The sequence below is a fragment of the Lactuca virosa genome, chromosome 5 (genome assembly GCF_052849685.1).
Source record: "Lactuca virosa cultivar CGN04683 chromosome 5, Lactuca_virosa_CGN04683_v6, whole genome shotgun sequence".
Taxonomy (NCBI): Eukaryota; Viridiplantae; Streptophyta; class Magnoliopsida; order Asterales; family Asteraceae; genus Lactuca; species Lactuca virosa.
This window is the reverse complement of record NC_136430.1, coordinates 459,302,044-459,374,132: the sequence shown is the minus strand read 5'-3', so window position 1 is coordinate 459,374,132 and position 72,089 is coordinate 459,302,044. Positions and strand designations below refer to the sequence as shown.

The window sequence follows — 72,089 nt, the reverse complement described above, 5'->3', positions numbered from 1 at the left end:
TGATACCTATCAGAAGATATCGTAAGAGAGGTATCTTGCCTTTAGAATGCGTCTAATAAATAATACGTCTAGTACGGGATAAGTACACTTTCGATTGGCAGAAAGAAAGAATTTTTGGTATAATCCATAAAGTTATCCCATGGTCTGGAATTTCCAATACCAACCGAGTTGAAGCAGAATTGATGATTGAAGATGTACATGGAAGAAGTCCTAGTAGAGTCTAGGGAAATTTTTTTTATGATTATTTGGACACACTCGTATGTGTTACATTGTTTTGTGATTTTAGGACTTAGGGACTGCGATACAATACTTGGGATGAGTATGAGTAGGTGTGAAAGGTAGTAGATGCATATACTACCAGAAGCACATGACTCGCACTTGGATCAGGGAAAGTCACAAGGTTACCAAGAAGCTAGTAATTGATTCCCTTTTATTCAAGTATGTCGTTACCATCGTTTCGGTAATGACTAAGAAGATAATTGTTATTCCGACCCTAGTGGTCATACCAAATTGAGTCCGACTACGATGAGTATGTTACATGGTTCCGAGAACCACGTTCGATGTAGCACCTGACTTAAGCCGGAAGAATTAATCAAAGCGATCAATAGAGGTATCGCGACGGTTACTTGTAGCAGAACATGAAGGAAAGTATAGTCTGTTTTGGAAGACTCTAAGAGACCTGGGTCTAAGCGTTGCCACATACGATGATAAGTCATTAGAATATGACATATCGTTCCATTGTAGTAATAAAAGAACTTATCTGAAGTTCGTATCCAGTGAGGATCGAGATTGTGACTTGAAGGTCATAATTTGGAGTCTAACGTGAGATAGGGAGCAAGTGCAAGATCGAGCACCGCCTGCAGTCAAGGAGTCCAAGAGTTAGATACTCATTCGAAGGAACAAAGAAGTTATGATTATTACCTAGGATGAAGAGATAACGTATCGATTCATTATATTGCCCTGTTTCGTTGATGATTCCGGGACGTAATCATCTTAAGGGGGAGATAATTGTAACACCCGCAGATCCGGGTTGGTCAATTTAGAGACAATAAGCATCAAAAATGAGTTTTTGATGGAAGATTATTTAGAAGGATTAATCTTTTCCAAGTGGTAGTATATGTTACAAGGGTTCCGTACATATAAAGAACGCCGAAATCCGAGTTATAACGAAGAAGTTATGGCCCGTCGAAGTTTTACGGCAAAACCGACACGGCACCGGGAGACGTAAATAGTGAATTTATGATATAGTACTTTTTAGTATTAGTTATCTAAAGAAAAGTTGTAGTATACATTAAACCGAGAACATACAAAAAAGAACGCCCAAATCTGACTTCGTATGAGGAAGTTATGAATTTTCTAAGATTTGGCTTAGCAGTGCACGACCCGAAACTCGAATTCTAGTTCGAGTAGTTTTTGGCCTACGCGACCTAAATAAGAGTTGAATATCTCATTAATAGGAACTCAACGGTAAAAAGACAGACGAAAACGGAGTCCGTATGAAGGAGTTACGAATTCTTCGCGGTCATTTAACAATCTAATATCCTCGTACTGTTAAATTTGAGATCGGTCAAGAATTAGCCGACGGAGTCTAAATGAAAGTTGTAGCTCTTGTTTTTACCTACGCGTGGAAAAAAAGAACGCCGAAAACGGATCTTGTATGCGAAAGTTATGAATTTTTGAAAATCGGCTGATTTCCACCCTGTGTGCGATGCCACGTGTCAGCACCAGGCTGTGGTTGGCTGTAGCCAGCCTGGCTCACGACGTGAATATCAAAAATTCACGACGTGAACCTTCTTCCAGCCTCCTATAAATAGAAACGCCCCTCTCCTTCATTCCTCACACCTTAACCCTTCATTCCTCTCTCTATACTCTCTCTCTAAGCCCTAAAACCCCCCGAAAAGCCTAGGGAACTCCCTAGCACGAGGAGGAACCCCCGGAGCGCCTGAAGGCTTCGAAAAGAAGAGCCTCCGGCTCAGAAACTCTGCTCCGGCGGAGCCCGGTTTCCAAGGAAACCCGCTGTTTTGTCAAGGGAAAATTGTTTTGAGATAACGAAGTGTTGTCCGAGTCACCACCTTACCAGGTGAGTGAATAGTTACTTTCATCTTACACATAGATATGAAGTAGTTTATATAAAATACGTGCTATGTGTGCATATTATCTGTATACTTGCTATCTATGCTGGATGAACGATTTTATACAAGTTTTATATGATTTAAACTGTATATGTATTTATATCTACATAATATGTTGGGTAAAACATGGGTAGATGAAATATGAGTTGGATGATGAGTTGAGAGGTGATATAGACCACGAGATAAGGGTGAGAGGTGAACCCTGAGAGAAGCCTTTTACCCAAGTGTTGGCCCCGTCATCTAGCAGAGTATGGATGACAACCACAGACTATTCTAGACAGTCCAGTGGAACACTAGCAGGCTCGCAACCTGTAGGTGTATTTGAACTGTGTATTCACCAGTTGTACTTATAAAACCTATTGACACGTATTGCGAGTGGATTCTCGGAAACGATACTGTCGATAAACGAGATAACTATGGCGACTATGAGACTTAGTGCCTAAACCCTGGCGACTATGAGACGTAGTGCCTGTTGTATAAACCCTGGCGACTATGCGACGTAGTGCCTGTTGTATAAACCCTGACGACTATGCGACGTAGTGCCTGTTGTATAAACCCTGGCGACTATGAGACTTAGTGCCTATATCCTGGCGACTATGCGACTTAGTGCCTGTAGAGTAAACCCTGACAACGATGGATTTCGTGCCCATTCCTTAGGATGATCCTTAGGAATGAATGAACGAGGAATAGCGAATTCTTAAGGTAGATCCTTAAGAGTAAAGAAGATAATGGGGATGGGTAATTGGATTGATTGTTCGATGTTTAAACTTAATAATTATATTATTGTGGGTTGAAAACCCTATGTACTCACCAGGTTTCCCAACCTGACCCACTCAGTTTATTTGTATCACAGGTGTCGATATGAAGTTACATTACACTGAGAGATTAAAGAGATATAAATCACTAGTGATAATGAATGTAAGTTCTGTTTATGCTTATGTTTATGTATTGACGATGACATCCCAAATGTTTTAAAATGGATAAAAATACATTTCTTTGGAAATGCTTTGATAACGTATTTATCATGTTTTCTGGGAACAAATTCCGCAACATTTTTATTAAAAGAGGTACTCTGATTTTTATAAAGCATAAACAAAATCGGTCTTTTCTGGCCGTGAAAATGGGGATGTCACAAAGACTATTTAATCCTTATTGGCATATAAACATCAAGATGAAAACCTTGTGTGTACGCATGTCATGAAAAAAAAATCTTACATTGACAAGTTGGATAGAATGAGTGTCGTTTTCCCAAGGAAGTGAGCCATTGATTTGATTCTTCTTTCTCTTCCAAAGTCATATGATCAGTTCATTGAGAACTTTTATATGAGAAATATCGACGTGACCCTAACTGATTTGATCCAAATGTTGATTGTTGCTGAAGCATAAATGATTAAGATCACATCTAAAGCATAAATGCTTATTGGTTCTATTTCCAAAATTTCCATGGACATTGACAATGGTGGTCCATAAAAGATTTCTCTTCCCAATGGAAAGGCTTCGGCCAAAGTCAAACAGTTTGATCGTACGGTAAAGAGAAATGATAGTTATGAGGTAATTCCATGTGTTAACCCCAAAGAGTCTATATGTTTCTATTTCTAATTGAAGGGACATTGGTTGCGAAGCTTCCCAAATTACCTGAAAGATCTCAGAGATAGTGAAGTCAAGTTGTATGACTCTACTTCAGGTACATCCATTATCTAACTCCATTGTTTTAATAAGTTCCTATTCATAGACTCTTAATACATGATGTGATGATCATATTTTGATGTTATTGCAGGATCTAAGAGAAAGAAGGAAGCTTAAGCAGAGTGAGCTAAATTTGATCGTGAGAGATGGACTTCGGTCACATAGTTCGATGATCAGAATTTTGAGCTACTACTTAGGAGTTAGGATAATTTAATAGATTGATATTACTCAGTAGGAGATGTATAGAAACATAGTTTTTCATTTTATGCGTTGTAAGGACAAGTTCTAATTTTTCGTTTATTTTTAATAAAAGTGAAATTTTGGTTTATCTGGTTACCTCATTTTATATATTTCATTGCAATGACATTTATTAAAGTGTTGGTTACATTTATAATATTATCAATATTAATTGTGGACTTGATTCTTATGATATCACTTGTGGTAGTGTCATAATTGACCAAGTGAAAAGAAATCACATCACCAACTGAACAGATACCTGGTGTTGTACAAGTTGTATTGTATAGTGTATGAGAATCTTGTTCATTGGAAAATTATGACTAATTCATTGATCACATGCTTATGTGAGTCAAGTGAATGACTAATGGATCTAGTACATGTTGATATGGACTATTCAGATCCAACACAAAGGATGATAACTCTATTCGTCATGATTTACTAATGTTTCAGTAAATATGGTTGTGTTTATGAGATTAAGCATGATTTTGATACCCTGAAAAGATTCAAAGAGTAGCAGAACAAATTAGAAAATTCTATTAGACAAAAAGATAAAAGTTTCTCCAATCTGAAAGGAAAGGAGATAAAAGTTTTACAATTTCCAGTTTAAATGTTTCAAGTACTTATTGTAGCAAGGGGAAGAGCCAGGTTTGATTGCATTGCATCCACCAAAGATTTTCGAACTATTTGTTTTATGTTTTTACTCTGATGTTTTGAGATTACATTTTATACTCTGATTATCTTTTGATGTACTGAAATGAATGGTTTTATCTTATTTAAATTGAAAAAATTTTACTCTAGAATTTGGGACGTTTCAATAATCAAATTAAATGACAACATTGAGAACTGGAACTATAACCGTTTAAACTAATTGTTTACAATCTATTTAATTTCCTGCATGCTTTTAATTTATATTGTTCATTATATTCTTAAACACCCCCCTTTATGACTAAAGTACCTTAAGCAAATAGCCAAAAAGGTATAGATCAATACCATGTGTTTTTGTGGTTTGACTATGCTTGTCCTGTACTTCGTTTTAGTGCAGCTGAGCAGTCGATTATATGATACTCTTGCACCCCTTTATTTGTTGGGGTTGACACCCTAACACTCCAAAGCACCCAAAAAAGTGGAAATGACAATCACATTAAAAATATTTTTTACCGTGTCCAAAGCCAACGAGTCTGTCCACTTGATAAAAATAGAAATAGATCTAACAACTGGGCACTCAAAATCCCACCATTTACTAATACGACTCCAAATAACAGTAGTAGAATGACAATCAACAAAAACATGCTCAATACTTTCCGACGATGAAAGACATAAATGACATTAAGGCTATGTTTGGCGTACTAGCTGAAAAGCTAGCTATTAGCTGAAAAGCTATCTGATAGCTGAAAAGCTAGCTGTTAAATCAAAAGCTAGCTGATAACTGAAAAGCTAGCTGATAAAAAATGACGTTTGGTAAAACTAGCTGAAAAGCTAGCTGAAAAATGTGAAATGACATAAAAGGACATTTAAATAATGTGTTTTTATAATAAATTAAGGGGTATATTTGAATTTTTTAAAAAAAGCTCCTAAAAAGCTAGTCTTAGGCTATGTTTGGTATACTAGCTGAAAAGCTAGCTGTTAGCTGAAAAGATAGCTGATAGCTGAAAAGCTAGTTGTTAAATAAAAAGCTAGCTGATAGCTGAAAAGCTAGCTGATAAAAAATAACGTTTGGTAAAACTAGCTGAAAAGCTAGCTGAAATATATAAAATTACATAAAAGGACATGTAGAAGTATGTGTTTCTATAATTAATTAAGGGTGTATTTGGAAAATTAAAAAAAAAACTCCTAAAAAGCTAGTCTAAGTAGCTTTTCAAAAAGCTAGCTTAAAAGCTACTTTTTGGCTTACCAAACACAACAACATAAAAAAAGCTTGAAAAATAAGCTAGCTTATCAGCTAGCTGTGGCGCGCCAAACACAACCTTAGTAGCTTTTTAAAAAGCTAGCTTATAAGCTAACTTTTAAGCTACTTTTTGGCTTGCCAAACACGACAACTTAAAAAAGCTCAAAAAATAAGCTAGCTTTTCAGCTAGTTGTGGCGCGTCAAACACAGCCTAAAAAGATTCCATGTCAATACATTTGTCATGCAGGTTCACCTAAGGTTGGCACAATTGTACCATGAAAAACCTACCAACATGTTACCAACCGAACCAAGAAAGTTGGTAGCCAACATGTTTGGTTGGTAGTACCGTACCAATTGAGCAATGTTGGTACGGTAATGGTACAAAAGTTTGAATACCATGGTAATACCGTACCAACCAATTAATATATATATATATATATATATATATATATATATATATATATATGTAAACAAAATCGTATATTTCAACTGCTAATTGTGTTTAGTGTTTGCAGTTTTAAGAACATTATATAATTCATTTGGTCGCATTAGTTAATAGTTATTACAACGTTAAAGCACAAAATTAAATCGTTACTTCAATAATTTTTTTTATAAACTAAAAGAACTACGTAACTAATTTATATACTAAACATCAAAATTACCCGATGTCTTTGTTTATTTTTAAATCTTACAATAGAAAATTAAAATAAATTGAAATATATCATTACCAATTTGTACCAACCAAACTTGTTGGTAGTCAAATATATTGGTACCAATTATCATTGGTACGGTGCCGATAGCAAACTTTTCATACTAATTATAGTTGGTACGGTATATGGTTTAGAAAAAAATGAATTGATACCGTACCAATTCCACCCCTAGGTTCACCGGTGTTGGAATCCATTTGAGAAGAATTCTCCAAAGGAGAATGTTCAATTTAATGTTCAAGGGATTTTCTAATATGCGTCATAAGGACACATATAAGAAGCATTAATTGAAGTGTTAATTCTAAAAAATATTATCATATGATAAACATTAATTATATATAATATTACCATATTTTATTTTATATATATATATATATATATATATATATATATATATATATATATATATATATATAAAGTAATTAAAAAAATAAACCAGTTTATTGGGTGATAAATCCTTCCATAAGAGCTTAACGGCCATAGTCTCGAGTCTTTTTCAAAATTACACCCTCCCTTTAAGCATGCATATACATATTATAGAAAACTTAAGTTATATGGTGTTGTGTGATCAATGATCACATTTACTTTCTCACACCTCTTATGATTTACATGTCATTATATCATCACATCACTCATCATCCTTTCCTTTCAATTTCTTTCCATCTAGGAAATAGCCACACATCATCTCTCATCATTAAATGTGTATTAGGCTGTTATTCAATACAAGCGAAAGGTAAAAAGAGAACAAAAGGAAGGGGAAGAAATGTGACGGGAACTAACCATAGGTTGGGGAAATAGGACGTGATGCGATATTCATGCAGGGAGGCCATAATGCCACATTGCTCATCGCATGGGTGCGGTGCACCCACATTGCCAAGCTTAATAGTAACATTATAAAAATAACTTGAGTTGGTTCAAAGTAAACAAGTACGACCTTTATGTAGGAGGTTGTCGGTTCACATCATTCATCCATTTTCTTGTCCTTTTTTTTCGAGATACTAACATAACACTCATAGCGATATGAGTTGTCCCAATCAGCACAAAGAAGCAACTTCATCTTTGATAACGGGAACTTTGGATGAAACCTATTAGTGGGCCTAGCTTGAAAGTTCACCCCTTTCTCAAGGGCAAAATTGCTATGAATGAATTTTTAGGGTCAAACCAAAATAACGTAAAAACTTGAGGGGGTTCCTATGGATAACTCTAGATATATATTGATAGGCCTGTCAAATCGGGCCGTCGTGTCGTGTTTTTGTCTGTCACGACACGACACGACAAAGTTTTTTGTAACATGAACACGACACGACACAGTGTCGTGTTTTTTTCACTAACACGAAAACGAACCAATTAAAAAACGACAACACGAAACAAAAATAATATTACATAACTATTATTTTATTTAATTTATATTTAATCATATATAACACGAAAAACACGACACACACATGCTCAATCGTGTCAATTTCGCGTGAATTTGTAAACACGAACACGACACGACATCGTGTTTTTTATACTTGACACGAACACGACACGAAAACGAATTCGAATTTTGATTTCGTCCCGATTTCGTTTCGTGTCGTGTATTTTTGTCGTGTCGTGTCATAAATTGACACCCCTATATATTGAGGATTAAATCTACAAATTAACACATAGTCGGAGGAAAAAATATGTAACTTACCCATGAGAAATACCGACTACCCATTTATAGTCGACAAACATCAACTTGCACTATTTCTGTCTTGATTCGGATTCACGGTTGGATCCTCCAAAGGCCACAAGAATTAAATTCAACAAATCTCCTCATTTCAATCTAAAATCAATTGGATCACAAAAACCACAATTTTAATTTTTCATCTTTTTTTCCCTGCCAATCAAAACCCATGATCCTTAGAGAAAATCTTCGAACGTCAGTGTTAGCAGTATAGTACAAAAATGTAGGGATTTCTGACCCTCACACACGAGAAACAGGATTTGGGTTAAATTCCATAACTGATAACTTTTCTCGTGCTGATGTTTAAGCTGTATCTAATGGCCTCTAATGGGTATCTTCCTACCCTCGTGTTTCGTCCAGAACAAGGATTGAATAGAGTACCCAAGGTGATTCTCGTACTTTTTCGGTTTATTGATTTTGTTGGTTTTTAGGAATTTCAATTGGGGTTATTCGGTCAACGTTTTGGTTATGTGCACTGGTTTGATTTGATTAATCTAGAACTGTGTGTGCGATTTTTTTAGCTGTTTGTAGTTATTGATGTTTATGTGTAATTATGTATTCTGTGAAATTGTTGTGGGTTTGATGGATTAGGGTTGGATTGTTTTGGGGTTTATTGGAATAGAGTTTTCGAATAGTTCTTGTGGGGTTTGTAATTATGTGCTAGTGTGCGTGTGCATATTCATTAAGGTTGGAGAAAATATCTATTAGATACATAGGGGCATAGGGCAAGCAAAGCTTAATAAAGCTTTAAGTGAGTTCTTATAAACTTTGAACTCGATTCCTTACACGTTTTGAGTTTATATTGGTACTCAAACTCGATAAAGTTCACCTTTGATCTCTAACTATTCTAGAAAGGCCAGGTGCTCTAGGGCTATTGTTGTTGCATATATGCATAATAAGATGCTGTTTTAACTTAATGGACTTAATTGGGACAAGACGTAATTCGATAAGCTATATATGGTTGTTTCTTTGTGACTTAATGCAGAAAGAACGACTTAATACAAAAAGTCAAGGAAAGGAAACTTTCCCATAAAATTTTTTCCTCATTTCCTATAGTATGCCATAATTTTCTCAGATATATTTTGAACATCATTTAATCACTTGTTCTCTCTGTATGTTTGCTTCATGTTATACACATATTTATTACCTGAATGAACTTAACATATTATCGACATTTTTGTACTGCTATGGTTATCATTCATTACCATAATTTTTAGCTTTTCAGATTATTTTTATGCTGTGAAAATTGCATTATGTCGGTTTCATGAGCAATTTAACTTTTTGAATCATCATATTTGTTGAAACAAAACTCCGTTCTTATAGCAAGACAAAAGAAACACCACACATCTTAACAACGAGTGGTTTTGGTAAAGATCTACAAATGTAAATGCAAAAAGATCATTGTTTCAAATTTGAAATCCCCATTTTGACCTTGTAAGTTTCGTGTCTCACTGTCTCTATTGCAGGACTCTCAGCATCTGTTGCCTAATTATGAACTACGAGAAGACTTGATACGTTCAAGTCCCCTGAATATGGGATCAAAACAAATTGGGGATCCATGGAAATCAACAACAGGGCTATTCAACAACAACAATAACAACAACCAGTTTGTCACAATTGACCCCACTTTTACAAAACCTGTGCTCATTGACATGCAAGGTCACCCCTCACTCTCTTTGTATTTTGAAAACTCACATTCAAAGTCAAAGAATTGAAGTGATAATCTTAATATCTTATAATTTCATGGATGATGATGTTGTTTTGTACAGATTGTTGCCCAAACTCGGAGCTTTTCAGCTATAAGTTTGTGATGCCTGGATTACTTGAAGTAGAAAAAGATGGACATGGAGTAGATCTGTCATTGCTTTCCAACCTAACCGGGCTTCAAACTGATTACAAACCATATGTTCCTGATTTGGGTTACATGGATTCACGGCTTATATATCCAAATCCAGAATTTGATTCCCAGAAGCCATTGATGGACTTAGTTGGTGATCTTGTTCAACATTCTGAAATTACAATCCATGAAGATGGACTTGTGTCATTGACTGGGACTAAGAAAGAGATGAAGGACATACTTTCGATTCTTGCTGAGTTTTACTTGTCAAAGAACTTGAATAACTGGAGAAGACACTCCACTTTGGTACCACAGTTTGATAGGTACGTGTAGATGTGTATATAGATATAATAGGCAAAAACGTGTATACATCCTCTTTTGTTGTATTTATGTTTGTAAAGATTGATAATTTTGTGCTATAAACAGGTTGTGGTTTGATGAAACAAGCTATTATGGTTCTGCTTTGGAGATTGAAAACGTGATTGTTGCTCCACAAAAGAGGTATGTCTATTTATTTATTTTTGTTTTGATCTCTAATTGTCCTGCTACTTAACAGAATTAGGTGTTGTTTCTTTTTGACTTAATGGGAAAAATCTCATTTCCTTCTCCCTTCTTAATTTTCATTCCATGGGGGAGAGGTGTTTTTTTTCCTCATTTGTTCATGGAATGGAATGATATATGATAATTATTAATTACTTGTATTTCTATAATCTTCAATAACAATAATATTTCAAAATTTCAGTTAACTTTTTTTTTTTTTTCAAAAGTAACAAAATATTTTTTTGATTATAATTCTATTTTAAGATTATATTTAATTTAATTTAATATTTTTGTAAACAGTTTTTCTAAAATGATAAATAAATCTTCTTTTTGATATTGATATACATATAGTGTATATTTCATACAACTTGAAATATGTTTATATGTAATTTATTAAGCGATATATCTCATCTCATTAACTTTTTTTTTTTTTTTTTTTCTTATTTATCAGTTTAGTTTTATTTAGTTTTTTTAACTATACATAAAAGACCATATTTGAATCAGTCCTTTTTTGTCCATTCCATTCCTTTGTGATTCCACTCCATCATACCAAACAGTCCCTTAATCCTCCAAGCTATATATTGGCGTTCCTTTTTGACTTAATGCAGAAAGAATAAGTTAATAATAATAAAAAAAAGTCAGGGAAACAAGTTTTTTTCTACAAATTTGTACTCAATTTAATCTATATAATGTGACACAGCCCAGAGAAGAGCAAACAGAAGGCATCACAGAAAAAGAAAAGCAACCGTAACAAGACAACAATCAGACAAAACACAAGCAACTACAGTGAAGCCTGTGAAAGCCTTTTATCAATCATTTTTGACAAAAACCGCAACAGTAGTAAAGCTGCAATTGCAATTCCCGCTTTAAAAAAATCGGGCCCCGAGCTACCAAATCTTCTAACCCAATTCTCAGCCAGCATTGCGGGAACCGGAATCGCGGTTCTTTTTTCGGTCATATGTAAAGTAGCGAGCGGGCGGGTCCCGTTTTGTTCATCAAAACTGCTGAATACGGGCCTTGGGCTTGGGCTTGTGTGGCTCTCGTGGGCTGTGAACAGACTTAGGGATACGATTGTGATGATTAATAAGAATTCAAATAAGAAAAAGGGGTTGAAAGATGAGGAAATGATGAAACAATTGGATACAAGTGTGAAGGAAATTTACTTCAGAGCAGGAGCTTTAATGATGGTGATGGTGCTGAGGCTTGCTTGAATTGGAGGTATGGAAAATAGACAGTTGATGTGAAAATGTGTATTATGGTGTAAATGATGTGTGTGAAATAGGGAAGTCGATTTGATTTGTTATATGATATGATATGGAGTCGATATCAAGTTTTGCCTGAAATAACTACTCCTAATCTGGATACATTCTTGAAGGATCATGAAAATTGAAACAATAATTTTGTTTTTTATTTTTACATTCTTATGACATAAATTGATAATCTAAAGGTGGGTTAAACCTTTGATTTTGAATAGGAAAACTTGAAATAGTTATAGCAAATTAGCGAATGAAGTTGGGGTAGAGCCAGAGGTATTGTATATTTGTATTCTCATGGCCACATTGGAAAGGGTTTAGCTATCTACTTGTTAAACTTTACAAGGCTGCAGGTAGTGGAACTCGGCAACCTTCGGCATCGTCTAGTTGTACTCGGCAAACACCGCGCCGCCACCTTGGTTTTTGTTGCTCGGCATCGGAACTCGGCAACTGCTTGCCGAGTTTAAACCTTCCCTTCAACCAATGAGCTAACGGCTCTTTTTTTTTTTTTTTTTTTTTTTTTTTTTTTTTTTTTTTAAATACCTATAAATACAACCCCACACACCACATCAAAACCTATTTCTCCATTCTCTTTAAAAATGTCATCTTCACCTTCATCCTCAGGTTATTTTTGATGCAGTGTTAGAATCGTCCATAGAGGTCATTTAATCCGTTGAACAGAAGATGGAAGAACTACGTCAATAAAATGACGAAAATGCGAGGCGGAGAAAAAGAAGATACATACAAAGAAATAGTGAAGTTGGTCACTAACGCCTCATGCAAGATTAATTTGATGAACACACGACTTTTCAAGGCTATTATTTTCATCGGCGATTCCGTATGCACAAACATTTGTTTCAACGTATAGTCAACGACGTCATGGAAGCATGCCTATATTTCCAACATTGTGCAGATGCTAGAGGTACATTATGGTTTTATTCCCTTACAAAAATGCACAACCGCACTTCGTCAACTAGCATATGCCACTTCCCCGATGCACCAGATGAGACTCGTAGGATGTCCGGACATACTGCACAACAAAACCTACACAAATTTATGTTATCCTAGATTGCCTCCACTGGGAATGAAACAATTGTCCGAATGCATATTAATGCCAATACACCAAGGTGATCATGGTTATCCAACCCCAGAACACAAGTGATAAATTTTGTTTTTCTTCCATATACTTCTATTTCTTTCCCCTGCCCTCCTTTCCCTCCCCTCCCCCTTCTTAAATTTTACACTCAAGAACAAGGTTAATTATTCGATTAGTAACCTCTAGTTTCAGTGCTTCTCTTCATATAACACCAACCATACACAATATTTGTACTCTTTAACGCATATACACATGATAAATATTTATAAAAATATATGTAGCAAATTAACATACATAAATTGATAATACATCAGATACAAACAACAAATACCGTTTTAGTTTCAAACCAGCACCCACCAATACCATATATTAAAATGTCACTTAAACGACACCGTCTTCCCATTAGCACCCATACTTGATGTGGCCCGCAACTTAAGCCTTGCACGGCCAATGAAAGTGGACACCTTGTCATTAAAACTATCGTTCCCAGCAACCGTTTTTGCATCTCCAATATCTGAAGGAGCACTCATTTTCATTTTCATACGACCAATAAAGCTATCAAACCTTGCCTCACCAAACGTCTTCTGATGATCACCCAACTCTTTACCACCATTACCATTACCATTGCTATGTTTCTCCACATTCTTACCAGAAAAATGAACATTCTTAACAGATTTTACCTCTGGGGGAGGAACAAACTCGATCGGAATCTCTTTTCCTGAAAAGGGTTGTTGAAGAGCCATCGGTTGAGTGAAAGAAACACGAGGTTTTGATGAGAATGAAGGACGAAAGCGACCAAATGTAGCTTTACGAATCCTATCACATGAACCCCTTGATGGAGTTTGGCTTGATTGGTTTCTTGCCATGCATGTGTTGCAAATGAAGGTGAGGTGTATATGACCATTTAATAGAAGTATGGCACACGTTAAAGTGTAGAAACAGCAACCGAGTTCATCACTGTTTACAAGCTAAAAGCGATTAAAAAATGTCAAAAAAGGTTTGGCAAACGATTCTGATCACACTTCTAACACGTTGTATATTGAGTCTGGATCGTATGCGGTTCTCTCTTATGCGAACTTTCTCGTGTTAAAATGGAAAAGATGGCGAAAACAACTATTTCTTTCTCAAATTGCAGGTAGAATCAGATTCTTCATCACCCAATAGGTTAACGGGGCCTCAAAAACTAATGATTGTTTTGGAAACATCCAAAAACAGGAATCAGATTCTGGGATTGGCTTCAAAAGTCTAAATATGCAACATTCTAGGATCTTATGTAAAATACTAAAATATGCTCTTGTCAAAGTTAAAACCTCGTAACAATTATCTTACTAGTTACTAGTGACTGGTGAGTCTTTCTATCTACAAGGTTTATACAACGGAAGGCCTAAATTTGGGAAGTGTTCTTTTAAGAAATCGAAACTGTATTTTTTTTTTTGTCGATAAGACATCAGATAGATCCCCAGTAGTTTGGCGATTTTGTAACAATCATTTACGCGAAGTTAATTATACAACAAGAATACGAAAATTAACAAAAACCAATTGTTCAAAGTTTCACGCTTTCTTTTCTGTTTGCCTTCAGTCATTACGTCTTCGAATAGGCAAACAGGGGCATCATAGTTTATGGATATGTTTTTTTTTCCTTAACGTGGATGTTTAAGGTTTAGCCAAAGTAATTAAGCTGGTAAAAATGAAGCAATCGGGCCGAGTTGACATTTAATTACATGATCAGTCGGTTTAATAATTTAGAGTAAATTACACAATTGGTCCCTTTGATTTTGGTTAGTTTGTATATTTGGTCGCTAACTTTTTTAAAATCATACCAACTGTTTCGATTTTAGTGGCTAATCAGTTTGAAAAGACAAATTTAGCCTTGCTGAATTTTTTTTACTTTTTTATATTTATTAATTTATTCCAAAAAAGGCTAATAAAATGTGGGCTATTGATTCCTCTCTTGCCACCCAAACACGAGACAACCTTTGTTTTCTTGCCTTTACATCCGTCGTCTATAGGTCACCACCACCAAACACCCCTTCTTCCTCATCCCTCCTCTATCCTCTCTCTTCACCGGAAACATGCATCACTCGTTCTCTTTTTCTTGCTTTATACCAACGGAAGAACATAAAAACTTGTATCTGCCTAGTTTTTGAAATTGCTCTCGATATTGGTTCTGAAACCATTAAGTTCTGAAACCATTGACCTTTGGAAATCCGATTGTTCAGAACCCTAATGGCTTTCATATCACATGACAAACCTCACCGCACAATTTGTGCGCCATGGTGTGGTGTTACCGCACGAGTGTGGTTCCAGATGGCATTGACCGTACCCTGCTCTCATACTCTCCAATGTTAGAAAAATGTTCCAACTTTTTAATAAAACAATTTAATGTGTTATATGTACCTGCGTACTAGTTTTCTGACTTTTTAACGGTTTTATATGTTTGACCCGCTTTTAGCTACTTTGTTTTAATCTTCATATGTCAATATAAACCAATGTAACTAATCATTGAAGTTCAGAGAATCGATTTTAAGTTTTGTAATATACGCATTCTTTAATTTATGATCTTATACCAAAAAGTTGTAGACATATCTCTTAATAACATTAAGAATTAAAGGAAATAAAATGCATATGCTAGCCCCTGTCTAATTAGATTAGATAACCATATATAAGTTATTTGATAAGTTTAGAACCAGATTCACAGCGAATCAAAACATTTGATGACATATTTGATCACCAAGTTTGAGTTTTCATATAGAAAAAAACTTCAAACATGAAAGTTCATTATATAAGAACTTGACCATTTTTAATCATATCCGGAACTATATACATACTACATACTACGTGGGTGTTTGGATAGAGAAAAAAGAGGGTGCTTATTGTTTATTGTTTATTCCCATCACAATAAGCTAAGTTTAAGTGTTTAGATATGAATCCTTAAAAATCAGCTTATTGTGGTAGGGATAAGATAAATAAACTGATTTTAATAAGCATCTCCTCCTCGGCTTATTGCTTAGACCGGAAGGAGTGGGAGGGAAGCTTCCCTTACTTTTTGTGGGCCATACCCTCCTTTCCCTCATTTTTTTCCCTCACCTAAAACCCAATGAATGGGTGGTTCACCCCTTGCCGTGCTCACTCACGGCCACCCCCTATATATACATATTGCACAAAGAGCTTGCTGACAGGAACAAACATTGATTTCCCTGAGGATGCATAATTTTTAGTATGCGCACGACGTCGAGGAAAATCTAGGCCACGGGGCTCATTTTCAGGTCATCGTGTCGAGGAAAATAAAGGCAACGGGGCTAGTTTTCATGTCATCCTTCGAGAAATCAAGGCAACGTGTCGAGGAAAATGAAGGCAACGAGGCTAGTTTTCAGGTCATCGTTCGAGAATTCCAAGGCAACGTGTTGGGGGTGGCCTCATACATGGGTCGTGGGGCTTGGCTTGGCTTGCCCTGTTGGTGCTCGATACAGCCTCACGATTCAAGATTTTAATAAGCATCTCCTCCTCGGCTTATTGCTTAGACCGGAGGGAAGCTTCCCTTACTTTTTGTGGGCCATACCCTCCTTTCCCTCACTTTTTTTCCCTCACCTAAAACCCAATGAATGGGTGGGAAGCCCTTCCCTAACTTTTTTTATTAAATAAAATTAATTTTTTTTATGATTTATAATTTTTAAATTAATACTAAACATAAAATTTAATTAAAAATAAAAAAACATTTCATTAATTAAAATAAAACTTACATTGAACCTAAAATTTAAAAAACTAGAAAATTAAAAAAAAAAAAAACACAAACTAAAAATCAAACAAACCAACAACGACCTACGAAAAATATTTTTTCAGAATTTTTTCCCTCTTCTTCATCACGAGCTTGAGAGCCGGCCCCAAGAGATGATCGACGTTTTCCATAAAAAACTTCATATCCTCAATTTCTTGTCTCTCCGCCCGCTCCTTTTTCCTTGTTTCTTCTTTTTCTTTGTCGAAAGCTAAACGTTCGGAGAAATTAAGATTATATCGATCAAACGACGATGTTATTTTCCGCATTTCGTCAATGTCCCCGCTGAAATCGGATGCACCCGAAGAAGTCCCTTTTCCCTTTCTCTTCGCTTTGTCCCTACCCATTGGGCGGACAATTTCTTCTAGCTCGAGTTCGTCATCCTGATTTAAATCTAGACCGACCCGAACATCGGAGGAGGTTGTGTAACCACTAGAGCCCGTTTTCGTTCGCTTTGATTGTTGGACTCCAAAAATAAAATATTGCTTGTATTTTTTCCACCTAGGACATCGAACCAAAATTTTCCAACAATCGTGCCACTTGAATGATTTTCCGACTTCTTCAAGGTAAAACTGCAAAGCTTCTTGAAGTATTTGTTCGTCCCATTGGCCATTTTTCCGTTGGGTTTTTAGGTTGTTGTACAACCCGTTTATTTTTGAAACCCCCTTTGCTATTTCTCGAAACTTCGAATTCAGTTGATGTTTCGTACGGTAGTCGTCACCTTTTTCTAGCTCCTCTCGAAACCGTTCTAAAATGCGAAACCAAAAATGGTCTCCCGGTTGTGCGTTTCCTTGAATCGGATCTTCAGAAATGTCAGCCCAAGATTTGACCAAAACTAGCTCTTCGTGTGGAAGCCATGCAGTCAGCTTTTGTCTTCCCGGTTGTGCGACACCCTCGCGCGCTTGTTTTTCTCCTTTACGTCTTTGTGGGGGTGGTGTGGGTTGAGTTTCAGGAACCATCTCTTCTTCTTCCGAGTCATCCAACTCGTCGACAAGTTGGCGTTGTTGGTGGGTTTGGGTTTGAGTTTGAGTTTGAGTTTGAGGTTGAGGTTGATTTGGTGATTGTTGATCCGGAAACACAACAAAGTTTGAAAACATTTGCGGCGAAACATTTAGAACTTGCATCGGGTAATATTGTCCAACATTTTGGTATTGGAATTGTAGTGGGGATTGAATGGGAGCATCGAGTTGGTGGCGATAAACTTCTTGTGGTGATGAATCGATAGCAAAAATGTTTCGAGAAGGGATGTTTATACTCGAACCATGACTTTTTTTTCCTTCGATTGGAAGGTGGGGTTTGATTGTCCGGATTCATTTTTTTTAGAAGAAAGTGGAGAGAGTAGAAGATTTGTGTGAATTTTGTTTGATGGTAAATAGTTGTGTATTTATAGGTGTGTAAAAAGGTTAAAAAAAAAACAAAAAAATGGATTTAAATCCATTTAGCCGTTACAGCCCAAATTTTTTTTTTTTTTACCGTTATTCAACGGTTGAATTTTAAAAAATATATATATATATATATCATCGAATCACAGCAGGAGAGAGAACGCGGGAGAGGTTTCCCTCACCCATTCCCGCACCACCCTTCCCCGCGCCGACGGTGCGGTGTTCCGCCGGGCGGGAACCTCCCCGCGACCGTTCCTTGCTCCCACTCCGTCCGGCCTTATTGCTTATTCCCACCGCAAATAAGCTAATAAGCAATAAGCTAATAAACTATAATCTAATTTATCCAAAGATACACTTAACACAAACTTAAAATTAAAACTTGAGGCCGAAGTTCAAAACTTCAAATTTACTTGCGGGCTTATTGCAAAAACCAATACACAGCCCGGCCCATTTTAGTTGTATTACAGTTTAGTGAGTTTACAGACGCCGAAATAAAACCCTTGACGCTTCTACAGTTCTGAGTGATCGATCCCATCCGTAAAACCCACCAAAACCCCTCTTCACCTCTGCAACACTCATTTATCCGTCTCCGTAATCGTCTACGTCCATCAATGGCGTCCGTGGCCTTCAGAAACCCTAATTCTAGGCGTTTGATTCAACTATCTCCCCAATTACGTTCTGGTTGTCGAGGATCCGTTGTATCTGCTTCTGGTTTCCCAGCCATTGAATCGCTTTCTGGAAATGACAACGCGACTGCTTCTAATCCGTGGTGGAGATCCATGGCCACTTTCACCCGAACGTAAGCTTTTCGAATTGTTTTATTTATTAAATTATCCAAATAATGTATTTTTATATGAAGAAAGTCAGTGCGGTTGCACATTGATCTAAATTACATGTGCTTTAGTTATCCAAATAATGTAACTAAATTTAATCATTTGATATTAGCATCATTTGTACAGATTTCTTTCCCTTGCTATTTATAGTAAATCATTTCTCAGTTGATTTTAATTTGACTTTTTATGTCAAACCGATTAGTTTTGAACTTCGAGATTAAGGTTGGTGATCTTATTCAGCTTTAGAGTTCATACAAATTGACAAATGCCTCCCTTATGGAATTCATTTTGAAGTTAACCAGATTATTGTATTTCCTACATATGAGGCTTGTGTGTGTTTCTGTCAACCTGAAAATATGGTCTGTTCACAACAGTGTGGACTGGAAACTGATACCACCTGAGAAATCTATTACTGCTCTTGCTATCTGTTGTTCTATTGGTTGGAAACCCCTTTTAACAAATTTGTTGTGGTAAATTGATAAAATTGTCTTGTGCATATTTCTTATGGTGTGATTTATCTCTTTCAGAAAACCTCATGTAAATGTTGGAACAATTGGACATGTTGACCATGGAAAGACAACACTAACTGCTGCAATCACAAAGGTTGGATTCCCTGATTCTGGCTCTTAGTTCATGTTCTCTCTGTTACTTTTCTTATTTTCAAAGAAATCATATCTTATTAGTTGGCTAAGCTGTGTGTTTTCTGTAGGTGCTGGCAGATGAAGGGAAGGCCAAGGCCATCGCCTTTGATGAAATTGACAAGGCACCTGAAGAGAAAAAGAGAGGAATCACAATTGCCACGGTTTAATATATTCCTCTTTCTCTCTGTTTGATGCAGTCCTAGACATATGAGATATTTAATATCTTAATCCATATTTGGTTATGGTTTGTTTATGCAGGCTCATGTGGAATATGAAACCACTAAAAGGCATTATGCTCATGTAGATTGTCCTGGACATGCTGATTATGTTAAGGTAAGATATGTTTTTCTATTTTATGGCTCCATTGATCAAGTAATAGGTTAGAGATTTTCTACATTATGACATGCAATGAGGAAGGTTTATCAGATCATACAGTTAACTGGCTGTTATAAGACTGTAGTAAAATTTTACTTCCTTCGTATAAGTGTGCACATTTTGGAGCATATATTATCTGAACTGAAAAGTTGCTAAATGGGAAAAAGTAATTTATTACACAATGTGAACTGGTTTAATCATGTGAAAACTTTGTCATCTCTGGCTTTCTACACTTGTTGCAGTTCTTTATAGATTTTTTATTTAATTTATAGAACATGATCACTGGTGCTGCTCAAATGGATGGGGGGATTCTGGTTGTCTCTGCACCTGATGGGCCTATGCCACAAACAAAGGAACACATCCTTCTTGCTCGACAGGTTCATTGCTGACAAACCATTAACTTGATACATTTCAATGAAACTAGACTCATTCATTGTTTCTGCTATTTGCAGGTTGGTGTTCCTTCACTTGTGTGCTTTTTGAATAAGGTTGATGCTGTTGATGATCCTGAGTTACTAGAACTTGTGGAACTAGAGCTTCGAGGTAAAACTGGATCTTTGTCACTTGTGTACTGCTAACATTTAGAGTTTTTAAAAAAAAAAAAAACTGTTTATATGGTTAAATGCAGGATATAGCGATGTACTTTCTTTGATTGGTTTATTATAGCATCCTACTCTTATTTCTTTCTATAAGTGGGTTAGATTATGATACATAAATGAATGAAAGTATGTTGCTATTTCTTGCATTTAGGTCTTACTTTATGATGTTTGTGATGTATTTGAAATAAGTTTGTGATTGTGGCAGAGCTTCTTAGCTTCTACAAGTTTCCAGGGGATGAAATTCCCATTGTACGAGGTTCAGCCTTGGCGGCTTTACAAGGCAACAACGATGAAATTGGAAAGAATGCCATTTTGAAACTGATGGAAGCTGTAGATAATTACATCCCTACCCCTGAAAGGCAAAAGGAGAAGGCCTTCTTAATGCCTATAGAAGATGTTTTCTCAATTGCGGTATTCAATCACAATGATCTCAAAATTTCTATGTTTTTAAACTGGTAGTTTTCTATGGTAGCCTTATTTTTTAATTATAATTATTATTTTTTGTTTGAACTTGAAGGGACGTGGGACTGTTGCCACTGGTCGTGTTGAACAAGGGACAATTAAAGTTGGAGAGGAAGTTGAAATCATGGGGTTGATGCAGGTGAGTTGTGGTTTTCCTTGGATCTATTTGTCTGAATAATCAGTGACTGCTTAATATTTATGTTTTTTATTTGTAGGGTTCAAAAAAAACAACTGTTACTGGTGTTGAGATGTTCAAGAAGAGTTTAGATCATGGGGAAGTAAGTTATTGTTCTCTTATACATACAAAACAAGTGGCAATTTCATCCCATAAATAATCATCATGTATAATATATCTTTTTTTTTGGTGGTAGGCTGGTGATAACGTGGGACTTCTTTTACGTGGTATAAGCAGGACTGATATCCAGAGAGGACAGGTAATTCAAATTGTGTTTTCCAAGTTATTAATGCAAAGTCTTGTCTTAAAGATTTGATTAACAATGAGGTTTTTGTTTTGTGAACAAAACAGGTGATTGCAAAGCCTGGCAGTGTAAAAACCTACACAAAATTTGAGGCTGAAATATACGTGCTAACAAAGGATGAAGGTGGACGCCATACAGCCTTCTTTTCAAATTACAGGCCTCAGTTTTATTTGAGGACAGCAGATGTGACTGGGAAAGTGGAATTGCCTGAAAGCGTAAAGATGGTTATGCCTGGAGATAACGTCACTGCTGCTTTTGAACTTATTACACCAGTTGTTCTTGAACCAGGTATGTATACTAATACTATAGAGTTAATTGAGGAGGGCAAATTAGGAAATGGGTAAATTTGTATTGTAATTAATGTCTATCTATGGTTTTACATTACAGGGCAAAGATTTGCATTGAGGGAAGGAGGACGAACTGTGGGTGCAGGAGTAGTGTCAAAGGTGATAAGCTGATGATGAATGGGAATAGAAATGTTGCTTTTTAGTTTTTATCTTTTTTTTTTTCTATTTTCTCCACTTGGTTATCAGAAGAAGAGGTAAGAGACATAAAATTTGCAGCACCCATTATTTTTGTTGTTTGTCTTCATTGAAGAGCATTTTAAGTCTTTACGAACATAGAAAACTTGTCTTAATTGTGGGTTGGAATCCTAATAAGCGAAACCAATGAAAAAAAAATCTCTCCAGAGTAAAGTAATTATTTGAAGTAATGGATATTCATTTTGAGTTGACATGTCCGCAGATGTAGTCTACACAATTTCATCGGCAAAACCAAACCAAACCACAGCTATGTGTTTAGCCTTTTCAATTCTTCACTGTATTTTTCCATCTACAAAAACGATTTTGACTTTTCATTACTTTGTGTCATCATTCCTTTTAACATATATAAAACCATACATTTTACTTCATCCTTAGTTTTAGCATCTAAAATTAGGGGTGGCAAATCGGACCATCGTGTTTCTGTCTGACACGACACAACAATGTTTTATGTAACACAAACACGACACGACACGATGTCGTGTTTTTTTAACTAATACGAAAACGAATCGATTAAAAAACGACAAACACGACACGACAAAGATAACATAAAATAACACTTACTTTATTTAATTAATACTTAATCATATTATATAACACGAAAAACACGACAGACAAATGCTAAATCGTATCAATTTCGTGTTGAATTTTGAACACGAAGACGACACGACATCGTGTTTTTTATAGTTTACACGAACACGAACTCGATTTTCAGTTTCGTCTCAATTTTGTTTCGTGTCGTGTATTTTTGTCGTGTCATGTCATCAATTGCCACCCCTATCTAAAACAAGATCAATTTTGACTCGTGATCACTTCACCGACTTTGACTTTTTGGTTTTGACTTTCAGATTTCATAATCTTTCCATTTTCATCTAATGATGCTTGCCTCGGAAATGATGATTAGAATACCAAAACGAAAAGCACTGCAAGCTCATTTAAGAATTATGAAAAAAAAAACATGAAGAAATCGCATACCCATTAAAACAAACTGGAATCACAAAACTAGAAAAAACAAAAGAAGAAATCACACACCACAAAAAAATAATCTTAGAGTTGATTTGAACTTTGATTAATATAGACTTGCTTTCACACCTTTGATGCAAATTAATCGATTTAAGCCTAGTTTAATGGATTGAATGCAGATGGGGGTATAAACAATTGGGTGCATCCATAGTTAGAAATCGATTTTGAGATAATTGCGTTTTTCCATTTTGAGGGTAATCACACGTGAAGTGAAGAAGGAAGAAGGAATAAGGAAGGAAGGAGTGTCGTGTATCTTTTGGAAACAAATCCAAAGGATTTTTTTTTCTCTCTAAATTAAAATGAAGAGCATTATTGTCAATACACCTAATTTTTATGTGGATGGATAAAATACTTCGACAGCTCCTTTTCATAAGTTACTTGAAATAAGTTTTAGATTATTGTTTAAAAAAAGCCCCATATCACACTTTTTGGCTTGCCTTTACTGTAAAATACAAATATGAAACTTTATTTATAAAATCCTTGTCAATTATGTAATTTATGTTAGAGGATAATGAACTTCCTTATTTTGGGTTAAATTAAATGTGTAAAAAAAATCATCAATCTATTCTAATAAATAAATAGTTTTAATATTCTTTTGCCAAGTGTCACTCTAATATAACTCCTTATTAATATTATGCTATGTGTCATGTAGATATATTAGGCAACTCATTTCAAAATTCAAATTTATATTTTCTAATTATATGTTAAATTTGAAGTTATAATAACTTTAAAAATTTGATATATCTCTTAATTAATAATTTATTTAAAATGAATTATTTAAAATAATTGATTAATAATTATAAATTTTTATTATAAAAGTTTAATTAATTTTATAATCGTGGTTCTCACGGGTTATAAACCAGTATTCTAATAAAAGAATAGGTTGATTCTCCTTTTGCCATGTGTCACTTTATTAGGCATCCTAGTTAATGTCATGCCAAATGTCAATCTATTGATTATTCATTTTAAATTTTAAATTTTAAATTTCCAATTCTAATTACATTAAATTAAATAACATTAGAATAAAAATTAAAATAAAATTAATACAGATTATAAGGTCACGTATTTATTTAAATCAACGATTATAATTTTATATAACTAAAAAAAATCTCTTAATTAATAATTTATTTTAAAGAACTGATAAATAATTTTAAGTTTTTATTATGAAAGTTTAATTAGTTTTGTAAACGTGGTTCATTCGGGTTATAAACTAGTATGATAATAAGAAAAACCCAATGAAACAGTGCGGATTTTATAGTTTATACATATATACTTATATTATGGAATATAATGGATGTTTATTTTAGGCTAAAAATCTACAACCCAATTAAATCAGAATATCTTGTAGTTTGTACATAACACACATTTTTTTTATGTATCTTTAACCGCTGCATATTATTTATTAATAAATGGATTAATATATATATATATATATATATATATATATATATATATATATATATATATATATATATATATATATAGAGGTTAGGTTATAATGTGAATAGACAACTATTGTGCGGACGTGTGAACAGTGCTATTCTATTAGAATTACTAAAAAAATAAGTTGTTTAGTAATGCGAATACGTTCAACCTCACACAAATATCGTCATTTTCATGTATTCTCACTAATTCTTATTCATTTTTGTCACACCCCGAAACCGATGGCGGAAACGTTCCGGGGCGGAGGACGTCATGTGTAGCATCACAACCAATGAATAACATCAATCATAGCAACACAGCCATTACAGTGAATACTTAAATAAAAATGTTTACATCAGTTGAAACTTTGTCTAAAACTTTGTTTGAGTTACATCCAATAGCCTTGTATAGTATAAACATAAAACTCTTATTACTCCAGTTCCTCGAAAATCCAGCAAGTACCTGTCTACTGATTTCCTGAGAATACAAGCAGTTTGAAAGAGTATCAGCATAAAGCTGGTGAGTTCATAAGCGGTGGTTTGTAGTGAAAATCGTTGATGAGTTCGGAAAATATTTGTATAGTTCCAAGAAAATCCGATATTTTCCTTAGTGAAAATGTAGTGTTATCAGTTCTGTAATAAACCATGAATATCTGTATGTTTCCAAGAAAATCCGATATTTTCTTTAGTGAAAAGGTAGCGTTATCGATTTCGTATAAAACCATGAATGTTCGTTACTGAAAACTGTAGTGATATGCGAAAATACTACCTCATGTGACTAGCTAAAACTAATCATGAAGTATAAGTATTTTGTATGTGAAACCATTGCATAATCGGTTCTGTTTGAAAACCCTGGCTTTAGCCAGTATGCGTAGTGTGTATCAGTCCTATTTAGTAAAAATAAAACTGTTGAAGAGTGCCAGGTTGTAAACTAAAGGTGATTTATACATATTGTGAGTCGTATAACCATGCTTGATATGACTAGAGACCTTTCCAACGTTCTTCAGGCGTCGAGTTAAATGACATTTGTACATCTCAGGCGTGCCCGCCTAACTGTAGCTAGCAGTCCAGATGTGGGATTGTCAGTCCCGAATAGATCTATTCACAAATCTCACGCTCTCCCTCCAGGAGACTCTGGTTATACTATGGTAGGATTTATCCCTGTACACCTAAGGGTACAGTAGTGAAGTAGCGCCTCACAGTATCGTACAATCTAGTTTACATGTAGTGTAGTAGCGTTCTATCGTAGTGAAAATCCGTATGTATACCGTATATAGTGATAATTACAGTTATGAAAACCATGATAAAGTAGTGATGTAACTGTAAACTATTTATGTCTTAGTGCATATGTTTAGTAGTGAAAGTTTCTGTACTCGTTATGTTTAGAAAATCCCAAACTATACCGATTATAGTTTGCATGTATAGTGAATAGCGTGTCCGGAAAACTATGCAAATTTTAGTGAAAACGTCCCTTATGCTCAACACAGTACAAAAGGGTTAAAGTATGAGATTTGCATAAGTTTTGAAAACATTTATGTTTAGCTTGTATTCCCCCCTGAAAACATTAAAAATACGGAAAATGTAGGGGTATGAACTCACAGTCATTGTGGGAAAGCGTTGACTGAAATGAAGATCCTCGAGTTGTTGCACATGACACTTAACGGAATCCTATTATCAAATAAATACATATATGTATCTAAATTAGCGATTTCGTTAGATAACGTGTTAGAGGAACACTTGTATTCGGTTAAGGAATGTTACCGGGACTTGATCGAATCGATGAAAGTGGGTTTTCAGCCAAAAGCACCACTTAAAAGGTGTTTACGGCCGTGAGCAAGAGTTTATGGTCAACAGACAGTTTACGGCCGTGAACGGGGTTTCCAGTCGTAAACTGGAGTTTACGGTTTCTGAAGGCTTGGTGAGTTTACGGCCGTAAACTCAAGAACAGAGTTTACGGTCTTTGAAGGCTTGGACCGTAAACTCAAGAACAGGGTTTACGGTCTTTGAAGACGGACCGTAAACTCAAGAACGATGGTGCTGATTTCGAAGAGATAAGCATTTCCAGACGTTCCGAAGTGACTCCAAACGGTGTTTCTCGATGTTTCCCGAAGGTTGAAGGTGTTTTTAGGTGTTTACGGTCAAGGTTCTTAGAGAGAGAAGGAGAGAGTTTTTGGCCAGAAATGTTCAAATGAAGGTGGAGGTCTCGTATTTATAGGGGTTTTGTGGTCGGTGGTGGGGGTCTACTCTTTACTGACCGTAAACAGGTATACAGCCGTAAACGAGTTTACGGTCGTAAACTAGTTTACGGTCGTAAACAAGTTTACGGTTGTAAACTCACTTAGGCCAGATTTGATTGATTTTTCGAGATATTCGGGTTTCCGCGCGATTTTTGGTTTCGACTCGTAAATAATTTAATTATATATCACTAGATTATTTTCTAAACCAAGATGTTTGTCGGAAAAGTTAATGAATTCGAAATTTTATTAACGTAAATCGCGTAACGGAAACGGACAAAGTTTCGGGTTGTCACATCATCCCCCCGTTAGAGGGAATTTCGTCCCGAAATTCGAATATAGAATACAAATCATGGATTAGGAAAGAGATGCGGATATTTCTGTTTCATCTGATCTTCGCGCTCCCAAGTGAATTCAGGTCCCCGCTTGGCATTCCAGCGAACCTTCACTATCGGGATGCGACTTTGTTTCGTTCGTTTGATCTCTCTGTCCATGATCTCGACCGGTTTTTCCACGAAGTTGAGGTTCTCGTTGATTTCAATCTCATCGAGAGGAATCACAAGTGTCTCATCGGACAGACACTTCTTTAGGTTCGATACGTGGAAAATAGGGTGGATGTTGCTGAGCTCTCGTGGTAATTGGAGTTTATATGCTACGGGACCGATCCTAGCAAGGATTTCGAACTGTCCAATGTACCTTGGGTTTAGCTTTCCACGCTTCCCAAAGCGTATCATGCCTTTCCAGGGTGAGACCTTCAGAAGGACGCGGTCACCAACCTGGAACTCCAAGGGTTTTCGTCTCTTATCGGCGTAGCTCTTTTGTCTATCTCGTGAGGCTTTCAATCGTTCTCGGATTTGCACAATCTTTTCAGTTGTCTCTCGGATGATCTCAGGACCAGTGAGAGTACTGTCGGGAACTTGACCCCTGGCTAGCTGCGTGTCACCCACCTCAGCCCAGCACAGAGGGGATCTGCACTTACGGCCATAGAGGGCTTCAAACGGCACAGCCTTGATGCTGGTGTGATAAATGTTGTTGTAGGAAAATTCAACCAAAGGAAGATGAGTGTCCCATGATGCGCCGAAATCGATGACGCAGACTCTCAACATGTCTTCCAATGTCTGAATTGTTCTCTCACTCTGTCCATCAGTCTGCGGATGATAAGCCGTGCTCATATCCAATTTAGTTCCAAGAGCTTTCTGTAGTGACTGCCAGAACCTCGATGTAAACCTGCTATCTCGATCGGAGATAATGGATGCAGGTACACCATGAAGGCGAACTATCTCTTGAAGGTAGATCCGTGTGAGTCTCTCCATCTTGAAGCTTTCTTTGATTGGCAGGAAGTGGGCGGACTTCGTCAATCGATCGACAATTACCCAGATGGCATCGTGCCCACTCGGAGATCTGGGTAACTTGGTGATAAAATCCATGGTTATCCTTTCCCACTTCCACTCAGGTATTTCCGGCTGTTGAAGTGGACCTGAGGGCTTCTGATATTCGACCTTCACCTTGGCGCAAGTCAGGCACTTGCCCACGAAGGTAGCGATCTCTGCTTTCATGTTTGGCCACCAATAAAGCTATTTGAGATCCAAGTACATCTTATCCGACCCTGGGTGAACGGAGTATTTCGTCCTGTGAGCTTCGTTCATTACAACCTCTCTGTAATCACCGAACTTTGGGGTCCAGATTCGGTCCATGAAATAATAAACTCCGTCTCCCTTGATCTCCATATTCTTTTCCATTCCTCTCAAGGCTTCACCTGGCATGCTCTCCGGTTTTAAGGCTTCCAGCTGAGCCTCTCTGATCTACGCGGACAGGTGGGAATGGATGGTCATTGTTAGTGCTTTCACCTTACGCCCTGAATACTCCTTTCGACTGAGGGCGTCCGCTACCACATTGGCCTTGCCGGGATGATAGCGAAGTTCGCACTCGTAGTCACTGAGTAGCTCTACCCATCGCCGTTGTCTCATATTTAGCTCCTTTTGATCAAAAATATGTTGCAAGCTCTTATGGTCGGTGAAGATAGTGCACTTGGTTCCATAGAGATAGTGTCTCCAGATCATTAACGCAAAGACCACTGCTCCCAACTCCAAATCATGAGTTGTGTAATTTACCTCGTGTGTTTTCAACTGCCTCGAGGCATAAGCGATGACCTTTCCTCTCTGCATGAGCACACACCCTAGGCCCTGATTAGATGCGTCACAATAGACTACGAAGTCTTCCGTCCCTTCGGGCAGGGACAAGATAGGTGCGCTGCACATGGCCCGCTTCAATGTTTGAAATGTAGTGTCTTGCTTGGCTTCCCAACTGAAGGTTACACCCTTCTGTGTCAGGGTAGTTAAAGGCTTAACGATTATGGAGAAGTTCTGGATGAACCTGCGATAATAGCCCGCGAGACCCAAGAATTGTCGGATTTCTGTGGGTGTCTTTGGTGCAGACCAATTATCAATCGCTTTGATCTTGGAAGGGTCCACATGTATTCCTTCCTTGCTAATCACGTGTCCTAGGAAATTTACCTTCCTGATCCAGAATTCGCACTTCGAGAATTTTGCGTATAGTTTTTCTGCCCTTAATGTTTCCAACACCTGCCTCAAGTGCTGTTTATGGTCATTCTCACTCCGCGAATAGACAAGTATATCGTCGATGAACACAATCACGAACTTGTCTAAGAAAGGGCGGCACACCCGATTCATCAGGTCCATGAATACTGCCGGTGCGTTGGTTAGACCAAAGGGCATTACTACAAACTCGTAGTGTCCATAGCGAGTTCGGAATGCTGTTTTGGGTACATCATTCTCATGAACTCACAACTGATGGTACCCTGATCTTAGATCTATCTTTGAGAAATAACTGGCTCGCTGCAGTTGGTCGAAAAGATCGTCGATTTTGGGTAAGGGATATCGGTTCTTGATGGTAAGCTTATTCAGCTCTCGGTAGTCAATGCACATCCGAAAGGATCCATCTTTCTTTTTCACGAATAAGATCGTAGCTCCCCATGGTAAGGAACTCGGCCTTATGAACCCTTTGCTGATCAGTTCATTGAGCTGACTGGATAATTCCTGCATTTCCGCTGGCGCTAAACGGTAAGGAGATTTAGCTATAGGAGTAACTCCGGGGATCAAGTCGATACGAAACTCGACTTGGCGCTCGGGAGGGGTTCCTGGGAGATCTTCGGGGAAAATGTCAGGAAAGTTACAGACTTCGGGGATGCTCTCGAGGTCTCTAACTTTTTGCGTTTTGTCGACAACATGAGCTAGGAATGCATGACACTCCTTCCGCAGATACTTCTGAGCTTTGATGCACGAAATGATACGGAGGTTCGAGCTAGACTTATCTCCGTAAATCATGAGGGTTTCGCCAGAGGGAAGATTGAGACGGATAGCCTTCTCGAAGCAAAGAATATCAGCATGATTGGAGCTTAACCAGTCCATGCCGATAATGACGTCGAAACTCTTGATGGACACAGGCATAAGGTCGATGGGAAACGAATAATTGTCTAGAGTAAGAGTACAGCCTATGAATATGTCGTTAGTGCTCTCCTTCTTCCATTAGCCATCTCGACGGTAAATGTTTTGGTTAGAGGTTGGGATTTACATTTGATTAAATGTTTGAATGTATGACTAACAAAACTCCTCTCCGCACCAGAATAGAAGAGAATGCATGCATAAGAGTTGTCAAGGAGGAACGTACCCGTAACAACGGTAGGATCAGCAACTGCTTCCTCCTGGCCCATCACCAGAACTCTCCCTGTATTGCCACCAGTCGTTGCCTTGGGGCAGTTTCTCCTGAAGTGCCCAGCCTCTCCACATCCATAACAAGTTTGACCAGCGCCCGCTCCCGGAGCCTGGTTGGTTGGTTGAGCCGGTGTCTTGCAGTATCGAACTGTGTGTCCTTTCTTTCCACAGTTATTGCAACTCAACTCACGACAGGGTCCGTGATGATGGAAGTTACACTTGTTGCACAGGAGTAGTTTTCCAGCATAACCACCGGTAGGAGATTGGGTGGTTGGAACAGCAGTGGGAGCAGCAGCAGGAGCAGTAACAGCATGAACTGCCACTGTTTGTTGTTTCTTGGAGGGCTCCTGCGAAGACTGACTCTTTCGTTTGTTACCAAACTTCTTCTTCTTCCCACCGCTTTCCTTTTGTGGCTCGGAGACAGCTGCCACCTCATCCAGATCGATTCCATGATCGATCAGAGTCTGTTCCAGATCCTTGGCGCTTTCAAAAGTAATCGGTCTAGCAGCCAAGACATTCCCCTTTGTTGGTTGTGTCAGTCCCCAAATGTACCTTTCGATTTTCTTGCTTTCCGGGGTGACCATTCCCGGACAGAGGAGAGCCAGATCACAAAATCTCGCGGTGTAGGCAGCGATGTCGGAACCCTTCATCTTCAAGTTCCAGAGTTCTTGTTCCAACTTTTGCACTTCGCCCCTCGGGCAGTACTCCGCGAGCATGAGCTCCTTCAGTCTTTCTCAACCCATGGCATTAGCCACTGGCAGGGTTAGGGTTTTGACTCGACCATTCCACCAGGTCAAGGATCTGTCGGTGAAGGTGCAGGCGGCGAACTTCACCTTGTTTGCTTCAGAACAGACGCAAATTTCGAAGATGGATTCGATCTTCTCGAACCATCGAGTCAGGGTGATGACACCTCCATTTCCGTCGAAGGACTTGGGTTTTGCAGTCATGAAGTCCTTGTAGGAACATTCTTTTTGATGTCCCTGACTTCCACCTGGTCTCTGTGGGTCGGTTCCACCTCCAGCCCCACCAGCATTCACTTGTGCCATTGCTGCAGTCACGGCGGCGGTAACTGCTGCCTGAAACATGACAGGGTCGAACTGAGGAGGTGGTGGTGGTGGCGGAGTGTCGTCGTTCCTTCTGATGGGTCTTGGTCGAGGAGGCATCTCGTTCTAGAAAACAGTCAGGAAGAAGAGGACGGTAAGTCCTCGAGATATATATATAAAATATATCTCATCCTGATAATAAAAGTATACTACCGAGCGATAAGCACAGAAAGGTTACTGACGCAAGTAAGTTATCGCTTAAGGGAGAAGAGGTAGCAACACTTAGAGTGAATCTGTATACTGAGTTTGGCTCTAGCGAAAATACTTCTATAGTATTTTATGTGAGATGATTTTTGGTAAGTTTTAGGCCTGCTGTAACACCACAGTCACTCCCAAGCACATGTTGTTCATGTCTCGACTGAATATAGTTGATCAGGCTATATTCACCCTAGACATGATTACATAACTGCCCAGGTTTAACCGCAACGTTCCAACATCCAAATACTTTTTGTTTTGTTCTACTAGAGACACGAACTTTGTTATGTATGCATGCTCGTATACTTTTATAAAAATACTTATATTTTTGAAAGTATACTTTTAGCGTAGAGCACTTAGGCCCCTTAGTGTTTATTGTTGTATACCACGTAAGGTTCGATATACTAGTTCGCTATAAACAAGGGCTCTGATACCAAATCTGTCACACCGCGAAACCAATGGCGGAAACGTTCTGGGGCGGAGGACGTCATGTGTAGCATCACAACCAATGAATAACAACAATCATAGCAACACAACCATTACAATGAATAATTAAATAAAAATGTTTACATCAGTTGAAACTTTGTCTGAAACTTTGTTTGAATTACATCCAATAGCCTTGTATAGTATAAACATAAAACTCTTATTGCTCCAGTTCCTCGAAAATCCAGCAAGTACCTGTCTACTGATTTCCTGAGAATACAAGCAGTTTGAAAGAGTATCAGCATAAAGCTGGTGAGTTCATAAGCGGTGGTTTGTAGTGAAAATCGTTGATGAGTTCGGAAAATATTTGTATAGTTCCAAGAAAATCCGATATTTTCCTTAGTGAAAATGTAGTGTTATCAGTTCTGTAATAAACCATGAATATCTGTATGTTTCCAAGAAAATCCGATATTTTCTTTAGTGAAAAGGTAGCGTTATCGATTTCGTATAAAACCATGAATGTTCGTTACTGAAAACTGTAGTGATATGCGAAAATACTACCTCATGTGACTAGCTAAAACTAATCATGAAGTATAAGTATTTTGTATGTGAAACCATTGCATAATCGGTTCTGTTTGAAAACCCTGGCTTTAGCCAGTATGCGTAGTGTGTATCAGTCCTATTTAGTAAAAATAAAACTGTTGAAGAGTGCCAGGTTGTAAACTAAAGGTGATTTATACATATTGTGAGTCGTATAACCATGCTTGATATGACTAGAGACCTTTCCAACGTTCTTCAGGCGTCGAGTTAAATGACATTTGTACATCTCAGGCGTGCCCGCCTAACTGTAGCTAGCAGTCCAGATGTGGGATTGTCAGTCCCGAATAGATCTATTCACAAATCTCACGCTCTCCCTCCAGGAGACTCTGGTTATACTATGGTAGGATTTATCCCTGTACACCTAAGGGTACAGTAGTGAAGTAGCGCCTCACAGTATCGTACAATCTAGTTTACATGTAGTGTAGTAGCGTTCTATCGTAGTGAAAATCCGTATGTATACCGTATATAGTGATAATTACAGTTATGAAAACCATGATAAAGTAGTGATGTAACTGTAAACTATTTATGTCTTAGTGCATATGTTTAGTAGTGAAAGTTTCTGTACTCGTTATGTTTAGAAAATCCCAAACTATATCGATTATAGTTTGCATGTATAGTGAATAGCGTGTCCGGAAAACTATGCAAATTTTAGTGAAAACGTCCCTTATGCTCAACACAGTACAAAAGGGTTAAAGTATGAGATTTGCATAAGTTTTGAAAACATTTATGTTTAGCTTGTATTCCCCCCCTGAAAACATTAAAAATACAGAAAATGTAGGGGTATGAACTCACAGTCGTTGTGGGAAAGCGTAGTCCCAAGACCCCAGTACGCTGCGCGTACCAGGATGGTACGCCAAGCGTACGCATCACAGATGGGCCGAATCTGTTTTGGGCCTTTGAGCTATTTGGGCATCATTTGATTATTGGGCATGGTGTATTCTGGGAATTATGAGTCATATCAACTGTTATGGGCTATGGACATATTGATTGGGCTTTATTGGGCCAAGAGGCCCATTAAGGATTTTAGACTTGGACCTTGGGCCCATTAACAAGGGATGGATAATTGGGCCTTATGGAAAGGTTTGGAGTTGGGTTTCCTTTGGTTAATTAAAGTCCTAACATTGTTTAATATTATTATTTAGCACGGGGGGGGGGGGGGGTTACGGACCGTTAGGAGAGCAAGTTTTGTATTCAGCAGACTGAGGTGAGTCTTCTCACCATACCCATGGGTCTAAGGCACCAAGGCCGACCCATTATGTGATTATGATTTATGTATTAGTCATTCTGTGATTTGATATGATATGCGATGGTGTGGTTTGGATGTAATACCATGTGGGGTAGCCCATGCCAGTCCTAGGTAAAGACCATGTGGGGTAGCCCATGGCATTGGATGTAAGACCATGTGGGGTATCCCATGGCAGTCCTAGGTAAAGACCATATGGGGTAGCCCATGGCATTCTTACACGTTTTATGTATGCATGGCTTATGTGATATGTGCGTAGCTTAAATTAGCTAACATGATATGTGTATGTGTATTGTGTGTGGTATGCTCTGGGGAACTCACTAAGCATTTCGCTTACAGGTTGTTGATTGTTTCAGGTACATCTGACCCCAAGGGAAAGGCCAAGGTATGATGGCGAGGCGTGCACTCTATCTCTCTTTCACTGATATGTTTTTGGGGACACTCTGATGATTTAAATAAGTTGTAATGAATACTGATTTGAAAACAATTATGTTTGGATTTCATGGTTTATGCAAATGTGTTTTATTAATTAAAATGAAAATTTCTTTAAAAAATTTGGGTCGTTACACAACTGATCATGGGCTAATAAAAAACAAACGAACTAACCCAATAAATTCCTTCCCTTAAACAAGAAAGCATCAAGCATCTTGTTTAACATCTCTTACTCCGATCTCTTCTCTGATAAACTCAAATGTCGTCAAAGTCAAAGGCTTCGTCATCATGTCTGCCAATTGCTCCTTAGTTCCACAAAACTTTAGCTTGGTAACGTCTTTGTTTACCAGTTCTCTGATGTAGTGATACCGAACATCTATGTGCTTTGTTCTTCGATGCATTACATGATTCTTTGACAATTTTATTGCTGAGCAATTATCACACATAACTTCTACTGTTCCCACCTTTTCTTCAATTTCTTCAAAGAGTCCTCTCAGCCATACACAATGGCAAGCACAAGTTGTAGCTGCGACATATTCCGCTTATGTTGATGATAAAGTGATTACCTCTTGTTTTCGCGAACTCCAACATATTGCAGCTCCATTAAACATACACACATATCCAGAAGTGCTCCTCCGATCTTCTAAATCTCGAGCATAGTTACTATCAGTGTACACCTTTAACTTTTGACTCTGATCCTTCCCATAGTACGGACCGTTAGGAGAGCAAGTTTTGTATTCAGCAGACTGAGGTGAGTCTTCTCACCATACCCATGGGTCTAAGGCACCAAGGCCGGCCCATTATGTGATTATGATTTATGTATTAGTCATTCTGTGATTTGATATGATATGTGATGGTGTGTTTTGGATGTAATACCATGTGGGGTAGCCCATGCCAGTCCTAGGTAAAGACCATGTGGTGCAGCCTATGGCATTGGATGTAAGACTATGTGGGGTAGCCCATGGCAGTCCTAGGTAAAGACCATATGGGGTAGCCCATGGCATTCTTACACGTTTTATGTATGCATGGTTTATGTGATATGTGCGTAGCTTAAATTAGCTAACATGATATGTGTATGTGTATTGTGTGTGGTATGCTCTGGGGAACTCACTAAGCATTTCGCTTACAGGTTGTTGATTGTTTCAGGTACATCTGAGCCCAAGGGCAAGGGCAAGGCATGATGGCGCGGCGTGCACTCTATCTCTCTTTCACTGATATGTTTTTGGGGACACTCTGATGATTTAAATAAGTTGTAATGAATACTGATTTGAAAACAATTATGTTGGGATTTCATGGTTTATGCAAATGTGTTTTATTAATTAAAATGAAAATTTCTTTGAAAATTTTGGGTCGTTACACAACTGATCATGGGCTAATAAAAAACAAACGAACTAACCCAATAAATTCCTTCCCTTAAACAAGAAAGCATCAAGCATCTTGTTTAACATCTCTTACTCCGATCTCTTCTCTGATAAACTCAAATGTCGTCAAAGTCAAAGGCTTCGTCATCATGTCTGCCAATTGCTCCTTAGTTCCACAAAACTTTAGCTTGGTAACGTCTTTGTTTACCAGTTCTCTGATGTAGTGATACCGAACATCTATGTGCTTTGTTCTTCGATGCATTACATGATTCTTTGAAAATTTTATTGCTGAGCAATTATCACACATAAATTCTACTGTTCCCACCTTTTCTTCAATTTCTTCAAAGAGTCCTCTCAGCCATACACAATGGCAAGCACAAGTTGTAGCTGTGACATATTCCGCTTCTGTTGATGATAAAGTGACTACCTCTTGTTTTCGCGAACTCCAACATATTGCAGCTCCATTAAACAGACAGACATATCCAGAAGTGCTCCTCCGATCTTCTAAATCTCGAGCATAGTTACTATCAGTGTACACCTTTAACTTTTGACTCTGATCCTTCCCATAGTGTAGCCCATAATTCAAAGTTCCTTTTACATACCTTAGAACTCTTTTTGCCACTTCCATATGCTCCTCCTTTGGTTTTGCCATGAATCTAGCTAGCAAACTAATTACATACATAAGATCAAGACGTGTTACGGTTAGATACATGAGTCTCCCTATGAGACTCATGTACACATTAGTATCAACATCCTTCCCTGCTTCAAGCTTCACGAGTTTGGTACCTGGGACAATTGGGTTTTTCACACCATTTGCTTCACTCATACTGAACCGTTTTAGAACTTCCTTTGCATATTGAGACTGACACAAGGTAATTCCTTTTGGGCTTTGATTCACTTCTACACCAAGGAAAAACTTCATTTTTCCTAAATCTGTCATCTCAAATTCCTTTTGCATGGATTGTTTAAATAATCTACACATTTCAGTGTCGTTTCCAGCATTGATCAGATCATCCACATACAGACTTACAAAAATTATCTTTTCCTTCATCCTCTTAATAAACAGAGTATGATCTTGGTTGCTTTTCTTGAACCCTTCACGCATGAAATACCCTTCAATTCGATTAAACTAAGCTCGAGGGGTTTGCTTTAATCCATACAGTGCGCGCCTCAACCTGTACACCTTGGTCTCTTCACCTTTTCTTATGTAACCTTTTAGTTGAGTAACATGTACTACTTCCTTGAGTTCACCGTTCAAGAATGCGCTTTTGACATCTAGCTGATAGACTGTCCAATTTTTTTGTGCAGCCACTGATAATAGAGTACGTATTGTGTCCCATCGAGCAACTGGTGCGAAAATCTCATTGTAATCTACTCCTTCACGCTGAGCATACCCCTTTACCACCAGTCTCGCTTTGTACTTATCCACCTTGCCAAGCTCGTTTACCTTTGTCTTGTATATCCATTTTACCCCTATGGGTTTGGTGCCAGGAGATGGATCAATCAAGTCCCACGTGTGGTTTTTTTTCTATAGCCGACATCTCAGAATTCATAGCTTGCACCCATTTTTCTTCTCTACAAGCTTCTTCATAGGTTGTTGGATCATCCATAACACTATACATGGCGAATCCAACTTCATCTTCGTTGAACATTTCTTCACTCATGTAGTAGTCATTTGTCCATGTAGGTGGTCTTCGATTTCGAACAGGTGAGCTATTTTGAGAAGCTGGTGTACTCTAAGTAGATGAGTTTCTGGAACTTGCTGAAACGAGACTTCTTGATTCTTCTCTTGTTTCTTCAGGTTAGGACATACTTTGATTCGATGGACTAAGTTCTTCAGAATTTTGAGTTGGAGATGTCTGTGAGGGAGTTTGATTCGATGGACTAAGTTCTTCAGAATTTTGAGTTGGGGATGTCTGTGAGGGAGTTTGAGGGTCATCTCTATCTTCACCTTCTTGTTTCCCTTCTAGAATTTGTTCATCATCTTCAACTATTAATTCTTGTTGTTGCAGGTACTCTTCAGACCAGACCCACGATGCATCTTCATCAAAAATAACATCTCTACTGATCACAACCCTTTTTGTTGTTGGATCATATGATTTGTAAGCTTTTGATTCTTGAATGACCCCCAAAAACACACACTTGTGACTCCTAGCATCCAGCTTCTTTCGCAATTGAGCAGGTACATGAATGTGGCCTATGCAGCCAAATATTCTGAAATGCTCAACACTTGGCTTTAACCCTGTCCAAAGCTCTTCTGGTACTTTTTCATCCAGAATCCTACTTGTACATCTATTTATCACATGACTTGCCCATCTAGTTGCTTCTGTCTAGAAGATTGTAGGTACATACTTTTCAGCTAGCAAGCATCAGACCATGTTTAACAAGGTCCTGTTTCTTCTCTCTATGACCCCATTTTGCTGTGGAGTATATGAAGCTGTAAGTTGTCGCTTAATTCCCTGTTCTTCACAATAATCATTAAATGCCTTTGAAGTGAACTCTCCACCCCTATCACTTCTCAGACATTTAATCTTCATACTAGTTTCGATTTCCACCAATCTTTTAAAACTCTTAAACACTTCAAAGCTTTCACCCTTTTGTGACATGAAATAAACCCAACACTTTCTAGTGTAATCATCTATAAATACAAGTATGTACCTCTTGCCACTAGTGGAGACTGGAGTGATAGGACCACACAGATCTGTGTGTATTAGCTGCAACTTCTCTGTTGCCTGCCAGCTGCTCTTCTTTGGAATTGGATCTCTGTGGTGCTTTCCAATAGCACAAGTATCACATACACCATGCTTCTCTGCAATTGATGGTAGCCCTGCCACCATTTGTTTGTACAACATGGTTCTTATGGCTTTGTGGTTGACATGCCCAAATATTTTGTGCCAAAGTTGAGTGTTAGAGTCAACACTTACTTGCATACATTCAGCTTGGTGCGACTGGGGTGTGACATAGACAGGAAACATCCTGTTCTTTGTCAAATTTGATGAGATGATCAAACCTCTTGTTGGGTGGAAAACTCTACATACGTTTCCTTGAATGACAAATGTAACATCTGGATTTCCAGACATGACAATTTGAGTATTTCTTTCTGAGTTATGAGGAGGGACTCGACGAGTTGACGACTAGACTCGTCGAGTAGGATCGAGATTTGCTGACTGGATAAATGAAGGGACTCGACGATTCCGCGCTGTGGACAGAAACCCTAAATCTTTGGGGCCTGTGCCCTATTTAAGGGTCCTTATAGCCCTCATTTGCGGCTACCAGTCCAGAGAGAGAAACCCTAGAGAGCTTGAACGAATTGTGTGTGAGAGAAAGCCATTTCAACCCTTTTTGGTGTTGCTTTGCAAAGAAGAAGGTGTTTCCAGCTAGAGGAGGTCAAGAGGGTTGCTAATCCGTGGTTTCCAAGCTTGGATCTGTAGTGTTGAGGTAGCAAATCGATCCTTTCTCTGTTTGGTTTAAAATCCTTGAATTTTAGGATTTTCTATACCCTTTATTGGCTTGAAATGTTGAGTATGTTGTCCCTTTGAGTGTTAGACTCTGGATCTGGACCTCTAGAGGTCCAGAGGGCCTTATCCATTCTGCTTTATGTTGGTTCATGGAGGGAATGAGACTATGTTGCCATTTTAGAAGCCATTTCACCAAGGAAAGCCTTGTGTGCGTTGCATGAATGTCAAGACTGAACCTTTACGTGATTATCGTGTTTGGGAAGGTCGGATCTATAGGTTAGAGAAGCAGATCTGACCTCAGAAGGTCAATGGAGTGTTTCCATGGACGCTACTTGCCGAGTTCATAAGTGGACTCGACGAGTCGAGTCGGGGTTGCCCCGCGATTCATGTTAGGTGTAACCCGTCGAGTGAAGGGATGACTCGACGTGCCGAGTGAGGCTAGAAGGATTCTGGGGACCCGCATGGACTCGCCGAATCGCCCATATGCACTCGATGAGTCGGGTCAAAGTTTGACCGTTGACTTTAGTTGACCTTAGGGTTTTGGTCAAGCTGACTCAAGAGAGTTCTGGGAGGGGTAGAATGGTCTTCTACCCATCATTAGAGATGAGATGATGAGAGATTATTGATTAGGGATGTTATTATGTTGATAGGAGGAGGCTAGATCGGGTATCCGAGCACGGGAGATTATCCGATATCGTACGAGGTGAGTCTTCTCACTACACTGTACCTAGAGTGGTACCTATGTGTGACCGGAAGGTCTTATATGCTATGAGATGTATGTACTGTATGCTGTTATGTGATATGTATGTGCTATGTATGTTATGAATGATAAGGACCGGAAGGTCATCATGATGTGGACCGGAAGGTCGGGATGATATGGACCGGAAGGTCAGGATGATATGGACCTGAAGGTCATTACGGGTAGGGCCGGAAGGTCTACCAGAGTTGTGGGACGGAAGTCCTCTGAGACACAGAGACCGGAAGGTCTTATAGCCTTGAGTGGCGTATGTGTGTATTGGTATTTTGGGGAACTCACTAAGCATTTATGCTTACCGTTTATGTGATATGTGTTTTAGGTACCAGCGAGGATCGCGGGAAGGCGCCGACATGATTTGTACACACTGAAGGAGTTTGACGTATTGAGATTCTGGGATATGTTTTGTTATGATAACATTGGATACATTATGTTTCGATATTACCTTATGAATAAAAGTATGTTTTAAAATTGAAAAATTGTTTTGGAAATTTACGTTGTTACAACAAAAGTCAGAGACTTCTTTTGGAGCTGCCCAACGCTCATGAGATTTGATGTTAGAGATGACACATAGTAAACTTCAGTAACCACCTGTGTTATATTGCCCACAGTAATTCAAATATTCCTCTTTCCCTTCACCTCTAACTTGTGATCGTTTCCCAGTCTGACCTTGTGTTGATACGTCTCATCAAGGTGGATAAACCATTCTTTAGTACCCGTCATGTGATTTGAACAAGCTGAATCAAGAAACCAGAGCCCTTTCTTGTTGGGTTTATCTTCTTTTATTGTGGTCATCAACATCTCAGTTTCTTTCTCATATGCTTCAATGTCAACCGCCGCCATCAATAATAGTTCTTCATTATCTTCAAATTCGACATAGTTTACTTGCGGAGCATCATTCAGACATTCATATTGAAAATGTCCAAACTGATGACATCTATAACATACAATTTGAGACTTATCGAATTGAACCTTGTTTTCGCTTTGTGGTCTTCCTCGTCCACGCCCTCTTCCTCTGGCAGTGTTTCCTCTGCCTCGACCCCTTCCTCGTCCAGAGTTGTGGTCGTGTTCCACCTTTAGCACGTGCTCGTCATTCACTTTTCTTCTAATTTTTTGTTCGTGAATCAACAGGGAACTTTGGAGTTCATCTACTATCATGTTGTCGATGTCTTTTGACTCTTCGATTGTACAGACCACAAAATTGAATTCTTCTGTCATGGTTCTTAGCACCTTCTCTATGATTTTCACTTCACTCATGTCTTCCCCCGCATTCCGCATATCATTTGCAATCACCATGACCCGTCCAAGATAATCGATGACTGTTTCTCCAGATTTCATCTCCAGCGTCTCGAAATCCCTCCGAAGTCGCTGTAGTTGAGCCCGCTTCACTCTGACGTTTCCTCTGTATTTCAAATTCATCGCGTCCCAAATTTGCTTCGCCGTCTCCTTCTGCTTGATCGTCTTTAGAATCGATTTGTCTATCGATTGTAATAGATAGTTGCAAGCTTTCAGATCTTTGAGCTTATGTTCTTCATAATTTTTCTGCTGCGTCACTGTTGCTACCTCTCCTGGTTTGATTGTGTGATACCCTTCATCCACCACTCGCCAATACTCTTTTGATCGGAGAAGATTCTCCATCACCATACTCCAATGGTCGTAGTCTCCGTCAAATTTGGGTATACTAGGGCCATGAAACTGTCCTGTTTCCTCCCCCATAACAGCGATTTCTTGCTCCTCTCAGAACCTCTCGTGAATGGAATTATGCTCTGATACCACTTGTTGAAACAAGTGATAACAAGTATGAAATTGACTCACAATATCTGATGATTATTATTGAGAGTGAAGGGGCTTTTTTATAGCCAGTACAAATTAACAACTGGAAAATAAACGGGAAAAACTAAGAGCTAAACAGAATTGACTAAACGTTCTCTAATTTCACGAAGAAGAAGGGGATGACCAGGTAAACCGGGTTACCAAATCAACGACTCATGGCTTGGGCCTTATTCGAACTGGACTCAACTGATCTTGGGCTAATAAAAAACAAACGGACTAACCCAATACTTACTGTGCAGTACGATGCTTGATGCTTGATACAGACCCGGTGAGGAGGAAAGGAAAGAAAAGGATCCTTGTCGGCGACTCTTACTGATTACGTGAGTTCCTTACCAGTTTTAATCAGGTATATTAGATTAGATTATTTCTCCAAGTTTGTTTGTTCATAGGTGATCCCTCTTACAGTCGCCAAATCAATAATACGTGAAGTTGCATCTGTTCTATGAAGGCGATTCAAATATCCAATAAATTTTATATCTACTTCCTGAGTTTTGCCTGTATATACATTGTTGTGCTATTGTTTCTTATACATTAAGCAAATTTATCCATTTTAGATTTTGTTCTCATTTTTGCACTAAATTAGGTTTTCAGTTGAACTGACTGGCCTTTGGTGTTCATTAAATGAATAAGAAGGCTTCATTTGTAACCAATGGATTTTTGGCTTTATGAGCTTTACCTCTGCGTTATTACACTTTCCTATATATAAGTGAAACTGTTGAATTTCAAATTACAATATTTAAGATACTTAATACTAATTATGAACTTTGAATGTTGAATTTACATCAGATTTTATTTCAATTCTATGAGTGAACAAGGTATAATCAACGTCTCATCGTAGTTTCAAACATTTTTCAGGATCAGGTGCTTTTGGGCATGCAACAAAAACTTGACAATTTATGTGAACAGGTGAATTATTTCAAGGATGAGCCTGAATGATTCTACACATGCCTTTCAGCAGGTAATGTAACTAACATCACAGATTCTTAGTAATCAAAAGATATTTAATAAGAACTCACAAAAATTCTTACATGTTTTTTTTACTCTTTTGGTTTAACATGTGATGCGGGGAGGTCAGTCATCAAAAGCAAGAACGAGCCATTGATGACTTAAATATCCTTCACTATGTTCATGCTTACCTTACCTTAAATTTCCATCAAACTGGTGCGACAACATGGCTTCATGAGTTACGCACTGTTGAGAAATATGCAGTTCATGTAACAACATTAAGAAACTGTGGAGCCATTTTGTTAGAAAAAGCCAATATGCATGAAGTGGGCATGGGTTCTAATGGAATTGACGATTTAATCCCTACCAATAACAGGGTTGATGTTGATGATGTAATACAAGTTATTTATTTACCATTTTTCCGTGTTTTAGGTACTCTTTAAAAAGAATGATGTATTGAAAATTGTTATTTTGGGTTGTTGGTGCAGGGTTATACGTATTCTGGAGATGCAAATGATACAGGTTTGCAACACTTTTCTTCTTTATTTCTGAGTGTCGCCATATCCTAGCTGTCACTTACTATCGTGTTTGTTTAGATTTTCTGAATTTTGATGATGACGAGGCTGGCAAACCTGATGGGGAAGAAATAAAAATGCTTTACGACAGTGGATGGTCTTCGCGTACAAGGTATGTAAATGTATATTCTATATTGTATATCAACATGTTTTACTTGATAAGTTAGTTATTGGTTATAGTATTTGTTGATAAGGTTTACATATTTATTTAAGAATATATGGTATGGGTATGGTAGGGCTGTTGCAAAATACCTGCAAATTATGTATGCCAAGGAAGAAGGAATTTGGTTGGTGTGAACAACCTGTTGACTGGAAAAACACGCAAGGAAGCATTAAGAATGTTCTTTGAAACACTGGTACATATTGTATTGTATTGTTATTGTATTTTATGCTCCCTCTTCATTGGATTTTAATATCACTATAAAGAAAAAAAAAGTAAAACACAAATATAATTTATTGAAAGTTTTGAAGACAAAGGATTACATCCATGTGGAACAGACGGATCCGTTTGAATACATTAATGTATTTCCACGCCCCAAGATTTTGAAATCAAAATTTTAAAGCAAAAAGAAAATGAAAGAGGAAGAGAATTTGAATGTGGTTACTTAGATCTTTGTTTGTTTAATGTCTCGGGAGAGTAAATTAGTTAGCTATGTTGTTTTGGTAGTTATAACATGGACTCGAGTCAGATAGATGAATCGTGTAGCAAACACACGTAATTATTATAATGGAAGTGATTGTAAATTCGTAACTAAAACAAGGGCATTTTTTGTCATTTTGTTGTCTATTGATGCTCTTTTGTATTGAATTCACGTCCTGCAGATGCTTCTAGGGCATTTCCACTTCATTTTGGGTTAACTAGTCCTGGTAACATGAATGTAATGCAGGTAAATGTTTATTGTGATAGAGACTTTTGTAACTAGAACAAGGGTATTTTTGTAATTTTGATCTTATGGATCGATAAAGGAAGATTTTTTTAGCGTTTTGGAAAATTACTTCCAACTCCTGAATTAAGACGATATATTACAAATCATATTTTGTTGTTTATAGGGATATTTTGATGCAATCTTGCTAAGGAGGAGACCATTGTTGTTGTTTTATCTGGTAAGTTTATGTGGCTTTATACTAATTTAATTTTAATTTTTTGTTGGAGAATACCAACATACTTCACTATTGCTACCAAATGGGCAATGTATTTTACTTTTTATCAATAACATAAATGTTTTCACATACATGAATAAAGTCTTTCTTTTTTAAATTGTCCGAAATTGAGTGGATGACCATTTTACCCTTATGTATAAGAATTTAATGCTCCAACATTACAACAGATAGCTTCAATTTTTTGAATTTCAGCTGACGAATTGGACTGCATCTTTTTGAGGACATTAATGGTACTTTATTGTTGCTTTGCTTTTATAGGACTATAATGTTGGTTTATCTCTTTATGGAGATAACGCTAAACCAAAGACATTCGCAACACGGTTTGCTATACCCGATGGGTAAAACTGTAATTTAAGTTTTATCTTTGTATTGTTTTGTGTTAATAGTTCTTATGCTATCTGTTTATCTTAGGCCCTGCTTCTCTTTCCCTATTACATCAAATGTTATATGAATAGTAATTTGTAACAGTTAGAACATAAAGCCTCATGTTCTTCACTTACTCTATTACCTTCATTTTTCTACGATTTGTAATTGTGTAGGTGGTGGATTCCATGTTGAGCTCAGTAGAAGATTCACAGAGGACACAGTATGCACTCTTTTAGCTTTATCATCTAAAATATGTGGTGTAACATGTAGGATTTTAGATCCAAATTTAGTTAAAAAACATGATGAATACACCAAGTTTTCATTAATAAATCTTAAACTTCTAGCTCTGGATAACTGCATTCTTAGGTTGCTTTTTTTTCTCATGCTCTTACTGTGTGTATGTCTGAAATTGGATTCCGCAACTGATTGATAATATATCAACATATGGACCAATCAATTGATCAATAATCCATTATTATCTATACTGTTAACAAATCCATACCCCGCAAAGCGGGGTTCCTCGTCTAGTTATTAATATTATTATTTTGGCATTAACCCAAACCATCCCATTACGGCGTTACCAAACCTGTTTGATCTGTCGATTTTAATGCCTTTCAGATTATATATATATATATATATATATATATATATATATATATATACACACACACACACACAGAGAGAGAGAGAGAGATGTTTATTTTACACCATGCTAATTTTGTAAGATATGGGGACGCAGATCCCAACCATTTATTTTGGAGATTAAAAAATAAAAAAATTGTAAAATGCAAAATAAAAGGAAAAATGCAAAAATTCGTTTTTTAAATATTATTTTTGTCATTTAATTTATCCAAAAAAAATTTAAAAATATAAAAAACTTAAAAAATTACACTAGAAATATTCAAATCGAATTATTAAAATATTAGAATATTCTAATATTCTACTAAACTTGTTAGATATGTTAAAATATTCTAATATTCGAGTAGAATTGTTAGATTTGTTAGAATATTGTAATATTCTATTAGAATTGTTTGAATATTTATAGTTTAATATTCTACTAGAATATTTCAATAATATAAAAATTCGATTTGAATATATTTTACAGTATAATATTCTATTAGAATATTTCACGTATATTTAAAAAAAAATGATAATTTGTTATATTTTTATTTTTATTTTTTTTGATAATATAAATGACGAAAATATTATTAAAATTTATTTATCCAAAATTTTTCATTTATTTTGCATTTTAAAAATATTTTTTTATCTCTAAAATGAATAGCTAGAATTGTGTCCCCATATGTCACAAAATATGATGGTCTCACATGAATATATATAGGGATATATACAGAAAAACACAACTAATTATATATGTATACGTTGAAAAACCCTTATATTATTTTTATGTTCAGAAAAAACACTTATATTAATAGTTATCGTTTGAAAAAGACCAAAATACGGGTTTTTAAGAGAAATTGACAACTAAAATCTAATGTTTTTTACATTTTTATTTTTTTAATACGACATTGATTTTAATTTGGGATAAAATGATTAGTTAAGAAGAGAAAAATCAACCATATAGATAACACAATCGAGTGAAAGTAATCCAAATGTATGTCGGTTTGACATGTTCTTGCATACAATCGAAGAAAATATAAGGGATATGTATATCATATCATATTTTTTAGCCGGTCATTTCTTTTAAAAAATTTACGATTTGGTTTTATTTGAAACGTCAATAATAATATAAGGTTTTTTCTGAACATAAAAATAATATAAATGTTTCCTACATATACATGTATAATTGATTGAGCTTTTTTGCATATATATATATATATATATATATATATATATATATATATATATATATATATATATATATATATATGGTTCAATAGATAATAGATGAATATGACATAAATAATGGAACCAATGAAAACATGACACATCACTACAACTACTTTTAGAATAAATTATACGAATGGTCCTTATGGTTTACAATATTTACTTATAATCTACCAAGCACCACACTTTTAAGACTATCTCTCTATGGCGAACGTAAACCACATAAATCACTGGAAACTACCACCGTCACCGGAAACCACCATCGGAAATCGCTGACGCCGCCACCATTTACATCGAAAACCACTAAAACCACTGTCAAGTGTAACGTCTCGAAAATGGTAATAAAAAATTTCATTTAAAAGTCTATAAAATCATTCATTAATTGTTTAAAACCAACATCAAGTCATAATATTCAAAACATCAGAGTACAATTATTTTAAATGTGGAAATCATGAGGAGAGGATGCTGTGCCATCACGCCGGACCCTTCCCTTTCGAATCGGAAGTACCTGAAACCATAAACATAAATTGTAAGCACAAAGCTTAGTGAGTTCCTCAAAATACCACATACCAAAAATATACAAGTGCCATAGGCTACTCCCATGGTCTTTCCTTGCAATGCCGATGGAGAAATCCCGGTCTTACATACAAGTGCCAGGGGCCAGATCTTGGTCTTTCATACAATCACCAGGGGCCATATCATGGTCTTTCATGCAAGCATCACAGAGACAACTAGCATTCCACATAACAAGTAATGGGCCGACATTGGTGCCTTCGACCCATGGATATAGTGAAAAAACTCACCTCACAAACAGATAAGCAAACTGAATAGCATGCCGCTCTAAGATCAATGCTACCAATCACCTTAATAAATCCAACCACACAATCTCAACAAATAGGTCAAAATACCTAAAATACCCCTATGTCAAACCCTAGTAAAAGTCCAGGTCAAAGTCAACTGAGTCAACCGAGTTGACTCAGTGAGTACGTGAGGCGTACTCCTTACGTAAGTGGGGCGTACTACGCGATTAACCAAGGATCGGGGAGCTGACCACATAAGCGCAACGTACCCCTTGGTACGCCCAACGTATGCGGCTGCTCACCACCTTACCCATTAAGTGCTTAATCCTTAAGCATTTACGTCCAAAATCTAGATCTAGGCTCAAAAGGATGTCCTTAACCATAAAGTTTTCAAGTTTATGGTTTAACATGGCTATTAAGACCTTAACTCCAAAAACCCTAGCTTCTTTACTCATAATGACAATCTAGCTCATGCTTGGAGAGAAACTAATGACCAATAACACATTTTTATGACTTAGCACACCCTAAAACCTCTAAAAAGACAACTCAAACGTCTTGGAGTAACTCCTACTTACAAAGATCAAATTTGGGACAAAAAGGTGACGACTTTGAGCTAAAACTAGAACCATAAGAAATATACATCAAGGTTGAAGCTTTTTACCTCCACAAAATGTACAATGAAGAGAAAATGTTGGATGCAAAGTCTTGAGAGAAAAGCCACTTCCTTGATGATCTATCTTCACAACCAAGAAACCCACTATTCACTCCAAAAACTCAAAATGCTCAAAATAGATTAAGGTTTGCAAGGAGGATCGATTTTGGGATGGAGGCTGATAAGAGGAAGGGTTTTGGGACTATAATGGTGATTATATAGTGCACAAACCCTAACTATTAGGGTTGGGTCCAATTTGCGTACGCCCTGCGTACCAATGTGTACGCCCAACGTACGTGCACGGGGACAAGTATGCCCAACATACCAAAGTGTATGCGCAACGTACTCATGCTGCACCCTCTATTAGGAAATCGCCATTGAGGACCAATATTGAAAACAAATCTTAGCTCGAGGGTCAAAAGTGAATACATGGAAATTAGATGTTACAACTCTCCCCCACTTGAACTAGACTTCGTCCTCGAAGTCTGCTGCCGCGAATAAATCTGGGTAGTGCTCTCGCATATCTGCCTCATGCTCTAATGTCCATTCGTATTCCGATCTAAGATCGCCACCGGTCTCTCCACATAATTCAGGCGATCATCAACCTGTATATCATCCATAGGAACAATTGCGGACTCATCGACCACACACTTCCGAAGCCGAGACATATGGAAGGTGTTATGGATCTAGATGAGCTCATCGGGAAAATCCATCCGGTATGCAACGTTGCCCACCCGGGCCGAAATCTTGAAAAGTCCAATGAATCTGGGCCCCAGCTTGCCCGCTTCCGAAATCGGATGACACATTTCCAAGGTGACACATTCAGACGCGCCAAGTATCCTACCTGAAACTCGAGGTCTGAACGTCACCGATTTGCATAACTCTTCTGCCGGCTTTGCGCGACTCGCAACCTGCCGCGCACCTGTTGAATCAACCCAGTAGTCCTGACTACAACCTATGTATTTCCCATGACTCGATGCCTGACCTCCCCCCAACAAACCGGGGTCCTGCACCTTCTTCCATACAACATCTCAAATGGCGGTCGGTCGATACTGGCATGATAGTTTTTGTAGGAGAACTCTACCAGTGGAAGGTAAGTATCCTAACTCCCTCCAAAATCTAGCACACAAGCCCGGAGCATGTCTTCGAGGTCTGAATCGTTTGCTCGCTTTTTCCGTAAATATGGGGATGGTATGCTATACTAAAATGCAACTGAGTAGCCAACTCCTCATGGAACTTCCTCCAAAACCTGGAGGTGAAACGAACATCTCAATTCGAAACTACCAAAAATGGCAACCCGTGCTGAACTATCACCTCCCGAACGTAGATGTCAGCTAACTTCTCTACAGATATGCTATCAACAATCAGTATGAAATGCACACTCTTAGTTAATCTATCAACAATGACCCATATATAATCAACACCACGTGCCGTCTTTGACAATTTTGTGGTGAAATCCATGGTAATCTCTTCCCATTTCCACATGGGAATGGGTAAGGGTTACATCTTGTCGTGGGGTCTCTGATGCTCGACCTTGACTTTCCTACAAGTCAAGAACCGCTCAATGAACCAAGCTATCTCCCTCTTCATACATGGCCACCAATAACTCAATCTCAGATCCATGTACATCTTCGTGGCCACTGGATGGATAGTAAACTTTGACTTATGTGCTTCCTCCATAACTGTCTGTCTCACCCCCATGATACCAGAGCCCAAACTCTGCCGGACTGAGTCAACAAACCTTGACTGTCTCTAAAAAATAAGGGAATTTGTCCTCTGATCCGCTCAGCCTTCCAATTATCCTTTTTCAATCCCTCCATCTGAGCCTTCTTGATCAAATCCAACAAATGTGACATGGAAACCATCCTCAAACAGATATCTCTAATAGAAGAACTCACCACCTTGAGGCTCAAAGCATCGGCCACCACATTGGCCTTCCTAGGGTGGTACATGATCTTGCAATCATAATCCTTTACCACATGCAACCATCTCCGCTGCCGCATATTCAGATTCGGTTGGTCCATCAAGTACCTCAAACTCTTGTGGTCGGTGTAGATAGTACACCGAACCCCCACATAGATAGTGTCTCCAAATATTGAGGGCAAAAACCACATCCCCCAACTCCTAATCATGTGTAGGGTAGTTCGCCTCATGAGGCTTCAGCTGCCTCGAAGCGTAAGCAATCACGTGACCCTTCTGCATAAGAACGACTCCCAAACCCGAAATAGAGGTGTCACAATAAACCACAAAATCATTCAAACCCTCAGGAAGCGCGAGAATAGGGGCCTCACACAATCTCTGCCTCAGAGTCTCAAAAGCCAACTACTGACCAGGTCCCCATCAAAAAGTCACATTCTTCTTTGCCAAATGGGTCAACGGCACTGCAATCTTGGAGAAATCCTGGATAAATCTCTGATAATACCCTGCGAGGCCTAAGAAACTCCAGATCTCAAATGTGGTCCTCGGAACCTCCCATCGCATCACGACCTCGATCTTGGCCGGGTCGACCAAGATACCCTTATGGTTGATGATGTGCCCTAGGAACTGTACCTCCCGCAACCAGAACTCATATTTGGAGAATTTGGCGTAAAACCTCTCCCTCCTCTGGGTCTCCAAAACCTCTCGCAAGTGATCATCGTGCTGCTCCTTGGTCTTGGAGTATACCAGGATATCATCAATGAATACAATCATAGACCGATCCAACATCGACCTGCAAACTCGGTTCATGAGATCCATGAAAGCTGCTGGTGTATTGGTGAGCCCGAAGAGCATCACCACGAACTCATAATGACCATAACGAGTCCTGAAGGATGTATTTTATATATCATCATCCCCGACCCTCATCTGATGGTATCCCGATCGCAAATCAATCTTGGAAAACCAATGTGCACCTTGAAGCTGATCAAACAAGTCATCAATCCTCGGAAGTGGGTAACGATTCTTCACCGTTAGCTTATTAAACTCCTGGAGAGTCAATACACATTTTGTGTGAACCGTTCTTCTTCTTCACAAACAGAATCGGTGCTCCCCACAGAGAGCTGCTCGGACGAATAAAACCCTTGTCTAGCAGTTCCTGAAGCTGCGTAGACAAATCCTGCATCTCTGGGGGTACCAGGCGATACAACACATTGGCTATCAGAGTCGCACCAGGAACCAGATCAATCTGAAACTCCACCTTCCTCTTGGGAGGCACTCTTGGTAAGTCCTCAGGAAACACATCGTGGAAATCCCGAACAAAGGACACTCCACTCAACTCTGTCGTACCCTCAACTCTAGTGTCTGCAACATAAGCTAGGAACCAAGAACAACCCTGTTGTAGATATCTCTTGGCTCTCGCAGTTGAACAAAGAGTTGATCCATGCGAATCTCTCTCTCTCTCTCTCTCTCTCTCTCTCTCTCTCTCTCCAGGAATGACCAGTTCTCTCCCACTTGGGGTTCGAACTCTCACAAACTGCCGCTCGCAATCAATCATGGCCCCATTGGGCCCCAACCAATCCATCCCGATAATAACCTTCAATACTCTCAAGGGAATCAGCACCAAGTCAATAGAGTATCTCTCACTAAACAGATTCAGGACACACCCACGATGAACCCTCGAAGCACTCACATTACACTCTTCCGCAATCTCAACCTCTATAGGAAAATCCAAAGTCCCGGGAGCATCGCAAAACTTCTTACTAAGTGCAAGAGATACAAAGGATCGGGTAGCACCCGAATCAAACAGGACATGCGCGGTCATACCATTGACCAAAAAGGTCCATATACAAGATCAAAATAACCCTAAGCATAAACAAAGAAAGCAATAAAAGATAGATATAAAAGACATACCGGTAACCACATCCGACGTTGTACGGGCCTCATCGGTGGTCAGCTGAAATGCCCTACTCTTCATCATAGGAGCCTCCACCTTGCCCTGGCGGCCATCAGTAATCCTCAATATGGTTGTCTCAGGCGCCGCCACAGCCCCATGACAATCTCGGACAATAGGCCTTTTATATCCGGTCTAATTGCAATGGAAGCAAATCAGATCACTCATGGGGCAGTCCCTACTCATGTGGCCCGACTGGCCACAACTATAACTACCTGAACCCGTCGCTCGACATTCCCCACTGTGCTACTTGCCGCACTTACCGCAACGACCCCGACCCTGATGGCCTCTAGTGCGAGCATCAGAAGTCTTGGGCCTTTTTTCTGGCCCACAACTGTCTGTACCTGCTCAGACTTCCACTTTGTACGAAGCTCCAACTCAATCTCCCGGTCACGGGCCTTCTCGATCATATTATTCAGGGTCTTGCACCCTTAAAAGCACACAAAACTCCTGATATCCTCCCTCAACATGTCATGGTATCTCATCTTCCTCATCTCCTTATCCGTAACGTACTGCGGGAACAACAAAGTCCTCTCCTTGAATTTGGCGGTAATCTCCGCCACAGTCTCAGTAGTCTGACGAAGGTCCTGGAACTCCCTCGCCAGCTATTGAACGTCCATAGCTGGTGTAAACTCCCTCTGAAATCTCTGGACAAAATCCTCCAGGTCATGACTGCCACTTCCGCTGACCCTACTGCTCGACTAACCTCCTCCCACCAGTCTCGTGCTCGGTCCCTCAGCAGGCAGGATGCAAATCCTGTTGGGTTTTCTATGCATCAAATACACTCTAAAACTAGGCAGCGGAAAAATCGAAACAACGATATACCTAAGTGTACATGCATCCTATGGATCTATGGCTTCATGCTAATTACATCAACCCTAGAAAACTAAAACATAAGTAAGAAAACATACCTCTTATGTAGCCCTTGATCTCCATGCTTGAGATCTTGAACCTCCATGGAGTTGCTTGGATGAAAGGACCCAAACCAGAATCCCTCTAATGGTATCACACCCAATGACACCAAAGAGTGGAATAAAATAACTAGGAGAAGGGTCAATTTCCCAAACCCAAAGGGGTTAGAAATCGTCCCTAAGAGGGGGAGGAAGAAGGGTTGGCGAATACTTCAAGCCAAGGTGCAAGGAGGAATGAAATCCCTAAGGCCCTATTTATAGCCTTGGATGCCTCCTTAGGTTTAGTACTCCTTCCCATGTAGGATGGAGGCATAACCACAAAATTTCAATCCTTTCCCATGTGGGATGGAGTGATTTTCATCCAACCCTAATTCCATAAGGTTCTGGAACATTCCTGATTAACCAACTATCGATTAATGAACATTCAACCCTTTAATTAATTAAACTGTTAATTAATTCGCAAAATATATTTCCAAAATATATTTCCAATTAGTTTCTAATTAATTATTAACCTAAATAATTAATAAACTAATTTCTCCTTTATTTATTCTACTCAATTTGGGTGTTGAGGGCAACCCAAAAGGACCCTGCTATTATTAGAAATATTACCAATAGTTAATGACCTTGGACACTATTCCAACAGTCTCCCACTTGGACAAGTCATCAACTATACGAGGACCAATATTTCTCAATAATCAACAGAGAGTTAGCCATCCAATGCAACTACCGAACTCTTGATCTAATCAAGATTCAGCCCTTAGATAAGTGATCAACTATCCCTTCGTTCTATGAAATCTGTATGAATTCGAGACATGGATAATGGTCAATCTCAGAATTCAAAATTATGTTTCCCGATATAGATTTGTGACGACTACATCTGACTACTAAATTGAACACATAAATTCCAGTCAGGGCTCGGCCAAGCACTTTAGATGTCAGCACCAAATCATCGAGGGGCCCATAGACATCACTTCTCCTGTTAAGGCAGAAGGAACGAATAAACTTCGACTACATAGTTTTTGTCTATTTCATCATGTCACACATGGGCATACCCTTTATAACTACCAGTTACGGTTAGCGTTGGAGTAGACCAATGCATAACAGAATCATAGAGCAAAACCCCACATGTATCTAGGTTTGAAGAATAGAAGATATTATCGTCTTAGAATTACTTGTGACTGAATCCATGAAGTAATCTCTAAGCGTGGGTTGGTCCAATACTTAATTCTCTATTAAGCACTCATGAGTGTTAGCGCAATCACTATGCTATGTCTAATCAATATGGACAATCCACCAATACTCATGGCAGTCTTGAATCACTACTTACTTCCAAGAGTATGACCAACTGTGGACGTTTGAGTAAATTAATACTCGGGAAGTGGGTTCCAAACATCCAAAAGTGAGAACGCAGTGATAAGCTAATTGAAATGACCGAACTCCATCATATATTAAGATCACCACTTAATAATCACCAAATCAAATTAAACTTATACCGCTTAAAGTTCTCGGGTTTTTTTTAAAACAAACGAAACTAAGAGTGTTTAAGCTAATTCATTTATAAATCTAATGCCTCTCGACTTTGTCTGACTGTCAGACATGGTCAATGACATTGGCTTATGGAATGGATCGACAAGATTATCTTTCGATATGAATTTTTGACTATGATGTATTTACATTTGACTCACTATCAAATGTGTTGGTACTTACTGAGTATGTTTCATGTGAGCTCGTGTGACTTGGGATCCATACTCGAGGTAAGTTCACCCAAAGTCACAAGAAACTTCATAAGGACCATCAATGATTGAATTTCAACAAAGATGTCACTAATGAATCTCTTTTAGTTACATTGTCCACTTTGCAATTTAACCAACCGCAACATACTCTAAGTTTGCAAAATCCACTATGGTGTAATACTTGGTACTCTTCCAAGCTAAAAATTCACCATTCAGAGAAGCACGAAATCCGACTGCAAACGGAAACATCTTTATTAGTATGGAACTTAGCATCAATGTAATTCTTACAATGATCTCTTCCATATTATCAAGATGATCTTTTCTGTCCTCCAAGGACACTTAAGAATGTTCTTGATCTTGATTGGTTGATTCTTGCTTAATTGATCTAATCTAACTTGTCATGCTCACGGCATACGAGTCATTAGATCTGGTACATGGCATATATGATCGATCCCCTAGCAAAAGCATGTGGGACACGGATAATTTAGAACTAGGACATTAGTATTGCTCAATGTCATGCCATCCTAAACTCCTTTTTGAGTTCTGCATGTTAAGTTTCCTCAATATTCCATGTACTTTGGCTCAATCCAATGAATCACTTTGATCTATCTCCATAGATCCTTATTATGTACGTGTGTTGTATCTCCCATGTATATCATAGCGAAGCAATTCCCATACAAAGGCAAGCTTTTACACTTTCTAAGTTAGAATATAGTTTCCTATGAATTGTACATAATCTATGTACAATACAAGGGTGACTACAGTGCTCCCACTAGCACTGACATATATATGGCTTATCTATGTTTCTCGAAATTCAAACTCATTGAAGTTTCTCATTGAAACAAAGAATCCAATTACTCCCACTAGCTTTGACATATATATGCATTATCTGTATTTCTCGAAATTCAAACTCTTTGAACTTTCTTACTGAAATAATGATCAATCTTGTGAGATGCTTATTTCGGTCCATAAATGAACTTGTTAAGCTTACACATCATTCAAAACCTATCTTGGTTTAATTATGTGTTTGTTCCTATCCATGATTGTCTCTACTTGAAGATCCACTTGCACCTAGTGGTTAAGGTCAAGTGCTAGATCTACCAAATAACAACATACATGGATTGAATCTTGCTTTCCAATTCCTCCTTCCATGTTGTAGCCTTTAGGGCCTACCATAGCTTCCGATAGCTGGTACACTCTGATTGCTATCTACCAGTGACTCAAATACCTTAGCAATATAAACTCTTATATAACTAGGTCCATGACGTCTTCTATCAGATCTATAAGGAAAAATGGAAATATATCAGTTTCCTTAATAGCTCTTTCAATTCCAAATTGAATTCTATGTCCAACTTTAGGCTCTTCGTTGGTTGACTCTTGAATCTTATCAAGATCAATGTGGCTCCCACTAGCCCTTTTGGAAATCAGCTCCCTCTCTTGGAAGACTACCCTTTGAGCAACATACACTCTGTTCTTAGAAGGTTGTTAAACAATTATCCAAAATGTTTGATGGGCTTTCCAACGAGATAACACATCTCTATTCAAAGTCCTAGATTGTCGAGCGCTTCACGACGAGCGTAAGCCTCATGATCGTAGACTTCCATATATGACAGTGAGGATAGAATCCCACTTCACATAGAGTGTTTCAAGAACCTACTTAGTTGGCACAAGACCAAAGGACTTCCACGAATGTAGCAAACACAGTGCGACTCATCTAGTACAAAATCAATGAACGATTTGTTTCTCTATCCAACTAACACTTCCTAGTGGTAGTGTTTTGGATGGAGATAGATCATGAAACTCTTTCACGATCACTTAGATGATTGATAAATTTTGGACTGAGATTCTCACTATGAGTGTCTCATCCTATTGCCCAATTGATTCTTAACTTCGCTATATGAGAGCTCTGAACAGCTAAGAGGTTCCAGACTCACATTCATACGAAGTTGGTCTCACTATGTATCGTGGTTAATCTAAACGGTCCATTAGTGTGAACTAATTCCAACAGATACTCTCATCACCCAGTGATGCATTCATCATCTAACTTGATAAACAAGATTTGTATTTATCATAAGACTCGAGGTCAAATGATATCCAAAATGTTGATCGAAATGGATACTTGGTAATGCATTTCTCATTTACGTATCCAATACATTTCACCCAAACATTTGGATGTATTTGAATAAGTACTTATTATGGTCAATCTGTACGATCCATTAGTTGAACTAACATCAATAAATATCCACAATAATACACCTTATTCAAATGTTCGAATCAATTTTGAACTATTGCTACTATACTAGCTTCATAGATTTCATGACTTTCTTTTAACATGTTAGAATGCTCCACATTTAAATAAGTCAGAACTATCTCATGAATCATAGTATAAACAATTTCAATTATAATACCATAGACTAAACATTTTGAAAAGAGTTGTCTTTTGATCCTATGAATGTAGCAAGGGCTTGGCATTCATGATCAAATTATCTGCTCCATGTTTAGTCTTCTTACTTCATTTTAGTGACTGCACATTCTTGCAAATGTCAGCACTAATCCTTAGCAACACACTCAAGGTTTAGAAGTAATGTTTTGATGGCATTATAAATCCATATATTTGATTGAATAACAAACATGGAAGAACTAGTTATCTTTTGATCCAATGGAAAGTAGCACGGGCTCGTGATCCATGATCAAATTTAACTTCTTCATGTTCCAGTCCTTTCACCTCAAATATACATTTGGGCAAGTTTGATTTCTTAGTCCTTTTCTTGTTATGGAAACAAGCGGCTATCAGAACATGTCTTAGAATAAGCCTTCCTTTGTCCTAGGTATTAGGGCTTAGATTAGGTATACCCACACTAATCACCTTTTAAACCGTGGGCAATTGGCTTTCTTCTTCTTGACACTTCTATTCATGATAGTAAAATATGGGAGTGTTTTGAAGTATGAGTTTCTATGATTGGCCATGCTAGTTCCAAAAGGAAACCTCAACATGCTACACAACTCCTTAATGGACATTCCAAGTTGTTCATATCAAAATCAGAATGAACTGATCATATGTACATGTTAGCTAGTCGACTAACCATAGTCAACTCCTAACTCAAGGAAATTCCATTTTACTTCAATATGTCAATTTACAACGTACACTTGATAACTGTTCTTTCTAGCAATTTAGAATGCAATGTTTGAAGTAACCTAGGAAGAGCAAAGGCGTGATCTTTCCTTTCGTTTATGAGAACTATTCCCAAACTACGAATTTGACAAGATTGATCATCCTCATAGCTAATCCTCTCAAAGGTTTATAGCAGTAGATTTTAGTGGATAAGGTTATATACATCATTCAATGACAAATTCCATTATAGTTTGTTTTACTTATCCTTAGAAAACAATCACCCTAAATAAAATTATTTTAGAAGGCTAGGATCCATATTTGGCTCCATGATGTGTAAAGGGATGCCGTAAACACACCATAAAGTTATTTAGGTAGGCAAAGCCCTTTGCCAATTTCGATCACCACGAAATTCCTAGATCTTTGAGATTCATTGACTATCAATGGCATGTTAATCTCGGATTATGTTCATCTCAAATTCAATGACGGGGTCGCCGCGGATCTCTGAACATATGGTGAATCGACCATACAAAATTGCTTGGTCCCCGACTCAAGTTACGCTTGAGATTCGCGAGTTCCACATCATTCTCTACCTATACTCTCAAATTGACGTGCCGGTTAACCACGTAAGCTCCATCAACAAGTTATAAAGAGAATGTGCAACTTTTATGGATAACATAAGATTCACATTAAATAGATTGAGAATTAACCATACAAAATCGCATGGTCCCCGACTCAAGTTACGCTTGAGATTCGCGAGCTCCATATCATTCTCGACTATATTCTAGATTGATGTGCCGGTTAACCACACGAGCTCCACCAACAGAATATAAAGAGAATGTGCAATTTTCATGGATAATTTAAACTCACATTCTATTAATAAAACGAGATTTTGTTTTATACTTGTATTTAGAATACTTTTAGATTGACCATTATCACTATCAAACCCTTTCGGTAACTCCATTCTCAAAATGCAATTGGGCGGTGAGGGTGGTAAGCGCGAAGCATATTAAAAACCGACCTCATTAAGAATCAAAGAGACCTCCTTAAACCCCTACATTAGAACGGGTGAGCCTAGTCGAGGTAAGACTGACAATTTCAATGTTTAAACACGCGATGGCGCATGTTGTAACTTTCTTATACATATAATAAACACAATTCTAATATATATAAATACAAGGGGTAAATTTAAAACTCTTTAAATTTAGTTGTCTATTATTAATTTTTATTAATTGTGAGGACGCAATGTAACAATTAATAAATTATGAGGGGTTAATATTCAAATTTATAAATCCATATTATAAATAATATTAAATATTTAAATTCACTATTTAAATAACAAATAAATATTCAAATTCAAATAAACACATTTAAATAATATATATCAATTATCAAATAAATATTCAAATTCAAATAAACACATTTAAATAATATTTATTAATTTTCCAGATTCAAAAACAATTTAAATTAGGTATTTATCCATGTTTATCAAAGCTTCATATTTGAAAATTAAAGGAAAATTCGAAAATCCCGAATCTGCTAAGTTCACGTTGTGAACTCCTAGTCCATGTCGTGAGCTACGACTAGGGTTTTAACACATTACAAATTTTTAATTATTCTTCTTCCATTCAGTTTCAAACAAGTATTTTCAGAAAACATGGATCTAGGGTGAAAGTAACCATGAACCAATGGCTCTGATACCACTGTTGGGTTTTCTATGCATCAAATACACTCTAAAACTAGGCAGCGGAAAAATCGAAACAACGATATACCTAAGTGTACATGCATCCTATGGATCTATGGCTTCATGCTAATTACATCAACCCTAGAAAACTAAAACATAAGTAAGAAAACATACCTCTTATGTAGCCCTTGATCTCCATACTTGAGATCTTGAACCTCCATGGAGTTGCTTGGATGAAAGGACCCAAACCAGAATCCCTCTAATGGTATCACACCCAATGACACCAAAGAGTGGAATAAAATAACTAGGAGAAGGGTCAATTTCCCAAACCCAAAGGGGTTAGAAATCGTCCCTAAGAGGGGGAGGAAGAAGGGTTGGCGAATACTTCAAGCCAAGGTGCAAGGAGGAATGAAATCCCTAAGGCCCTATTTATAGCCTTGGATGCCTCCTTAGGTTTAGTACTCCTTCCCATGTGGGATGGAGGCATAACCACAAAATTTCAATCCTTTCCCATGTGGGATGGAGTGATTTTCATCCAACCCTAATTCCATAAGGTTCTGGAACATTCCTGATTAACCAACTATCGATTAATGAACATTCAACCCTTTAATTAATTAAACTGTTAATTAATTCGCAAAATATATTTCCAAAATATATTTCCAATTAGTTTCTAATTAATTATTAACCTAAATAATTAATAAACTAATTTCTCCTTTATTTATTCTACTCAATTTGGGTGTTGAGGGCAACCCAAAAGGACCCTGCTATTATTAGAAATATTACCAATAGTTAATGACCTTGGACACTATTCCAACAAATCCCACCTTTACCCCTTTAGGGAAAAAACTCGTCCGCTGAGCATTCTCCATGTCAGCGATCCAACGTCGACTAGCGATGGGGTCCTTAGCCCCAAAGGACTCAGGAGCTCCACAGGCCTTGAACTCCTATAATGAGGGAGCTCGAGCTCCTATCTGACCCGCATCAATCTCAGCTCGAAAGGTCCTGAGCCTTTCATCCACCAGCTCCATAATCCCCTCCTTGACGGTACTGAACAACACTGGGTAGCATCCAAGATACCGCAAGTAACCTCAGCCAAAATGAACTCGCGTAGACGCTCATCAATCGGTTCTGTGCCGGAGACAGAACCCGAACCAGAATCAGAGCCAGAACCTCGTCGAGTAATCATCACCATCCTCCAAACTGAAACACAACATATAAATAATCAGCAAAAGACTCGATGGGATACCTCTACACAGGCCTCCCTAGAGTTTCCAGGTCTGCTCTAGTCTCAGGTACATGTCATGTGCTTCTATTAGTATGGGCCCAATACTACCTTTCACACCTACCTGTACCTTCCTCAAGGCCAGTCCTGATTCCTCTAAGTCACCACACTAAAACTGTTGGATTAGTGTCTAAGTTCAGAACTATAATTGGTATGTACTTGACCCGACTTGGCATGGTCCATTTGGGTTGCATGGCATCGAAACAATTGGATAGACAAAATGAGAAAAAAGGATACTTATGATTTATATTAATATCTTATAAGTTCTAATATATTAATATGAAATCATATTATTTAATTAGTATTGATCAAGAATTAATTTAGTGATCAAAAAGGAACTAATTAAATATGGACTCTTATTTATATATAGGATGGGCCAAGTTCATTTAGGTTGGGCTAAGCTTGCATGGACAGTCCATGGAGTTTTTAACCCATGGATCCTATGGAAATGAAAGGTCATGGGTATTTGGGTTTACATGAATGTAACCCTAATCCTCCACACTATATAAAGAGGTCACTAGTTCATGAAATGGCACTAGTGTGTGTACACAAGAGGGCAAAATCGATTTTGGTGCTAGTATCCTTATTCTTAAGTTATTACAAGGGTTCTTGGTGTTGTGTGAACCATTTGAGGTGCAACACTTGGGGAACTAGGCCCTTAAAGGTTCAAGACTTCAAGCTCCATCAAAAGGTATGTCATTCTAATAGATTCTTGTATTGTATATACTTCATATTATGCTAGTTAGGATGAAACCTTGGAATATTGAATATTTGCATGTATAATAGAGAAAACATAGACCCAAGGTTTATATGGTTGCATGTACACCATAGGAGTGTTAGAATGCTCAAAACCCATCAGTGGTATCAGAGCCTAGACTTGTTTTCATTTATACTTGATGCAAATTGCTGGAAATCGAAGCTTGTATGCTGTCTGGACAGCTGACTCGCCGAGTCCATTAATGGACTTGACGAGTCCATGCCTAAATTCATCCAACTAGTCGATTTGGTTCATGCGCTCGACGAGTTGGACTCCCTGACAGCATATCTTCGAGTTTTAAGGCTGGAATTGGTCTAGAATCATTACCTTAAACTGTTTTGGACTTATAAAACCTGTTTTTGATGCGGTAATGATTATGGTAAACCAATTTCAAGGTTGTTATCAAAATTTCAAGTTTTATATGTGTTTATGTATTTCTTGAAATTGTTGATATGATTGTTCATACACTTATGAGTTTTGGTAGATCATAGGAATTATTTGCAATTTGGTTGTTAGTTAATTCTTGATCTAAATGTTTTTTAATGGAGTCCATAATTTGTCCTCAAGTTATGGATTACCAAAAGTCATTTCTTTTAAAGATCCATTAAAATGCATAGGTTACACAATTGAAGAGTCTTTTTGTTTTATGAACTCCATAACTTGTCCTCAAGTTATGGATGTTCAAGAGTCTCTTCATTAAAGTTTTTGAAACCTTAATTAAACTCATAAGTTATGAAAATCCAAAAGTTTTGAATAGTTCAAAACTTGCCCTCAAGTTTTGGAATTTGTAAAGTTTCCCCTCATGAATACTTTAATTCCAAGTTAAACCCATAGAATTTTAAAAGTTAAAATTCAACCCTTATACTTTATAGTATTATAAGTTAATAATATATATATGTATAAGAACAAAGTCAGTCTTACCGTTAGTAGGCCTCATTCACGAAGTCGGTCTATAAGGGGGGTATAAGGTTACTGCCTATAAAATGGCAGTTTAATGGGTGTCCACTCTCACCCACCGCTTCCTTGACTGGTGGAGGGTCGTTAGCCGAACGAGTTTGACATGACTCTAATTCTCCCTTCATTATAAGTATAATGATAAATATAAAGTAACTAAGCCTTTTATAAATTCCCAATCTTAGTTACTTTAGGAAAATGTGAATTTGGTGCTAATCCATGAAATTACACTTTTCACTTTGCTTAAGTCGGTAGTGGAGCGCGTGTGGTTAACCGGTACACTAGCTTGGATTTAACAAGGTAGGCAAAGGGTAACTTAATGTTTATCATAGGATCGGTGGAGCGCGTGTGGTTAACCGGCACATCGATTAAGTGATAAATATTAAGGGTACCAAGTATAATTGTATGGTTATTCACACCTTGTTTGTGATCCTCGGCATCCCAGTCACAAACTTGAGAGGGCACAATCGAGATTGAAACATGCCATTGAAAAGTTCAATGAATCTCAAAAGATCTAGGAGTTTCAAACCAATTAAAACGTAATACCTATTTCGTTTTTCATGGTGGAAATTGGTGAATCGTCATTCGCCTACCTTCAAATATTTTGTAGCTTGGATTACGACATCCTTCTTCCAAGTTATAAAATATTGTGTTGGGTCCTAGCCTTAATATTTCATATTGGGTGTTCTATTAAGGACTTAAATCAACTAACTTGAATTTCTCCCATTGTAGATGTCTGGTTCAGACAATTATGATCTTCCCAAATCTCTTGGAACAAGCTTTCCTAATGAAGATGATGTCCCACGATTGAATCATAGAAATCATACTTCTCTTCCTCCACCTCCTTCAATTATTCTCCCTGACCCACAAGCTCAAAGACTTGAAAAGTTCAAGATCACTCAAGCCCAACTTGCAATGAAACATAAAGATGGAAGACTTGTGTGCACTCATGTCTTAGGAATGAAGTCACACATTGACAGGTTGAGAATGTTGGGTGTCGTTGTCCCAAGGAAGTTGGCTATTGACTGGGTTCTTCAGTCACTTCCTGAGTCATATAGTGAGTTCGTTCAGAACTACTATGTGACAGATCACGACATGACCCTAATAGATCTATCTTATTTGCTTGTTGCTGTTGAGTCAAAAATGATTTGGCGTAATGGCCAAGAAAATATGGGTGGAAGGTCTATTTCTCAAACTTCCATGGACATTGACAATGGTAACATTGGAAGTCCAGAAAAGCTTTCTCTTCCCAATGGAAAGGGATCGGCCTTGGTCAACCCGGTTGACCAAAAGGTAAAGGGAAAGGCTAAGTCTGTGATAGCCCCATGTACCATTCCCAAAGAGTCTATATGTTTTCATTTTCGAGAGAAGGGGCATTGGTTGCGAAGCTGCCCTAACTACCTGAAGGATCTGAGACAAGGAAGAATCAAAAAGTTTGACTCTGCTTCAGGTAAGTCTACTATCTAACTCAGTTAAGTTCCTAGTTGATGATTCTTAATACAAGATGTGACTCTGTTACATTTTGATGTTTGGCAGGATCAAGCAAAGGGAAGGAAACTTAAAGGAAGAGTATGCTGAATCTGATCGTGAAGATGGATTTCAATCGCATGGTTCGAAGATCGGATTGTTGAGCTACTACTTAGAAATTATGATAGATTGCTAGAAAATATGTAATAGCATAGTTTTCATTTAAAGTTGCATTGTAAGGAAAAAGTTTTTTCCGCATTTTATAAATAAATAAAATTTTGTTTTATTTCATTTTATATCTCCTTGCAATGGCATTTATGAAAAATTGATGTTTGTATGTTTCTAGCAATAATGGAAATATGAATTTGATTCTTTCATTTGTGGTAGTGTTTAAATTTACCAAATAAGGAAAGATGCTCATCACCGGGTTTCAATTGGACCGAAACTTGGAATCATGCAAGTTGTATTGTATGATGAATGAGAATTTTCATCTTTGGAAAATTAAGACTAATTCTTTGTTCACATGTATATGTGAGTCAAGTGAAGGACTAAGGGATCAAGTACACATTCTTGTGCACTGGTCAAATCCACCACAAAGATCGATAAGACTATTCGTCATGATTTACTAAAGTATAGTAAATATGGTTATACTTGCTAGTTTAAGTATAATTCTGAAACATTGGAAAAGTTACAATGTATGGCAGAACGAATGAGAAGAATCAAATTTGGCAGAAAGATAAAAGTTTCTCAAATCTGAAAAGATGGGAGAGTACTTTAGTATCATGTTTATGATCATCTTAATGATTAAGAAATCGTATCACAATTCATCCTCTAAGGACATCTTAGTGCATTCTTATGGCTAAGAAGAGGAGTCATGAATTGTTGAAGTGGTTAAATCAAGAAGATGAGTCATACTTCGTTCCAAAACAAGTCTTAGAGTCATACTCCAAGATTGTAACTTGAGTGACACATCTTAAAGAAGGTTTATTAACACTTGTCAAATGTAAGAGTAAAATGTGTTCTACTCTTGTACATTTGAAATTGGTAAGTTGTGATGTTTTGGATAAAACAAAGACCAACTAAAGCCAATTGTGTGAAGTGTTTGTCTTGATAAGAATCCGCACTATCTCTTGAATATTTTCTTTGTCAAGGAATAGTTCTTGACAAGAGAATCTTATATGTCAAGAGGTCAGTGGGGGTCTTAAAGATCTTGAAAGAGTTTCAAGAACTAATTAAGAATAAAAACTGAAGTTTATCACTAGCACACGGCTTGAGGTTAATAGCCCACCGTATTGACATATTCTTATTTCTGTGCCCATTCTAGTTAAAGTTGGCTTTGCATATGAGTTCTGAGAGTTCTCAATTGGTTGCATAACAACTTGGAAGCAATGGCAGGCCCTTGTGCTGCCAGGTGGCAAGAAGTTAAGACCGCACAAGTTCCGTCCATATGAGTTTGGATTTGTCACTAACCTTGTCTTGTGATTATGGTTTTGACAAATTCACATGGATAGAAATACATACACCATAAAATCTAAGTGTCATAAGGTTTCTCTCCGATTCATGAAAATGATGGTGAGGAAACACTTTCACTAAATAAATTTTAAGTAGATAACAATCGTGATATTTGCATTGTCAAAGTCGTTAGTCGATTGTGTGTGGTTAACCGGCACACTAACATGGACTTGTGAGGAATGGCAAAGGTCTAAACAATTGAGACTATGATTATGACATCCCTTTTCATAGTTCTGAAATTATTTAGACACACATGTGTGCTATCTAAGGAAAGGTGTATGATAAAGTTTTATCAAAGCATCTCGTATCAGAAATCTGAACTTTGGTAAGGAAGTCAATAAAGTATTGATTTCTAGAAGTCCAGCTGATTTCTGAGTACATGTCAAAGCTAGTGGGAGCATAAGTGTTATGCTAATAATCATCATGTTAGTGGGAGCATGATAATTATAATAAGTGTTGCAAGTTAGCAATGTTAATTATAGAAAACAAAAGTTTCAATTGGGAAAAAGTTGTTTTGCTATAATTAAGGGAGATAAAATTATACTTCATTTCAAATCTAAAAGATTAAATCGTGAGATTTTAATCAAATTTAGTCAAGTATATATATGAATGTTATGTTGGAATGGTTCAACATAAGGAAATTCTATATATGGGAACATTATTTGCGTTCTAAAATTCAATTGTGATCACGACATCCCTTTTCATAATCTGAATTATGAGAACATGGCAAATAGAAATAGAAGTATTACAGCAAAAGACTGGTCTAGTATCATGTCTTTATGTGAGACATGATGAATCATGTCCCATATGCTTCGGATATAGGATCGATTGCATGTGCTATAATATTCATATGTTCTAAATTTTTCCAAATGCCTAGGGCATTAAGAGGGAAAAAGTACTAGAACTGAATATGACTAATTTGATTAAGCAATTGTCGAGGACAATCTAAGGTTTACCAAAGATCGGTTGCTCAAGGACAGTTGGAAGTATGGTGTAAATTTTTGGAGAGGACCATATTGACATATTCTGAAAAAAAGGCAACTCTTGTTCAGAAGTAATAGTCAAAACGGGAATATGGAAATGTTCCCATAGGTGGAAGTTATTCATTAGATCTGTGTAAGATTAGGAAACTTAATGCAAGAAGGATGTTCAAAGCATTGCACTTTGAATTTGAGACTTCATTTCCATGGAATGATCTCCATTGGAATACTCTGTAATGTCTGTTGACAAGTCTTTGTGACTTTGTGCATAGTCATTACAAGAGGATCAATGCATATAAGTTTAGAATCTAACAGATTTCGATAAATGGCAGGAATTTAGAATTCTTACATTTACGGTAAGGATTTGGGATTGTGAAATGAGAATCATTGGAATTATGTTCAATTGATCTATTCCACAAAGTAAGGATCATAGAAAAACATAGTGTGCATACTTGGTGTATGGCATAACTATAGTTTGGATAAACATAGTGTGCATGCTTAGAGCATGACATGACTATTGTTTTGATTCAAGTATAAAGTTGGTGATTTGAAACATTATGCAATGAATAATGTGTAATCAATATGATGATAAATAAAAGGTGTTCTATTTATATTCATAAGTTATGAGACCATATTGGATTCGATTATTCTTGTGTTTCACTTTGTATGTTTTGACTTCCAGAATAACTAGGTCATTCTTCCCGAATGACTAAGTTATTCAAACCATCCACAATCAATAATACGTTGGAAGTAGGTATTAAGGAAAGACTGTCATGAAGTTGGCTTGTAGATGTCTAAGGTGTTGGACATAGCAAGAGTTGCTACAACATTAATGAGTGCTCATAAGTTCCGAGTATTGGATTAAACCCACGCTCATTTGAATCACTTCATGGATTTTATCACGAGTGATCATGAGACGATAATATCTTATATTCTTCAAACCTAGAGATATGAGTTGTTGACTACGAGTTGGTTATACATTGATTGTACGAAAATGCATTGGTAACTCGATGTTATAAAACGTACCTTTGTGTATGTAAGGTCCTAAAACAGATCTTTACCAATGATCAAGCAATCAAACAATCAAAAGCAATCAAAATAAGAGTAGAAGAAGAAGAGAAATCAAGCTTGCACACGTTTATTTCTGTAAAACGTCTGGTACAACTCGATACAATGGACCGTGAACTCTGTGGAATCAACAACCTGACAATGACCTACAACTCCTCTATTTATACTAGACTTGGGCCGCAAATAGGGTTTACGGCCGTAAACAGGCTTACGGCCGTAAACTCACCATATGGCCGTAAACTCACTAACAACCCACTAAATGCACTAAAGACTCAAAAAAATTATTACAATGAAAGCCTAGACCAAACCATTTACTGGACCCTTCAATCTCCCCCTTGGTTTGGTGCTAGCTTGGACTTAGTCTTTATCAACCACCAGCACGTCTGATTTTCCCATAGCTCCATTCCACATTTCCTTTCGAATAATCTCAGCAACCATAGCAGTGTACTCCTTAGCAGCGGACTCGAATAAGTCTTCAGCGACCTTGATCTGATGATGAGAAAGCTGATGTATATCCCATTTTCAGAACTGTAGCAGATCCCTCTTGTCATATAGGCGAATACATCCATGCTCAAGCTTGATGACAGCGGAAGCCGTGGATTCATCGAACACCCAGTATTGCATGGACTTTAGAGATCCATCTGGATGGTTCTGAAGGATAGGAATCTGCTTCACTTGATCAGTAGCGGGCCACATCACAGACCGAAGAGGCTGATTGGTTTTGGGATCAATGACACTTGAGTATATCTTGATAATAGACTCTGCAGTCTTCATTGAGGGAAAGCCCTTTGCCACTTGATCTTCCAAAAATAACGTGAAATGAGTCGCCTTGGGTTCATTGGAAGGATTTGCAAAAGGAGCCTTAGATAACTCTGTAAGGTCAATCCTGGTCCAAGAGTGGAAGTCATGAGCATCTTTGTACAGTTCAGTATTGCCACTCTTTCTTCTCACGATCCACATATTTAGAGTGTCGTGGAATCCCCATGAGATGATCCCTGACCTATCACCATATACGTCCCTGAAGCGATTCTCTCCAAGATCCGTAAAGGCGATGTTTGGTTGATCCCCGGGAGCATTCTGATCCGAGCTCCTTTTGAACAAAAACTGACCCTTCTCAGCAGACTTGTCCAGTTTAGCATGTTTTAACGCCACGACATTCGGAGCCTGTGCTGGTTCTTTGTCAAAACGATCGACAACAGTGGTTGTTCTTGTAGGTGGTGGAGCTATGGGATCATCTTGATTGGGAAGATAGATCTTTGGCTCATCGACAGATGACTTGAATTTGTCGCCAAATTCTTCTTCCACCTTCTTCTTTAGATCGTAGTAGCTGGCGGTCAACAAACCAAAATGCGTCTGAAGATCAGTGATCTGCTTTGTCTTCAGAGCTTTGTCTTCAAGAAGATCAGCAACTTGGATATTGAGCTTGACATTTTCAGTTTGAAGTTCTGTCACCCTGATATCAAGCTCTATATTTTTCTGATTCAGCACACCGATCTCCTTCTGAAGTCCAAGGATTGTAGGATTCTCTTCTCCAGAGCTGCCATCCCCAATAGATATTCCTTTACCACATGAGGGAGGCGTTGTGAATTGTTCTTCAGCCAAATGCATGGCTAGCCTCACAGAAGCAGCATCATGATCTGGCCTGGGAGGAGAAAATCCTGTGGGGAAAGAAGAACCACCAGCTTCATAAAAGGTACTAGGACCTTCACTGAAAGATTCTGATGAGACGATAGCAGGAGTGGTTGTTGGTGGAGTTGAAAAACCTTGAAGTGGGCCAGGAATAAGAATTCCCTGTCTTGGGTCAAGTCTTCTTCTTTTTATGGGAGGTTGAGAGGTTTGTGTTGTTGTGCGATCACTCTCAAGTGGCTCGGATGTAGGAGAAACAACATCAAGGGGAGGAATCCCTGATACTGTCACCATAGGAATTGCTGTTTCTGCCACTTGATTGGTAGTAGGAGGCGTGGCTTCAAGAACGTCTTCAGCTTCCCGTATCTCCGTTGCTGGATGAGCAACATCATTGATATTGTCAAGAAGCGTGTTGAGGTTTTCACCAGTCATGAAATCTTCATTGCTTCCAAAGTTTAAAGGGATTTCATCCTTATCGAAACCAGTAAGGTCGAGGTCTTCATACAAATCAGTTTCAGTCCCACTTTTTGACGACCCTTCATTATAATCACTTTGGACCTGAACATATGTCAGATCATGTTCCTCAGCTACTTGAGCATTAGGAGCTGGAGTATCTTCTTCTTCAGCATGATCCGACACTGTGATGACATCATCTTCCAAAATGACTCTCTCAGAAGAAGTGGGCTCAGAGGATACTTTATCTGACGTTCCATGAGACTCGGAAGATTCATTTAGCTCAGCAAATCTTCCAAACTTCACAACAGGATGCAATCCTTGGAAAAAGACCTTGCCCCTTCGATTCTGCTTTATAAGCCCAACAGTGTGAGGACCTAACGACTTCATATCTAGGGTTTCTCCCTCTTTGACCATCTCCGGAAATTGAACGTCAATGAACAGTTGGATGAACCTAGGATACAACAAGAAAGAATCCCGAGTATCCCGGGTTATTGCGTTGATGTTCACCACGAACTCATCTAAGATAAACTTCGAGAAGTTGAAGTCTATCCCTGCAGCTAGCGAAGCAATGGCTCCAGTGTTCCTTAGTGAAATTTCATCAGCACCAGATCTTCTGCCCGAAATACAGCTCACAAATACATGAGCCAAGATTCTCCAGTATGGTGGCAGAAGCTTTTTCACAGTGGGAGGAAAGATGCCTTCGTACCCCATCTTCTTGAGAACCTTCTGGACATCTTTAATTCCGATCTCAGTAGGAAAATCAGGTTGATCATCAATCAGCAATGCTTCTCTGATGAACTGCTCAGTAATCACAATCTTGCATCCTTTCACAACTGCATCAACCGTAACTGCTCCATTGTTGTCTCTTTTCATCTTTGCAGTCTGCCAGAATTCCATGATAATTTTCTGATAGACCACGGGGTTCACAGTGATAGCAGAAGCTAGGCAGCATTCTCTCAGCCTGTGGATCATCGACCTGAAATCTCCATGAGCAGCAGGAGGATCAGCCAGTATAATGGCCAAATTGTGCATGTCAGCGAACTTCAAATTTTGCCATTTGATCTGCACTAAAACAAGCCAAGTAAGAAAACAAGAATATTTGAGCAATTAAGGTTTTAAGTTTTCTTAATTAATCAATTTAATTTTGGCCCTCCTTTTTTTAAAAAAAAATATTTTGACCAAAAATTTGGAGTTTACGGTCAACAATGGTCAAATGGGGTTTACGGTCCAATTTGGGTTTACGGCCGTAAACCCATGGCAGTAAGCTCCTGTCTGTAAACGGAGTTTACGGCCGTAAGCTCCTGGGCCGTAAGCTTTAACCGTAAACACCGACAGACTGAAAATCTTCGATTAAACCCTCAAAAGCAGTCGATTCGATGAACAAACTACATTCCCACGGTCGGTTTTAGCATAGCTTTGATGTGGACTAAACGATTTCGCAAAAACACACAAATTTTTTTCCGAGAGGAGAGAGAGTATGAGAGGGTTTACGACTGGAAAGATGGAAAATGAGGTGGGAAGGGTTTCCGGCTGTAACCTCCACCTTTTATACCCGTTTCGAAATTTACCTGTCTCCCACACAGTATAAGGCACAGTCCAAATCCCAGATGATTTATCAAAAATAAAACCTTTTGAGGATTTAAAAAATAAAATAAAATAAAATAAATTAACTAAACTAAAAAATAAAATAATTTCTAAAATTTAAGAATTTAAAAAAATTAAAATTTTTGACAATTATAAAAATAAAATAAAATAAAAATAAAAATAAAATAAAAATAAAATGAGATAAAATAAATGCGGACTAAAATTTATCTCAAAAATCACTGAAAATAATTTTGTGACACTGGGATCAAAGTTGTTAGACAGCCTTAATCCACTTGTCGGTACCTTTATCTTCATGTCTTTGTCTGGTCGATCGCCGGTATTGTGGTCCACTTAAACACGAAAGTTTTATATTAAATTTGGACAATCTAAGTAGGACAAGACATTTGGATCCTTAATTCTTGATAAAATTTCCTAGGGACCATTTAGCTAACGACGACCAGGGATATTGTTGTCCACCTAAATTGAGCAGCAAGATCTATAGACAATCTGTAAGTATTCAATATTAATTGTACTAGAACATGTTTCCCGCTTCCTGATATGCTCCAGTAATCAAGGACTTCCAGAATACTCCTTACATCGGGTGAGCAGACAATTATTAAGAGAGAAGATAGATTTAGAATGCATATGCTATACACCCAGGTCGGATCTCTTCCAATCACGCAAAGGGTGAAACATATGACTAACTGAAGTTTTAGAGGGATTGAGAAAAAGAATGATGCATATACTGTGTACCAGGTCGGATTGTAAGTCACGCAA

At 37.8% G+C, this 72,089-nt stretch overlaps 4 protein-coding genes across 10 annotated transcripts; 3 read left to right on the top strand and 1 right to left on the bottom strand.

The window, feature by feature from the left end:
• Positions 1–8,383: 8,383 nt before the first annotated feature.
• On the top strand, positions 8,384–12,145 carry LOC145114549 (uncharacterized). The gene is made up of 5 exons (XM_079050593.1): positions 8,384–8,744; positions 9,825–10,017; positions 10,128–10,518; positions 10,622–10,696; positions 11,436–12,145. Exons 1-5 carry the CDS (start codon positions 8,658–8,660, stop codon positions 11,944–11,946), a joined length of 1,257 nt encoding a protein of 418 aa, XP_078906719.1. The 5' UTR covers positions 8,384–8,657; the 3' UTR covers positions 11,947–12,145.
• A 6,593-nt stretch (positions 12,146–18,738) lies between these two features.
• LOC145114548 (GTP binding Elongation factor Tu family protein) lies at positions 18,739–22,360 on the top strand. The gene is made up of 12 exons (XM_079050592.1): positions 18,739–19,037; positions 19,599–19,674; positions 19,781–19,873; positions 19,971–20,045; positions 20,360–20,464; positions 20,540–20,630; positions 20,892–21,097; positions 21,204–21,287; positions 21,364–21,426; positions 21,520–21,582; positions 21,675–21,915; positions 22,015–22,360. The coding sequence occupies exons 1-12, from the start codon at positions 18,850–18,852 to the stop codon at positions 22,083–22,085; spliced, it is 1,356 nt and encodes a 451-aa protein (XP_078906718.1). The 5' UTR covers positions 18,739–18,849; the 3' UTR covers positions 22,086–22,360.
• An 18,399-nt stretch (positions 22,361–40,759) lies between these two features.
• On the bottom strand, positions 40,760–41,860 carry LOC145114359 (uncharacterized). Its single transcript, XM_079050350.1, has one exon. It carries the CDS (start codon positions 41,858–41,860, stop codon positions 40,760–40,762), a length of 1,101 nt encoding a protein of 366 aa, XP_078906476.1.
• A 340-nt stretch (positions 41,861–42,200) lies between these two features.
• Positions 42,201–45,392, top strand: LOC145114547 (uncharacterized). Of its 7 annotated transcripts, none has more exons than XM_079050591.1 (10): positions 42,201–42,323; positions 42,833–42,935; positions 43,053–43,314; positions 43,411–43,444; positions 43,519–43,609; positions 43,734–43,853; positions 44,320–44,384; positions 44,548–44,601; positions 44,826–44,888; positions 45,198–45,392. In XM_079050591.1, the coding sequence occupies exons 2-6, from the start codon at positions 42,910–42,912 to the stop codon at positions 43,792–43,794; spliced, it is 474 nt and encodes a 157-aa protein (XP_078906717.1). In that variant the 5' UTR covers positions 42,201–42,323; positions 42,833–42,909; the 3' UTR covers positions 43,795–43,853; positions 44,320–44,384; positions 44,548–44,601; positions 44,826–44,888; positions 45,198–45,392. The 7 variants fall into 7 exon arrangements, with proteins under 7 accessions (XP_078906717.1, XP_078906714.1, XP_078906716.1 ...); XM_079050588.1 differs by lacking the exon at positions 44,826–44,888 and adding an exon at positions 44,917–44,996 and having other exon boundaries at positions 45,198–45,391; XM_079050590.1 differs by having other exon boundaries at positions 44,851–44,888; positions 45,198–45,391.
• Positions 45,393–72,089: the final 26,697 nt, after the last annotated feature.

What these genes read in the sequence shown, in the direction of transcription:
- LOC145114549 (XM_079050593.1), top strand. Translation starts at nt 8,658, where the DNA reads ATGTTTAAGCTGTATCTAATGGCCTCTAATGGGTATCTTCCTACCCTC. An exon ending in GATTGAATAGAGTACCCAAG is followed by an intron (nt 8,745 to 9,824) that starts GTGATTCTCGTA and finishes TCTCTATTGCAG; the next exon opens with GACTCTCAGCATCTGTTGCC. An exon ending in ATTGTTGCTCCACAAAAGAG is followed by an intron (nt 10,697 to 11,435) that starts GTATGTCTATTT and finishes AATGTGACACAG; the next exon opens with CCCAGAGAAGAGCAAACAGA.
- LOC145114548 (XM_079050592.1), top strand. Translation starts at nt 18,850, where the DNA reads ATGGCGTCCGTGGCCTTCAGAAACCCTAATTCTAGGCGTTTGATTCAA. An exon ending in TAACTGCTGCAATCACAAAG is followed by an intron (nt 19,675 to 19,780) that starts GTTGGATTCCCT and finishes TGTTTTCTGTAG; the next exon opens with GTGCTGGCAGATGAAGGGAA. An exon ending in AAATCATGGGGTTGATGCAG is followed by an intron (nt 21,288 to 21,363) that starts GTGAGTTGTGGT and finishes TTTTATTTGTAG; the next exon opens with GGTTCAAAAAAAACAACTGT.
- LOC145114359 (XM_079050350.1), bottom strand. Translation starts at nt 41,860, where the DNA reads ATGGGGGAGGAAACAGGACAGTTTCATGGCCCTAGTATACCCAAATTT.
- LOC145114547 (XM_079050591.1), top strand. Translation starts at nt 42,910, where the DNA reads ATGATTCTACACATGCCTTTCAGCAG. An exon ending in ACAGGGTTGATGTTGATGAT is followed by an intron (nt 43,315 to 43,410) that starts GTAATACAAGTT and finishes TTGTTGGTGCAG; the next exon opens with GGTTATACGTATTCTGGAGA. An exon ending in GGATGGTCTTCGCGTACAAG is followed by an intron (nt 43,610 to 43,733) that starts GTATGTAAATGT and finishes TGGGTATGGTAG; the next exon opens with GGCTGTTGCAAAATACCTGC.